The following is a 72089-nucleotide window of genomic DNA, read 5'->3' as shown; positions in this document are numbered from 1 at the left end:
CCAGGAAATTTGTTTTCCTGATGATACGCCCTCAAGGAAAGAAGAAGACAGTGGTCGCGACCTCCAGACAGGGCCCCTCCGCATGACAACTATAGATGGACAAGGTCGTGGAGGAGTACGAGGACATCTTTACCTCCCCCGTAGGGGTTCCTGTGCACTGTCAGGTCAAGCACTCCATCGATCTGACCCCAGGTGCGCCGCTACCCAATGGACCAATTTATCAGTGCTCCATTCTGGAGAATGATGAAATCAAGAGGCAGATTCAGGAGCTCCTGCAGAAAGGTCACATCCGTCCGAGTTCATCGCCTTGTGGGAGCCTGATCATGTTGGTACAGAAGAAGGATGGGACGTGGAGACTCTGTATTGACTATCGGACGTTGAACAAGATCACTGTCCGTAATAGGTACCCAATCCCGCGGATTGATGACCTCCTGGACCAACTAAAGGGGGAAAAATATTTCAGCAAGATCGATCTGAAGTCAGGATATCACCAGGTACCGATCGGACCCTCTGATGTGTGGAAGACTGCCTTCAAATCTAAGGAGGGCCTTTTCGAATGGTTGGTTATGCCTTTCGGATTGACGAATGCTCCTGCAACCTTCATGAGGCTAATGGATGACATCTTGCGGCCATTCACCAACTCATTTGTAGTAGTATACTTGGATGACATTCTGATCTTCAGCCAGAGTTGGGAAGAGCACCTCCACCACATCCGACAGGTTCTCCAAACACTACGGCAACACAAGCTATGTGCCAATTTGGAGAAATGCACTTTTGGCATGACCTAGGTTCAGTATCTGGGATACATCATTGATGAACAGGGGGTGCATGTGGATCCAGCAAAGATCCAAGTCATTTAGGATTGTCCATCTCCAACCACTCTAACAGAGCTCCGCAGCTTTCTAGGTCTTGCCAACTTCTACTGCAGGTTCGTGTTGGGGTTTTCTCATATTACTTGGCCCTTGAGTCAAGTCACCAAGGGAGGGGCGAAAGCAAAATTCTTTTGGTCTGAATCTCAACAGAAGGCATTCATAGAGTTGAAGGATTGCCTCTGCATGGCACCAGTGCTCGCATTACCAGATTTACAACAACCATTTGAGGTCGAGACAGATGCCTCTGACTATGCTATTAGGGCAGTCCTTACTCAACATGGACATCTAGTGGCATATCACAGTGAAACACTTTCAGACACAATCCGGAAGTACCCCACTTATGATAAAGAGATGTATTCCATTGTGCAGGCTTGCCGACAATGGAAGCATTACATTTTGGGGAAGGAAACAGTCATCCACATAGACCACCGACCCCTGCAGTTCATACAGACCCAAGGGAAATTGCACAATGATCGCCATTAGAAGTGGTCTACATACCTGCAACAGTTCCACTTGAATATCAAGTATAAGAAGGGCAGCACCAATAATGTTGCAGATTGCCTCAGTCGACCACTGATCATGGCGTTAACCACCGTGCTCAACTCTTGTGGGCACGAGACTTCTGATTGGCCACTTCTCTACAAAAGCGACCCAGAATTTGGCCACACATACCAGACACTCTTGGAGGGTCGGCAGGTTCCAGATTTTCACCTCCAGGATGCCCTGTTATGCCACCTGGGTCACCTTTGTGTTCCTTCAAGCGAGCGTGCCAAGATGATTTGGGAAGCACACTACAGTCGGGCTGCTAGGCATTTCGGGGTCGAGAAAACAGTGGCAGTACTACAAAATTATTTCTATTGGCCGAATCTTCGACATGATGTTGGGAAGTACATCAGATCGTGTACTGCCTGTGCCATTTCCAAACCGACCATCAAGAAGCGCGGCCTCTATACCCCGTTGCCTACCCCTAGTCGACCTTGGGAATCCATCTCCATGGATTACATGTCAGGCCTTCCTTCTGCTAAGCATGGAAATGACTGTGTTTTTGTAGTCGTCGACAGGTTCTCGAAGATGGCCATTATGGCGGCCTGCAAGAAGAATATCACAGCAGAAGCCACTGCTAAACTCTTCTTTGAACGAGTGTGGGTGCACTTTGGGATCCCACAGTCTATCATCTCAAATCGGGACAGTCGGTTCCTCAGCACATTTTGGTCCAGTCTCTGGTCAATGTTGGACACCAAACTCACGAAGTCCACAGCCTTCCATCCTCAAATTGATGGCCAGACAGAGGTTGTCAATAGGATGATTGTGCACATTATGCGCATGTATAACTCAAAGCATCCACACACATGGGACGAGAGCCTCCCCTATGTTCAGCACAACTAAAACCGAGCTCTTCACAGCTCCACTGGCCATAGTCCTTTTCAGGTGGGTTTGGGATTCCAGCCACTATGCCCCATTGATGTGGCCATGCCACTTGCCGCTACTCACATGCATTCGGCTCATGTCCAGTCCGAAACAGATAAGGCCACCAGCTTCATTGAGTGCATCCAACATATTCGCCAACAGGTCCATGACATTTTGGAGAAATCAAATGCCAAGTACAAGCAGCGACATGATCAACATCGGGTGCCACACAAGTTTCAGGTGGGCAACAAAGTCTGGTTGCATTTGCAAAAGGAACGCCATACTGGAGCCTATAGGAAACTGAGACCACTCCGATATGGTCCTTACACCATTACTAAGGCTATGGGAGACAATGCATTTGAGCTCAGCATTCCCCCATTCCTTGGTCTACACCAAGTGTTCAATGTGGATCGCCTTCGGCCACACTTTCCACCATTGCTAGACACATCCGACATTGCATAATAGCTCACACCCACAGAATTAAATCTAGATTGCATGGAACAAGCTGCAACTGATCGGATCATGGACACACCGATCAAGAACACTCACCAACAGAATATCCAACTGTATCGAGTTGTCAAAGCAGGCCAACTCCTTCAGCAGGGCAAGTGGCTCACCAGGGAACAAGTTCAGCAAAAGTTTCCTCATCTCATGGAGGAACTAAACGCAATGGGGACCACTGCTTCCTAAGGGGGGAGGAATGATCCAGGCGGATATTGGTGGACACCTGCCAAGTCCACCTGGACCCCCACCATTGTTTCTCTCAACATTTTCAGTTTCCTTAATTGTAGCACAACTTACTATTTTTAGCAGTTTTTCGGGTCCTGAACTTCTGGAGTCGTTTTGAGGCCCTAAACGACGTTTTTTGGGAAATCTAGGGCAACATGGGTCCATGGACCGATGTTGCCTTCCAAAGTGGTAGTTCTCAGATAGATCTTTCTAACGAACTATTGTACGCGTCAAACAGAGATCGTATGCCAAAGTTACGACCTCGGGAAGTTGGTGTACCAATTTACCCAAACGGGGCCCACAGTTTGGCGTTTCATATTCTAGGGTTAGGTTTTGGAATGTTAAGGGTTTTCCATTGTTTCTCAACAATAAATAGGCCTTTGAGCCTCATTGTAAGACAGTTCAGAGGCATGTAGCCACCACATCTCTTCTCAGAGATAGCTACCATTGCCCTAGCTAATTTATTTCCATTACTGTTGTAAGCATATTTCAGTATTTTATATTAATGAAATGAAGTATTATTTCCACTGCATATCTGTGTTTATGGTTATCTCTGTACTTTGTTGCGTTCCTGTTTAAGTTCGGATCATGGGCAAAGTTGTCCATCATCATGTTCCATTGTCACTCGAAGGCTTCTTCGAGCGATATTTTGATAGGATCTCCTACCTCCTCATCTTTCTTTTCATCCACCATGGGAGGTCGTTGAGATTTGCGAGGCTGGTCTTGGAAAGATTCGACCAGTTCAAGCCCTAACTCCTTATATCCTGACCTTGTTGGGGACATGCAAAGAAAAATAGAGAAAGAGCAGACCCCTCTGATACCACTGATCCAGATTTATGGAGGAACGTAATAAAGTACAGAAATAACCATAAATACATAGATGCAGCAGAAATAATACTTCATTCATTAATGTAAAATACTAAAATATTCTTACAAATAGACATGGAAATAAACTAGCTCGGGCGATGGTAGCTTATCTCTGAGGAGAGATGTGGTGGCTACATGCCTCTGAACTACATTACAATGAGGCTCAAGGGCCTTTTTATTATTGAACAATAAGAGAAAACCCTAAACAACCAAAACCCTAACCCGAGGAGATGTAACACCAAGAGTTTATGGGCCTTGTTGGGGTTAGTTGGGTAGACAACTTCTCGGGGTTGCGACTTGGTCATATTATCTCTGTTTGACGCGCATGATATCTTGTTGGAAAGATCTCTCCGAGGAATACAAAGAAAAAAAGACTCAACGTAAGCCGGTAAATTGCCAAAAAAACGTCGTTTAGGGCCTCAAAACAGCTCTAGAAGTTTAGGACCCGAAAAACTGCTAAAAATAGTAAACTATGCTACAATTAAGGAAATTGAAAAAATTGAAAGAAACAATGGTGGTGGTCTAAGTGGAATTGGCAGGTGGCCACCAATATCCACCTAGATCAATGCAGAGAAGCAGCGTTTGAACCATTTCATCATGTCCCATTTTCTCTACATCCCACATCATGTATCCCTCATATCACATATCTTGTATTATACATCCTTCAAAAAAGTACAATCTTCATTCTTGACATAGTCTATGACACATTTACCATGCACATTCCACAAGATGAAGACAATTGTTGTTAATAAATGAAACTTAACTCTCACACTTTCTTGTAAATCCTTTGCACACAAATAACAATTACTACTAATGAATTGAATGCATTACAAGGGAGGTGATGGTTAATTAAATATTATTAATGGTTTTGTAGCTTCCCATCAAACATAAAGCTTGATTTATACAACTAATCACACACATATATCGAAGCTTATAAAAAGTGAGAGATGGTGAAAATAAACCTTGAGAGAGCCATTTTTTGGAGATACAAAAAAATATCTAGCTTTCCAAAGAAAAGAATTCAAGTGGTCTATAGATTACAAATGGAATTATATTCTCTTTCTATAGAAGTTTTCCAACAATTTATGAATGTCTAACATAGCTAAAGTTAGTTGCATGCATGAAGTATTGATTTTAGAGAACCAATTTCATCGTGTGTAGTAGATTTGGTTCTAATCATAGATTGATTGAAGTAAAAGGAAGTGGAAGGACTCATGTTCCCTTAACTCTAAACACTTTCAAGAGGATGTTATGAATACCAATTATGGACAAATTTCTTAGAGTATTTGGGTCATATTCTTTCTTCGATCCTTATGGTGTTAGAATGATTTTAATAAAGGATTTTCTAGCTCAACCTTTCGATGGGCTAGTTAATCCTTTCCCAAAATTGATATGTACATGAGGACTAACCCATTTCGCGACTTTGCTTGGCTCTTTTCATGTGTTGTTTCTTAGGAAACAATTTTTTTACATTCGCAGGTATGTCATATGCATCTGACACTTCTCTATATGAATCAAGGCAATTTCAACTAAGTATAGGACATTTCTAATGAGATTTCCTACCAAGTCTCAGATATTACTTAAACTAAGAGGTTCTTCATGACTTATTATCTTGATTTTTCCTTGCTTTATTGCAATATATTTGATGGTTTGACCCCAAAGGGAAATGTTAATTTTAATGATGACCCAATTAAATTATGGTACCCTATGTCATGGAAACATAAGGCACCATTTCATTTTTATCAAATTCATCACTTCTTTGTCGAGGAATTCAATATATGCTTATGGGAATGGAGCCAAATAGGCTCACAGAAGTAGAACTCAAATTTATTAATAGGAAATGAATATGTGTATATGATAAGGAATTCACTTATATCAAATTGTTTTGTTTTGAAGGGAATGTTGGGTGTGGAGCCTGATTATCTTCTGTATTCAGAGGTATCGCGGTTTTAGACCCCAGTTCCTAACAGGGTCGAAACATCGCCCATTTAATCGTTGTCAGGGGGGTTCGAGGGGCGAGGGTGGTGATTGTTATAGACATTTTTGGGCACTGCAACCCCAATCAAACATGTCCATAAACCAAGGGCTCCTAAGTCCCTAAAAGTGTTGCTTCACACCCTAAAGGAACAAGGTCAGCTGATTACATCATCTCCCAGAAATTCTCCACAGAAAACTGCTCAGAACTGGTCAAAGCTGGACCATACAGATTTCCCAGTGCAGAGGGTGCGATGAATCTCATCTGCCAGTGTAAAGGGTGTGATGCATACTGGAAAGCCCTTCTGTAGGGTGCGATGGGCGAGAGTAGACAAATGGCAGAGACAGTTTGCAAGGTGGATCATCACGGAATCTTCCAGAAACTTCTCCTGTGACACTTGCCTCTCTGAATTCGCCCAGGGATGAGTAAGAGATCACCAATATCCAAGTGGAATCAAGTACTATCAGAGAGAGGACACTAATCAAAATCTCGGAAGCTGACTCACCCCCCTGCAATCATCTATATATGGATCCCTCATCCCAGAGATCTAGAGGCTGGAATTTTGTATCTTGTAAGGAAGTGCTGTTGGTTTCTTGGTGGAATATCATAGTGTTGGGTGATCTAAGCTTTTCATGAGGTGAAGAAGGGCTTTCATGCTGGGAGGATGACGCTGGGTTAGAACAATTGGTTGTAATCCTCTTTGCTATTCTTGATGTTAATAAAGCTATTAAAGTTTTCCTCCATATTCTTGTATGTTTGATGATATATACATTTGTGTGGTCAATATATATCTGGTCCTATATTGTTTATGATTGTAGATATCTGTTCTTCAATAGTATTATGCTGCTTTGATTCCACAAGTGCTCTTTGAAGCTGGGTAGACGAAGGCAAAGTAGTAAGGATCTGTCAGAAGGGAGAGGAACCAAGCAAGGAACTAAGCGCAAGATTGAGGTTGGTGTCCTTTGTTCCCCTCTTATCTACTTCTCATAAAGGAAAGCGAAAGTAGTTTTAGTTCGTTTGTTTCTAAGATAGCTACCAGTCTTAGTGGGACTAGCAGCTCCGAGTGGACACTAGATTTCCCGATAACAAAATGGCGACTCCACTGGGGAACGAATAGATTGTTTGCTTGTCTATATTTGTTTGTTTTATAAACTTACAGACGGAGCCTAAAGTTAAGCCAGCTAGCCTTCGAACTGCATTTGCTATGCAAGTGCAAAGTAGATCAATGTTGCTTCAATCTATCTTCGGGTTTTGTTTATAAACTGAACAATCAATTTGTAAACCTTCTAATTTCCCTGGTGGTGGCTCTAGTAACCTCATTAGATCAACCCCTGTGATTTATATTTACTGAACATCATTAGCTCAGCCTAAATCCCTGAACTAAGCTGCAAACTGTGACCCAGAACCAAGTTGAAGTCTCGTCCCTGGACCATTGCACTTTCTCCTCTTGGGAATCTGGATGCATCGCACCTCCCGTGTGCAGTAGGTGCGCTGCATCGCACTTTCCCTATGTTGCAGGTGCGCTGATCAAACAAGACCTCTTCTTCTCTCATATTTTGGCTTTTGTGTTCACTCTCTTCAGCTTTATTCAGGAGATTTGCTGTCTGTGGTCAGTATACCACTGTAGAAACTCCCTTCTTTTGCATGATTCTGCCTCCATAGTACAAAGAATTGTGAATGTTTTTATCTATTGTGCGCCATTTACAATTCTCTTTTACAAAAAAGTAGCATAATCAAACTGTCATCTTTTGATTTGAAAGTTTCACAAGTGTCATTTTCGGTCAAAGAAAAGAATTCTATTGTTCTTGGTGGTCGATTATACAGTTACTTTTGTATTTGATTTGAATTAGTAGCTTTTTCAAGTGTCAAAAACAGTTTTCAATCAAAATAGCAAAGTGTCGTCATTATCTTCCTTTCGTTTTTGAAGAGAAATTTGTTAGTACTGTCGCTATGAAAAGATAATTTAGATTTGTACTTAGCATTCTTCTTGTCATTCACACATTAAGAAAGCTGAAAAAAAATACATGCATGTGCATTTGCATTTAGATTGCTTGTTGGTTTGATTTAGGACAGTGCATCTAGTGTGTGCTCTCTGCTCTACGTTAAAAGAATATCACCTCTCTTTCTTTAGTAGCTAGGATTTTCATTGCAAAAAGAAGAGTAAACTATTGTTTATCATCTTAGATTGCATTTTAGGAATTGTATATCTACATCACGCAGTGAACCTGAAAGGAAAATTTCTTAAGAAATATCAACTGTAAAATAAATTTAATGAACCTAAAAACGCTTTGGAACCTAACACACAACATCTAGAAGTCTAGGCTAGAGCCGTATTCCGGCGTCGTAAAGCCTGGTAACTATCGCTTTCACTGTTGTTTGGGTGATTCCTCCTCTTTGAGATGAAAAGTGCCAGTATGGACTCGTGCTCTCACGTACTGTCGAGTATATATTGGGAGACCACAATAGGCTATATCCTTTATCCATAGGAAGCCGTGTCTGCCGCCCTATCGATTGCAATGCACTGAACACAACATTCGGGAAGATTGACTGCCGTACTGTAAAAAGTATTCTGCAGTTTTGCGATTGGTTTGGTAATCCCTCTGTCTAGATTTCCAGAGTAGTCTCTTTCATTCCTTTTCAGACTCCTTAAAGGAAAATGTCCATCTGAGCACTTGTCACTTCAGGCTCATTAAAAATCGAAGGCGACTAGAGTCATCTTTTGTTTTTTCTCGACTCTTAAAAATTGAAAAAACAAGTTGTGTCAAAGCGTCTAAAATTCATTTAATTCAGAAACATTTTCCCCTTTATTTATAGTTGGTCAAGTAATCCGCAATTGTGGAAGAAAGTCAATTGAAACCCCATCGTTCGCGGAGACTTACGAGTCAACCATCTTTGTCTCCAGAATCAAAACTATTCCGGACAAAGTGAACTTGTTTGACCAGCTCAAAGTCCCTTGGTCTGGTTGGAACAAGTGTTTCGACACCCTCGGAGACTCCGGTTACTCCAAATATTTCTGGTATCCCTGCCTCTGCAGAAGAAGTTCCGCAGCCACTAGAGGACAGTACAACTGATCCTAGTGTGAGGGTAAACACTTCTATACCTGAACCGGCTCCATCTACAGCTAATTCAGAAGGTGTTATTCGTCAAACATCTGTCGCTACAGAATCTATACCTTCTTCGGCACCAGAAATATTTTACGGACTTGACGGTCTACTTCTTCCACCTGGATTGATTGCTATAGAAGAGATTGTGGAGGATCCACCATCTAGTGCTCCATCGAATTTTGGAGTTGGGATCCCCCTATATCCTTCTTCGTCAAAAATTAGTCTATCGTTATCGGAAGTCCCCGTAGAATCGCTAGGAAATCTTTTGGATAGACTAGATGTTTCTGAACAACCGTCGACATCTAGGACTGTGTCATCTGACACAACGGCGGAAAAACTTCTTGCTACTACTCCGACAATGTTCGCCGGCATACCGTCTGTCACAACTATCCCTCAATCGTTGGATGGAATCCATCTAGGGGCTGTTTCAATAGTATGGTCTGTTCCCGTTTGTTTGTCCGGAATAATATCTGGAATCTCTTATGTTGAGTCTCAGCAAATTGATCCTTCCCAATGTCAATTTGGGCAGTCCAGTCCTCAAAGGAAAATCATTCCCTTAAGCATTGGATTACCGCCGTATGGGCAGCAATATGCCGTTTCATTGTCTCCTTCAGGAGGTCAAACATACGAGAGTTCGCAGCAGAATTCAGGTTATGCTGGAATTACATCCAGTGGTTGGATGCCAATATTGCCTCAACAACCAAGAGTTGTATACTCAATGCAACAAAGTCTGCCTATGTCAAATATCCCCACTACACCAGCTATTATGACGGTGTCACAAGTACAAGCGTTACCTGTTGTATGCCAACCTCAAGTCTCTCAAGTCGCAATCCAACAACCCCTTGTCTCTACGACACCACCACAATCATCGATTAGTGGCTCCTTAACTGGAGTGACCCAGACTTGAATGGGTACCATTACCCCTTATCTTGGTCAAACAGCCAGTATTGGACAACAACACATGGTCTCACAACCATGGCTGGTGCAATATCAACAACCACAATTCCAACAAGTTTACCAAGGATTTGAGCACCAAATCTTTGCAAGTAATGGGCAGCCGTATATTCAAAACGGTCAACATCACCATTTCATAATGGCTATGCCCATCAACCTCACCAAAGTTATCAACATCAAATGCACTATGCTGGTATGCAAAGACCCACTGCTCAGGCAATCCCATCTTATCCTGGGTATGCTTTGCCGAACCTGAATCAACAGTTGCCCTTCGTGGCAACTTTAGAGTTACTAGATCTAAATTGGCTAACAAACGATCCAATCGGTTACGCCCCTTGGTGGCAATTCCTCATAAAATTCCGTCAGATATTCCTAAATTTAATGGAAATCCGGGTGAAGACTCGTCGAATCATGTGATGACCTTTCACCTGTGGTGTTCATCTAACACTCTAAATGATGATTCGCTCAGGCTTCACCTTTTTCAACGAACGTTAACTGGTCCGGCAACAAAATGGTATATCGAATTGCCTAGAGCTTCGTTTGATAACTTCAGTAACCTAGCCACAACCTTTTTAACCCATTTTTAGTTACCCATAAGGTACGAAACGGGAACAGAGCTTCTTACCAATTTCAAGCAAACGACAGCCACTCACATATCCGATCATATTCATGAGTGGCGACGTCATTGTAGAATGGTAAAAACATATGTTCCTGATCAGCTGTTGGTTGAATGGTTTATTAAGTCATTGTTACCTTCTATTACAGAAGATGTGGCAAAGGGAGGAGTCGTCACTGAAGAGCAAGTCATTGCTCGTGTGCAATATTTAGATTTGATCTATACTTAGTCTGGCATGCTCTACGATAAAATCCCTGATGCTCCTAGACTGGAATTTTCCGTTCCTCCCTCTCCTAAATCAAACAAAGACTCTCATGCCGGGGACGGCGTGATAGGAATGACCAGCACAAAAACCGTAAAGGCTAAGTCGAAAAAAGCCTGTACGGTTTCAGGTCAAAATGCAAATGAAGAACTTCTCGCCTCGGAAGTAAATGCCGCATCGATTGACAAAGGCAAAGAAACCAAGCAACTAGGAGGCAAGAAGAAAAAGAAAGGGAAGAAGAAGAAACAAGAGGATTTGTCCCCTGAAAAATCTTCTGCAAACCCTTCTGGAGATAAGAAACCAAATCGTCCATGCCTTATATGTGATGAGGATCATTGGACAAGAGAGTGTCCATATAAAGCTGAGCTTAAAAAATTCTTCAAGAATTCAAAAACCTCGGCAGTATTGACTGATCCGTTTCCAAATCCAGGAACAAATCTGGTTGCTAGTGACAATGCTTCCCCGTCCCAAGTGTTAATGTTGTCGGTTTCGAAGCAGCAAAATGATGCTTTGATATCGACAAGGAATAAAGATTACGGGAATCCACAGTTGTCAGACAACAAGGCTAATGATCAACCTAGTAGTTCGACAACAACTTCGATCGAAGTTGTGCCACCCATCATTCCTGAACTAACGATAAGGCTGCCAAAGGGAGTAGTACACAAATCGACATTTAATCCTCATGCCAGAGCAGCACAACATTATAATATAGTGGAGGATCTGGCCCAATTGCCATCCACTATGTCGAAAGTTGAGGTACTGCAAAATTGCCCCTCTCAAAAGCAGGCTTTATTATCAGCGATAGGTGGGATTGACCCAACAGATTCCAATCTTGTATCTTTTAATCACAAAGGATATGACCCTAAGTTACCAGCTCAACTAGCTTTCCTGGTTCAAGTGAAAGCCCTCAACAAAAATATTCATCGAACAATTATTGATGAGGGGGCATCTACATGTATTATGTCGATGAGTTGCTAGAAAACTTTAGGATCTCCACCCTTGTCGCGATCTTCGATGACATTAAAAGCATTTGATGGACAAACATACACCCCATATGGGATTTTAAGTAACTTGCAAGTCGAACTGGGGGGCAAAATGGTAGAAATTGATGTTGAGGTGATCGACGGAAACCTCGATTACAATATCCTACTGGGAAGGCCCTGGATATATGCTATGGCAGCGGTTGTGTCGACCTACTTCAGGAAAATTGCATTTCCCTTTCAAGGAGGAATTACAATCGTCGACCAACAAACATTTCTTCCTAGTAGTTCACAAGTTACGGGAAGCATTCCGATGATCCATGGGAGCCCTCATTTGCTTCAAAATATCAGAGTAGGCCTACTAAAAGACCCTATATTAATGGGGACTTTTTCCCTGCTGCCTCCAATCAATTTGGCGGAAGTGGCAACGATGGGAACCTGCAATATGATATCTTCTATTCAAAAGATCTCTGAAAACGATATTAACATGGATCATCTGGAGGTATTGCCTCCAAGCCAAATAGAAATATTGTAGCAATCAATGTTTTCGGCATGGGAGGTGAAACCAAATCAATGCTCATCAAGCATTTGGATAGATAGTTCTAAGGAATATGGTACCCCTTCAGATCCTTGGTCACAAGTACATTATACAGACGAAGGAATTGTTCAGTCAATGATGATTGACGTGGCACCATGGGAAGATTACCATCATCGTTCCCATCTTCCGGATTACAAGGAAGATACTCCTACTGACCTTCATCATCCATCAGTTTTTGATTTTCTATCAAATACTGTAAACACGGTGGATTCCGAGCGAAACTTGTCCAATATTGAAGAGACTATCGCCATAAATATCTTGACCAAAACAAATGTTGTAGAGAATATTCATGTCGGCAAATCTTGTTCTCCTTCAGAACTAGAAATATATCACGCTCTTTTTCGCGAGTTCAAAGATGTCTTTGCTGGTTCGTATGATGAAATGCCAAGCATTGACTTGAGCATAGTTGAACACGAAATTAAGATGTATCCAGATGTCAAACCGGTACGAAAACGGCTACGACAGGTGAACCCCAAGAAATTCGCTGCCATCAAGGCAGAAGTTGAAAAACTTCTCCATGCTGGTTTTATTTACTCGGTTCCTCTAACCGATTGGGTATCGAATATTGTTCCTGTAATGAAAAAACAAGGAACGATTAGAGTGTGCGTCGATTATAGGGATGTAAATCAAGCTTGTCCGAAAGATAACTACCCTACACCCTTCATTGACCAGATAATTGATAAATGCGTTGGATGTGAGATATTTTCATTTATGGATGGATTTTCTGGGTATAATCAAATAAATATCTGCCCATAGGACCAGTCAAAGACTGCATTTATTTGTCCGTGGGGCACATTTGCATATCGCAAGCTACCCTTTGGTTTAAAGAACGTAGGGGAAAAATTTCAGAGGGCAATGAATTATGCCTTCCATGACATCAAAAACATCGTTCAACCATATCTCGACAATCTTCCGGCTCATTCGCGAAAGCCAACCGATCATCCGCAACATTTGAGAGCGATATTTCTACGCTGTCGACACTACAAGATACGACTCAATCCACACAAATGTGTGTTCTGTGTCAGTTCTAGTCGTTTACTTGGCTTTGTGGTCACAAAGGACGGGATTCATCTCGACCCATGTAATGTTCAGGCAATCATTAATTTGCCTCCACCTTCAAATTTTCTTCAGATTCCCCGGATGCAGGTGTTCGTTAGGATGGGACGGGAGTATGCCGCTGGCCACATGCCGACCATGTGCCATCACGGGGCAGACGTCGGGGCTCAGGCTTGTACAGGTGTCAGTGGAAGCTGGTATAAGGCTAATCATCAGAGCAAAGTTAATGCCCTGCACGGCTATTCGGCTCGCTTGGATGTAGCAGTTATGGCGGGCGCGTTCCAAGGTGAGGTCGCTGAGGTTATAAACCATGTCACTGCGTCGGGTCAAGGAATGTTGCTGGTTCTTCCTTTTGGCAGGTCTCTGCAACCTCAGACGCCCTGCCTCTACGTCTCCGTCGGAATCCTCACGCTGTCTGTTTGGGTTACTCCGCAGTCTGTTCGCTCTCCTCATAGGAAGGAGTTGTATTACGCTCGGGAGCTGGATCTCATTCCTTCGTTCCCTGCAAGGATGGTGAGGCCTCGACAACACATGCTTAGCCGTCGAGGCACCTCCAGGGGAGGAACTTCACGCACTCCCGTTGCTGATACTTCCGCCCACTATTGTCATTGCCATAGAATTCGCTCCACTGGAGCTAATCCCCTACATTCAAGTCAATTCATGGAAGCTGGTGCTTAGAGCTTGGCTTCCCTGCCCGCCTTCGGCTCTGCTATTTTTAACTTTAGCAGTTCCATGAACAGCCCCCAGATCAGTGCGCACGTTTTGGTTCTGTTAATTGAAACTTCCCAGGAAGACAATGACTCTCTGGATGATCGTGGGCAGGTGAATGCTGACAGCGCCGTGCAAGAAACAAAGGATCCTGATACTGGCCCGGAGAAAGAAATAAAGGAACCTGCCACAGACCTGGAGAATGTCTCGAAAAGTATGATGGATTAGAGGGCGAGGACTAGCGAAACGGAAGACATCCATATGGATACTGCCCCCACTGCTGCGGAGAGGGAGGCTTACGGTTGGTGCAGGGTAGAGGAGGTGCAACTGGAAGAATAGCGATGCCCTAGCTCAAGGTCTACATGGCTCTTCTGTCTGGTCTTTTGGTCTCTACTACTATCTGTATTAACTTAGTTTTGTCTTCTATGCTTTTTGTTTGTGTCATAGAAACTTTGTTGATGGTCTGGGTAATGTCAGTCTCCCCTGCGCGGGATAATTCAGATTTTTGGTTGGCGCCCCTGCTTGAGCTAGCTCTTTTGAATGGTCTAGTCCTTTGGACCTTGCAGTCTCAGCTACTCCAGGTTGATACACCAGGTGCCTGGTTCTCTCTGTTTTGATCTGATCTAAATTTTGACTTCTGTATATAATATATTAGCGTAGTTTTATCGAGAAAAAAAAAAAATTCTTCAGATTCAAAAACTTCAAGGGAAAGAAAACTTTCTGAGGAGGTTCATTCCAAATTACTCCGAACTTGCTAAAGGTTACACTAGTCTATTGAAAAAAGAAGTACCCTTTTTCTGGGATCAGGTTGCGCAAGCTTCCTTTGATTCTTTAAAGGAATCCCTAATAAAAGCATCATTAATGTACGCTCCTGATTATCAAAAAGACTTCAACGTGTATCTGGCTGCAGCGGATACGAACATCGCAATGGTTTTAGTTCAATAAGACAATGGAATTGAACATCCTATATATTATTTGAGTAGAAACTTAAATGATACAGAAAGCAAGTACTCCTACGTTGAAAAGCTGGCTCTCGTAGCTGTTCAAGTGATACAGAGATTTCGACACTATGTCCACTTTCGAAAAACTACCATTTTGTCAGATTGAAACCCCATGACTTATATATTTTCGCGACAGTTGCTGGGGGGAAAATATTCAAAATGGATAGCAATTCTACAAGAGTTTGATCTGGAATTTACAAAATCCAAATCGAAGAAATCCTTGGTTTTCATGGAGTTACTATGTGATCTCCCATCGTCGTCCAACGATGCCACATCAGAAGAAGCGATCGTGGACGAATCTTTGTTTCTGATATCTTCAAGCAATCCATGGTATGGAGACATAATCATCTATCTCCAAACTCAAACATATAGGTCTAATATCTCGCGCTCGGAACAACGATGCCTTCGATACCAAGCAAAAGACTACTTGATCGTCGGTGATACACTTTACTGTCGTGGTGTCGATACAGTTCTGAGGAGGTGCCCCACCCACGAGGAGGCCGAAAAAGTCCTGAATGATTGCCATTCAGGCGCATGTGGGGGGCATCAATCTAGTTACGCTACGACGCAAAATATTTTACGAGCAGGATACTTCTGGCCAATAATGTTCAAAGATTGCATAACCGCAATCAGAAGTTGCCATGCATGTCAAATCTTTGATCGAAAAACCAGAATACCACCCACACCTCTGCAACTAGTAGTTGCTATTGGGCCATTTTCAAAATGGGGCATAGATTTCATGACATGTAACCCCACCTCGGCTGGGGGGCATGGGTATATCATAGTCGCAGTAGACTATTTTACCAAATGGGCTAAGGCGATGCCTACATTAAACAACAGGGGCGAAACAGCTGCCCTCTTCTTTTTCAATCATGTAGTCTCCAGATTCGATGTTCCACAGGCCATAGTCACAGATCATGGATCGCATTTTCACAATCACATGATGGTTGAATTGGCTGCCAAATTAGGGTTGTCCCACAACAGCTCTACTCCATATTATCCACAGGCCAACGGACAAGTTGAGGTAATCAACGAGGCCCTGAAGCGGATGCTGCAAAGGATGATTGGAGTACACAAAAGGAGTTGGCACCTGATCCTGTACTCAGCCTTGTGGGCATACCGGACATCGGTGAGGAATGCAACTGGGTTTACACCCTTTCAATTGGTGTATGGCCTGGAAGCAATCTTACTAGTTCAGTGTGAAATATCGTCCCTTAAACTCACGGTCGACCTTCTCCCCAGAACTTCAGAAGAGGAGGCTCATTTCTTGGAACTAATCCAATTGGATGAAACCCGTCGTGATGCCGCTTTGACTAATGAAGCCCATAAGAAACGAGTAAAGGCGCAGTTCGACAAGAATGTCAAACCTCGTGTCTTCTCAGAAGGTGACCTGGTCTTACTTTACGACCAGGAATCCGATAAATTGGGAGTAAGAAAATTCAAGTCTTTATGGATGGACCCCTATATTGTTAAGCACGTCTTAGCAAAAGGAGACTATCAGTTAGTGGATTATGATGGGATTCCACTGGCGCAACCCCGCAAAGGGTTGTACCTTAAGTGTTACTATGCTTGACTCAAGATAGTAACCCCTATGCTTTTGTTACATTTTTGTTTTCGCTAAGGGTAATTGTTTTGGTTAAGTGATCCACTTTTACGTTTGTTGCAGATGTCGGACCTATTGGAATCATTTGTTGGATATGCCAACAGAGCGAGTAGTAGTTCATGGAACCTATCTTCTACGGCCTGGGGCATCTTTGATCCAAGTGGCGAGTTAGTGAGTTTCAGAGGGGTATGTATTGGTCAGTCAACGAACAATATTGCTGAATACAACGCGTTGATAGAGCTCCTCTCTGATGCCATTACGTGTGGCATACGCCGACTCGTCGTCAGGCTAGACTCACAACTCGTCATCCTACAACTCACTGGTATCTACTTCGTACGGAATCCAGCTATCTATCGCATGTTCCTAAGGGTCAAGATTTTGGAAAGGCAATTTGAGTCTATTCAATATCAACATATTTCCAGAAACTTAAACACATTAACAGACTCATTGGCAACTTATGTGGTAGATAGACATTTGCAACATTTATAAAGAAGCATTTCATCAAATATTTGCATCAATATCACGTAACTCAACCAAAATAAAGCTCCGAAAATAATCTATATATATATATATATATATATATATATATATATATATATATATATATATATATATATAACTGTTTATGGTTTATACATAATGTTCTGTAACCAAGACAAAATCGGTCAAATGACCCAAAACTCAAAATGCTAGGGGGCACCGTAGTCTAATGATGCTGGTGATAACAAGTCACCTCTTGTGCAATCATGCGTAAAAACTTAGTCCATCAACTCGGCACGCCAATAGTATGTCGTTGCAACCTGAGAGGTAGCTCGTCGGTCCTCATGTCTGGAATACCAAGAGTGAGGCCCTCGACCTGATCCTACAATGCTAAAAGAGTCTCAGCCACATCAAGGTCGCGAAGGATAGCCCTCCCCACAGCCTCTCTTGCTTGAGCGGCAGTTGGTACTCTCAGACGTACTGCTGGCCGAACTGGTCCAATATCTGCATGAGTACATGAGTTTTGATTAGTCCTGATAGAAGAAATCACAAGAACATTATAAAAAGAAACGATAAAAAGAGATATGGTAAGAGAATTTACCGATAGCACCCCACTACTCACCAGCCGGCAGCACCAAATCCGGGTCACCCCGGAAATCCATACCAGCATACGGATACTCGGAAAAAACCATCTCTTTTGAACCACTCAAAGAAGGTATCAGAAAAGGAAACCTGGGACTGACCAGCATGTTGGGCCATAAGGTCAACCCATCTCTGCATCCTTGGCTCAGTCGGTGGAGGTAAGCCAAGTGAAATATATTGCAGCTGCATTAGTGGGATCTTTTCCAAGGAAAAAGCGGTCAAAATAGAACCATAGCCGAAGTTCTTGGATTTTCCGCTTTTTACCTTATTCAGTTGTTCTTTCATCACAGGGAGTACTGTGTCACACCACTTGAACACCTTTGGTTCAGGGCATTCCAAGGCGTACTGCATATAGGACCTGTTAGCCACATGAAGAGCCGCACTATGAGCCAGTCTAGAAAAAGTGAACAGAATAGTCCTCAAGGACCGGTCAGTGACATCTCAGATGATGATCTTGCCATCCCTACTCAGCTAAGATCCCTCTCTACAATACCAGTGAATATAATCTCTCACAGATTCGCCCCCACGAGTGGAACCTGATAATGAAAGAGGGGCACCACGCCTCGATAAACCGGTCAAAAAATAGATGTCCACGACAGTCAAGGGGATAGATTTGCCTCTGATCTGAAACACTTGGTTGGTAGGATCCCATGCATCGAGAAGATATTGCAACAAGTTGATTTGTTGCCTCATGCTAGAGATGCGGAAAAACTTGAACAAGCCACAATTCCGCAGTGCAGTTATCGTAACTGGATCATGTAAAGCAAGCATGTCCTCTTCTTCATGCTCGCGTTCTCACCATGTAACAACCATTTTGCTCTGATGAATCTCTGCAAAACAAGCAAGAGAAGAGTCAGGGTCCTGATTTGGCAAAAAACAGGCAAAAATTCCATGAGAAAACAGTGCAAAAGTTTCCCTTCTCGTGCCCATCGCACCCCAACAGTGTACTGGGTGAGATGCATACTGACTGGCCAATGGCCAAGCCAGTATGCATCGCACCTTTCGATATAGAAAGGGTGCGATGGAGCCAGGGCGAATTTTTCAAACCCCAGGGGCTCAGAAAAATAGGGAAACATGCTCAGAATTCAAAAAGGAAGGAATGCAACTGAAGAGCTCAGGTTTAGCTCCTACCTGGTCCAGACGGCGCCAAGAATTGTCCACAAAATCTCCTGGAATCAGCTGGTGAAAATCAAGGGGGAAAAGCACCTCTAGAGCTCCAACAAACCAAAGTTCAAATGAAATGGTAAAATGAGGGGTAAAAACCACTTTTAAATTACTTTTCACGTAATTTGAGTAAAATATTAGTGTTTTAACTCATTTTTCAAACATATATTGTTCATTTCTAATCGGTTTGATGAAGCAATTGAACAAGCAGTACAACCTTTGAAGGAACAAAGTGGTTAGCGGTGAAATCAAATAATCAATGACCATTGTCATGAGAAGTTTTTATGCGAAGTTCAAGCTCGTTAAAAATTAAACCTTAGCACTAAGCAAATGTTTCCCCCGGAGTTTAAGCTCATTAAAAAATGAACCAATCTCTGGTAAATAACCGTTGTGAATGCATTATCATCAGCTTTTGAGCCCTGGTCGTGTTCTTACTATCACCTCCACTTTGTTTTAGCCGATCATTCACCTCCATTTGATTGTTTACCCTTTTTGAGGAACAACTACGACGAGTGATCCTGTTAGCCATCCTTATGACACTACCATGATTGGAAAATTCCAAACCTTACCTGGAATCAACTGCTACCTGAAATTATCACTCGTTCCTCAAAAGACGAGTCTCATTTAAGCTCTTTTCACCTGACTCGTAAAATATGAAAATATTGCCAAGCAATTGGCCTCTCCAACTCATTAAAGCTATCGGAAGTGCTATCCCTCCTTTAGATTTTAATCTTTTTGGACCTGAGGGATTATTACACAAAAAGATCGAGCGCTTGTTTTGTTCGGCTCATTAAAATTACCGAAAATTCATCCCTTTCATATTATTTTATGCTTTTTCAGCCTTAAGGGATTATATGACAAAAAAGGCTTATTGGAGTCTCCTTTACGTCCCTTTCAGACTCTCTAAAATTGAAAAGGACTGAGTTATCTTTGTCGTTAAACTCGTTAAAACCAAATAGCGACAAACTTATCCATATAGACAAGAACGAGTTTCATTGTCGCTAGGCTCGTTAAAACATAGCAACGGGTTTGCCTGAAGGGAAAATTATAGAACAAGCATATGTTATCCTCCTCAAGCTTGACAAAAATAAATAAGTACTAGTCAGCAATGAGTGGGGAAAAATTGGGAAGAAAACTTGAAGAAACTTTATTGGTAGCAAGTCGCTCTTGAACATGACACTTTCACTCCACATCCGAGTCGGGTTGGGTTATTCCGTTCACCGGTCATATCACCATTGGTCCATCGCACCATCCATATTTGGGGTTAACGCTACCAATCCATGTCAGTGTCGCCGGTATGTTCAAGAGAAGTCGCTCAGAGAATTCGCCTGTGTCTCATCCGCTGCAATAAATTCACGCTCTATTCTTTCATGACCACCACCCTGAACCTTGTATCATCAGATCATTTTCATCTCCGAAATCATTTACTCCGTTCCGTGTCATAGATGTGGGATTCATTAAAGCCCTCCTACGATGGGTCGCTTCTTGTCAAAATCAGCTCATTATCCAAGAAGTCGACTTAGGAACAACCCTTTCAGTACTTTGAAGCTTGCCTGCCTCAATGGCAAGTTTCTCACTTCCGGCGATAGGTTTACATCAATGGCCTTCGACTGAAAGATTTTGCGTGGTGTTCGACACCAAGTCCCTTTTTCACACCACGTGAATTGTACTATAGTACCTTGAGGGTCATCATCATTATCGGTGATTCCTCTCGCGCCTGTTAACAGCCTATATCATTGGCTGGTAATAAGGCGATGTCTTTCCATGTTCAACTCCAGAACATCTTTCACATGGATTGACTTGTACTTCGATTGAAGATTGGACGAGTTTGAAGACCCCAGATCTAGTTTCATCCATCCGGTCTGCGATATATTCAAGAAAATAAAGACATCAAATGTACATTGTTGCTGCACAGATGATCATCCAAATCAAAGGATGATGACTCTATCAGAATCATCAGTCTACCACTCAGATGGTTGTCTGTCTTATGTACATGAAAATGAATTTATAAAGCTGAGCATGGGAATGCCCGCCTCAGCTAGATCATGAAAAATATTATGAAGATAATGTATTGTATTGTATCTTATTACAGGTCACCTTCTAGCTCGAAAAAACTTCGGATCCTCATGATAAAGCATTTCACCCGACATCAAAAGATTAGCGACCTCATGCTTTAGGGGGCAACTGTTATAGACATTTTTGGGCACTGCAATCCCAATCAAACATGTCCATAAACGAAGGGCTCCTAAGTCCCTAAAAGTGTTGCTTCACACCCTAAAGGAACAAGGTCAGCTGATTACATCATCTCCCAAAAGTTCTCCACAGAAAACTACTCAGAACTGGTCAAAGCTGGACCATACAGACTGCCTAGTGTAGAGGGTGCGATGCATCTCACCTGCCCAGTGTAAAGGGTGCGATGCATACTGGAAAGCCTTTCTATAGGGTGCGATGGGCGAGAGTAGACAAATGGCAGAGACAGTTTGCAAGGTGGATCGTCACGAAATCTTCTAGAAACTTCTCCTATGACACTTGCCTCTCTAAATTAGCTCAGGGATGAGTAAGAGATCATCAATCTCCAAGTGGAATCAAGTACTATCAAAGAGAGGACACTAATCAAAATCCCAAAATCTGACTCACCCCCCCACAATCATCTATATATGGATCCCTCATCCCAGAGATCTAGAGGCTGGAATTTGTATCTTGTAAGGAAGTGTTGTTGGTTTCTTGGTGGAATATCATAGTGTTGGGTGATCTAATCTTTTCATGAGGTGAAGAAGGGCTTTCATGCTAGGAGGATGACGCTGGGTCAGAACAATTGGTTGTAATCCTCTTTGCTATTCTTGATGTTAATAAAGTTATTCAAGTTTTCCTCCATATTCTTGTATGTTTGATGATATATACACTTGTGTGGTCAATATATATCTGGTCCTATATTGTTTATGATTGTAGATCTCTGTTCTTTGATAGTATTATGCTGCTTTGATTCCACAGGTGCTCTTTGAAGCTGGGTAGACGAAGGCAAAGCGGTAAGGATCTGTCAGAAGGGAGAGGAACCAAGCAAGGAACTAAGCGCAAGACTGAGGTTGGTGTCCTTTGTTCCCCTCTTATCTACTTCTCATAAAGGAAAGCGAAAGTAGTTTTAGTTTGTTTGTTTCTAATATAACTACCAGTCTTAGTGGGACTCGCAGCTCCGAGTGGACACTAGATTTCCCGATAACAACGATGGTGATTTTATGACCCACCCCCCCCCCCCAAGCGGGGATTTAGGGATAGCGCCCCCAAAGCTAAAAGTAGATGAAAATTTTCCTTGTAAAATATCATAATTTCGTAGTCAATCAGAGTCGTTCATTAGACAAATGTTTTCATAATAGAATTTATTTTAATTTAGGGTTTTTTCCCCTAGAAGAAAACCCCTGATTTATATGAGGGAATTGTATTGCGGTTGGATAAATGTGTATTATGAGCAAGAAAGAGGGAGGAGACTGTGTGATAGTGAAGGGGAAATTACAGCGGACCGCTGTAGGTTGTATCTCCTCATTTTGCTAGATAATATAATAGGAAGGACTGGTTGTTTCTCCAAGGATGTAGCCTAAATTGGCTGAACCACGTATATTTGTGTCTCTCTTATTTTATGTGTTTTCTGAGTTTGTGTTTCTGCACTATTTTATGTGTTCCATTTCTCTATAATATATATTTTTTGAACAACTGGTATCAGAACCGAAGGTCTATTTGGCTGAGAAACTTGCAGGAAAGAAGGGTTCTTGGTTTGAGTGGGAGCAATGTTGGAAGATGGTAGGTTTAGGGTCAAGAAATTTAACGGTCAAAACTATCAGCTGTGGAAGATGCAGATGGAAGATTATTTGTATCAGAAAGACATGTACCTACCATTGAGCGGAAAAACAAAGAAGCCGATGAGTATGACAAACATAGAATGTGAGATTCTCAACAGGAAAGCACTTGGAATAATACGATTGTGCCTGGAAAGGTCGATATCCTTTAATATTTCAAAGGAAAAGACAATAGAGGGTTTAATGATGGCATTGGCCAAACTATATGAAAAATCCTTGACCTGTCTGAAGGTGGATCTGTTGCTGATTATTTAAATGAATTTAATATGGTTACCAATTAGTTAAGTTCTATAGGGGTAAATTTCGATGATGAAATTAGGGATCTATTAATTTTGTGCTCATTTCCAGAAAGTTGGAATGGTCTAGTTATGGCCATTAGTAAATTTGTCTTTAGATATAGTACTTTAAAGTTTGATGATGTAGTTGGTACTATTCTTAGCGAGGAAATGTGACGAAAAAGCTCTAGTGAGACATTAGGTAATGCTTTGAATGCATATACTAGGGGAAGAAGAGGGGAAAGAGGAAATAGCCCAGGATATCGTAGTAAGTTAAGGAAAGGCAAATCCAAGTCAAGATTGGGGATAGTGTGTTGGAAATGTGGGAAGATAAGACACCTGAAGAAATATTGTAAGTCTCAGAAGGAAAAAGAAGGAGACACGTAGCGAGAGAAAAATCATGAAGCGAATGTAATGGGTGATGTGTTGCAAGATGCTTTTATTATTTCATTAGAAAACATTATTGATTCCTAGGTGGTAGATTCAGGGGCCTCATTCCATGCCACACCTGATAGGAAAAATTTTCATGGTTATGTTCAAGGATATTTTGAACAGGTTCACCTGGGTGATGATAAATCCTGTAAAATCATTGGAATGGGTAAAGTTTTCATAAAATAGCAGAATGGAAACCAATGGATATTGAAGGAGGTAAGGCATGTTCTAGATCTAAAGAAAAATCCAATTTCAACAGGGCAGTCGGGAGGTGAAGGTTATGTAACTACTTTTACAGATAAAACCTAGAAGGTGACTAAAGGAGCCTGGTAACAGAAAAAGGAGAAAAGGTTGGTACATTGTATTTATGCAATGGTATTTCTAAGTATGTTAATGCTTTAACCTCCACATGAGTAGATACAACATTGTGGCATCATAGGCTTAGGCACATGAGTGAGAAGGGGTTGCAAATTCTTCACTCAAGAAATTTGTTTCCAGGTTTGAAGCATGTTGATTTGGATTTATGTGAGAATTGTGTTTATGGAAAACAGAAGAGAGTCAGATTTCTCAGAGTTGGTAAATAAAAGAAGAGGAAAAAATTAAACCTTTTGCATATAGATGTATGGGGACCTTCTCAGGTACCATCTCTCTGTGGCTCTTGCTATTATGTTACTTTTATTGATGATGCAACTAGGAAAACTTGGATTTATTGTATTCAAAATAAATATGAAGTATTTGATACTTTCAAGAAATGGAAAGCTTTGGTTGAGAATGAGACAGGAAAGAAGTTGAAGTGTCTCATATTATACAATGGAGGTGAATATTGCATTAAAGAGTTTGATAAGTATTGTTGTAGATCATGGAATTCGCAGAGAGAAGACAGTTCCAATAACACCACAGGAAAATGGTGTGTTAGAAAGGATGAACAAGAAAATCATGGAGCATGCAAGGTGCATGAGATTGCATGTAGGATTACCTTTACAATTTTGGGAAAATGATGTAGACACTGTTGTTTATCTGATAAACAAAGGGCGTTCAAGTTCCTTGGATGGTGGTATTCCAGAGGAGGCATGGACAGGTAAAAAGGTAAACTACTCATTTTTAAAGACTTTTGGTTGTGAAGCCTTTGTCCACATTAATAAAGAAAATAGAACAAAGCTTGATGCAAGATCAAAGAAATGTACCTTTATTGGATATGATGTTAATGATTTTGGTTATCACTTATATGATTATGAAAATCACAAAATCATTAGGAGTAGAGATGCCATATTCAACGAAAAGGCATTGTATAAGGATCAGATGTAGGAAAAGAAATAGGAAAAAGAAAACAGAGAATACATAGTGCTTGATGAGATCAAATAAAAAGTAAAGGTGCCCGAAAATCATAATTAGCAACATCCACAACAACAACAACAACCACAACAGAAACATGCACCTGAAACACCTAAAAGTGGTGTTAGAAGATCTACCAGGATAAGTAGAACCCTGAACGATACTCTCCTTCATTATATTATGTATTATTGACTGATTCTAGTGAAAACCATAATGTTATGAAGAAGCAATGCAGGTAGAAACTAGGGGAAAATTGGGAGCTAGCCATGAAAGAAGAGATGGACTCCTTGGTACATAACCAGACTTGGGACTTAGTTAGGTTGCCTGCAGGTAAAACAACATTGCAGAATAAATGGGTTTATATGTTGAAGGAAGAATATGGAGGTAGAAAAAGGTATAAAGCTAGACTTGCGGTGAAGGGGTTTGCAAAGAATAAAGGTATATAATTTGATGAAATATTTTATCTTGTTGTTAAAATGACTTCAATTAGAACTATTTTAAGTCTAGTAGCAACAAAAGATTTGCATCTTGAGAAGTTATATGTAAATACAACCTTTCTCCATGGGGATTTGGAGGAAGAGATCTCTATGAAGCAACCAGAAGGGTATGAGGTCGAAGGGAAAGAGAAAATAGTGTGCAGGTTGAAGAAGAGCTTGTATAGCCTAAAACAGGCTCCAAGACAGTGTTATCTAAAATTTGAGAGGTTTATGTTTGAACAAGGTTATATTAGGTGTCACTCTGATCATTGTGTTTATCTCAAAAGGAAAAATGATGGCAACTATATTATATTGTTATTGTGTATAGATGACATGATTGTTGCAGGGTCTAACATGTAGGAAATAAATGTGCTCAAAGGAAAATTGGAAAATTCATTTGCAATGAAGGATTTGGGTGATGCAAAACAAATCCTTGATATGAGAATAACTAGAGACAAAAAAATTGTCTCAGAGTGAGTACATAGAAAAGGTTTTGGAAAGATTTAAAATGCAGAATACAAAACTAGTTACTACAACTTTGGCTAGCCATTTTAAAGTAAGTAAGGAGATGTGTCCCAAGACTCAAGAAGAGATGGATTGTATGTCTAAAGTTCCATATGCATCAGCAGTTGGAAGCTTAATGTATGCAATTTTCTACACAAGGCCTGTTATTGCACATGCAATGGCAGTTGTAAGCAGGTACATGAACAATCGAGGAAAGTAAAATTGGATGGAAGTGAAGTGGACTCTCAGGTATTTGAGAGGTACCACAAATCAAGAATTATGCTTTGGTGGTTCAAACATTTTACAGGGATATGTTGATGCAGATATGGCAAGTGATAGAGATAAAAGGAGGAGCACCACATGGTATGTGTCTAATGTAGGTGGAACAATTGTTAGTTGGATTTAAAAAATGCAAAGTGTTGTTGCAATTTCAACAATGGAAGCAAATTATGTTGCTGCTATTGGAAATAATATTGAGAGGGGGGGTGAATCAGTATTATTAAGTCAATTATTTTTCCTTTCACACCCAAATCATATACGCTACTTCAGTTAGTGAAAACCCCGTATATACGCAACTACAGATAAGGAAACCAGCGTATACCATGCAGACTTATAATTTAATTTATTCTACAGATGTTGATCATTAATCTGTGCATTATAATCATAGAAACAATAACCAGGAACAGTAAAAAAAATTAGAATACAATCACACACAAGAACACAAGATATAAGGTGGAAACCTAATGTGGGTGAAAACCACTTGCTGCAATTCGTCTCTATCTTCTTTTAATTAGAAACTTCTTTTTACAATGTTTCTGTACTGGTGCAGACTTATACCAGTATGCAGGCTTGAACCTGCAGAAGGCTACAACCTTCTCTCATTATCCAGCCTTTCCTGGAAGGGAGCTACAACCCCCTTAGCTCTTATACTAGCTGAGGTACTAGTACGTAGGTGCTGACCTACAGAAGGCTACAACCTTCTGTTTCTTCCAGGGACCACGTTTCATAAATTTTCAGACTGGATCCATGAATAACATCAATCGACATCAAGAATCTCTACATCAAACAATCTCCTTTTCACCAACCTAAACTGAATCAAATAGACACTTTTCTGACAGTTGTACCCAGAACACAGTAACAGTAACCATACACCAATTTTGAACCCAGATCACTGCAGTAATCGACAGAAGTAGCTAGAACATAATTTAAGAGACGTACGCTACTTCAATATTCAGAAACCTGCGTGCATACGCTTCTGTGTTAAGACCAACCTGCGTATACGCACTTTTGACTTACAGAAACAGCGTGTATACGCGCCTTCACTTCACTGAACCTGCGTACAGATCTATAAAGATAATTCACTCCTAATATTCAGACATTAGTTAACCCAGATTATCAGATTTAAAGATCAAGGGTGTGCCACATACAACAGATCAAAATCATACAAAGATACTATTACTCAAGCCTTAAGATTTTGACCCATCAATAGAACTTATCCTTTTCTTTGCGCTTAGGTTCCTCCTTTGCTCAGATCCAGCTCTGCACCATAACCTTAATCACCAGTATTCCAGATCTAGCACTCTTCAGATATTCAATTAATTCAGATCATGCCCTTACCTAATGATCTCCTTCCTCTTTTATAGTCTTAGGCCTTTCATAATACCACGGTCCAAAACCATAACAAATCAATACCATGGACCCAATACTTGGGATCAACTCTTCGGATGAGATACCATGGTCCAAAACCATAGGTTCAAATACCAAGGACTAAATACCATGGACCAACCATAAGTTCTCCCACATGTATGCACTTTTCCTTGCGTGAAAGTGCGTGTATACGCATACGCGTCTTTGGAATGTCTAACTCGCGTGTATACACGGCTTGATCACGATGAACCTGCGTATATATATTTTTCCTTCATTATGAGAGCCTGAAATGAGATCTGTTACCAGAGTGAGTTGCCATCAAGGAAAACACCTGTGCCATAGCGCCAAACCTGTGTCATAATGCCAACAATCTCCCCCTTTGGAATTGATGGCAACCCCAAGATCCTCAAAGTCATTCTCCCCCTTTGTCATCACGGGCAAAGGGTTATTCTCCCCCTGAGTACATGCTGAAATCTCTACTCTGCTGTGCTAACCATGCTCCCCCTGACTGTAGGCAAGATCTGCAAAAAGATGTTCTTCAAGAAGAACCATGACTTATACATCATAAAAGACCTTCCTATCACCAAAAGACTCTATACAAACATCCATCACCCAACCAAGTGGGGATCATCCACCCAAACAAGTGGGGATACATCAGAAGTTTACATATGACAACCAAGTACATTACATCATTCATCCCAGGCATAGTGGGGAAACCAAAATAGGCCGTTACATGACCTTGACAATAAAAGATATACATGACATAGAGACGAAAAATTTAGAGCAAGACTATGAAAGTCACCAATAACAAATATCAGCAGCATCATTATTCAGATCAGCAACCATGTTCTCCTTCTACACCTGATCCACCTGAAACCAAAAACAGCTTGTGTACACGAACCAAGAGTTTCTAATGTAATGCCAACAATGCATTATTAGAAGTATATCTGCTCCCCCTGAACCTGTGCCAGATGGTCTCTGTCAGACCCATATTAGACTTTCTTCAACCAGAGTCTGTCCCCACTGATTTCCTTCAAACCAACATATATGCGACTGCATCTACATAAAACTGTGTATGTACACGGATCCTCCTCACGAAACTCACGTACAACCACTTTTCTTTGAAACAGACAGGTTTCAACAGCAAGATGATGCATCAACTACTCCCAGCTTCTGTCTGAGGTATTCAAAAGTTTCCCTGGGCAATGGTTTGGTGAGAATATTAGCAACTTGTTCCTTAGAGGGAACATACTTCAATTTGACCTTTTGTTCCAACACTTGTTCTTGGAGAAAATGATACTTTATCGGTATGTGCTTAGTCTTTGAATGCATGATAGGATTCTTTGAGATACTGATAGCACTTGTATTATCACAAAAAATGGAGATAGGTGGAGTACAAGTGATTTGAAGATCTTGCAATGTTTGCATCATCCAAAGGAGCTGTGTGCAGCAAGATGCAACAACTACATATTCTGCTTCAGCTGTAGATAAAGCAATAGAACTTTGTTTCTTGCTGAACCAAGATACTAATCTAGGACCCATGAAGAATGCACCACCACTAATGCTTTTTCTGTCATCCACGCTTCCTGCCCAATCTGCATATATATATGCATGAAGTGTGAGATCTGTATCTCTAGGATACCATAAGCCATAGTTTTGAGTTCCTTGAAGATACTTGAAAATTCTCTTAACTGCCTGAAGATGAGTTTCCTTTGGATTTGCCTGAAACCTTCCAACTATTCCCACTGCATGCATAATGTCTGGTCGGGTACCTGTTAGATAGAGTAGACTACCAATCATGGATCTATAGGTTGGTTGATGTACTGCTGCCGATTCATCATTTGTGCTGAGGCTGCATCCTGTCACCATAGGGGTACATACTGGTTTTGAATCCTCCATCCCATATTTCTTCAAGATCTGCTTGAGATACTTGGTTTGTGATAGAAAGATGCCATCTTTATTTTGTTGGACTTGTAAACCAAGAAAATATGTGAGCTCACCAAGCATAGACATTTCAAACTCTTCCTTCATTACTAAGGCAAAATTTTGACTCATGTCTTCTTCGTTGCTACCAAAGATGATATCATAAAAATACACAACAATTATTAGCAACTTATCATTGTCAATTTTTATATAAACATTGCTATCAGTTGATCCTTTCATAAAACCTTGTTGACAAAGGTATTTATCCAAGTGATAATACCAAGCCCTTGGAGCTTGTTTAAGACCATAGAGAGCCTTTTTGAGTCTGCATACAAGCTTTGGATCATTTCCAAGGATAAACCCATCTGGTTGCTCAATATACACTTCTTCATCCAAGTCTCCATTTAGAAAAGCAGATTTCACGTCCATTTGAAATACTTTGAACTTCTGAAAACTAGAGAGAGCAAGGAACATTATGATGGCCTCAAGTCTAGCAACGGGAGCAAAAGTTTCTTCAAATTCGATTCCTTCTTGTTGAGCATACCCTTTGCAAACAATTCTAGCTTTGTTTCTAATAACTTCCCCATTTTCATTCAACTTGTTTTTGAATATCCATTTTGTCCCTATGACATTCTTATCTTTAGGTCTAGGAACCAACTCCCAAGTGTTATTCTTTTCAATCTGCTCAAGTTCTTCATCCATTGCCTTGACCCAGCATTCATCGTTGCATGCCTCTCTTACATTTTGTGGTTCAGTGGAGGAGAGCAATGCCAAATAGTTTGAAGCTTCTGCAATTGTTCTTCTTGTTTGTATACCTGCCTCTTTTTGCCCCAAAATTTGAGATTCTGGATGATTCTTCTAAACGTACCTGGATGGAGTCTTTTCTTCTATCCTTATCTATTCTTCTGGTGCCTCATGGGTTTCTTCTTCAACATAATCTGATTTGATGTTGATGGATAGTCCTCATCATCTTCGAAGTCTTCAGATCTTACCTGCCTAGGAGTGCTTTCTTCTTCATCAACCACCACATCAATACTTTCAACAATTTTTCCAAGCCTTTTATTGTAACACTTGTATGCTTTGTGTTGAAAATGCAACAAGATGATGGAGCTTAGTGAAAAGAAGTCGCCTTCACTAAGTGGGCCCACAGGCTATTTTTGGCGCAAAGTCTATTTTTAGACATATGGATCATGGTCTATGAGTTGCAGGATGCTATTTATGGTTGATTGGTCATGTTGGTAAAAATAGATGGACCTCTATTTTTAGACATATGGGCGGAGTCTATTTTTAGACTACCAGTCTAAAAATAGAACAGTCGAATATTATTAGCTCTTAATAATATTTGGACTATAAGCATTATCTTATCCTCTTGCAGCGCTTCAGTTCAAGCTATGAATGTGGCACATGCAAATTCCAGAAGGAAATACGCTTTTCCTATGGGTTAGTTGAGCTATTTCATGATGGACTTCAGTTAGAACTCAAGTGATTGAGTTTGGTGGAGTTGATTGAGGAGTTGATGGAGTTGGGTTCAGTTTGACTTAGTTGAACTAGTTGTATTTAGTCTAACTTCCAAATACACTAGTGATGAGTGATGTGAATTAATTATTAATTAATTCACTAATTATTAACTCATAAATCAACTAAAGAATACATCAGTTAACTCAGTGCATGGACAATTCAGTGGAGACAAGTGTTAGAGGTGGGCGAAAGGGTGAGACTACTATCAGTTGTGACTATAGCTGTGCATGAGATTTGCACAATCATTGATTGAGATTGCCAACGAGGATTGCGCATTACAAGCCAAGGGAATTTAAACTTGGATCTGATCTATTCTCAACTTGGATTGCGCAGTAGAGGTAGGCAAACAATGGAGGAGATTTGAACCCGTGACTTGTTCAGATCTGAGCTAGTTTGTGTGTAGTAGGTGGAGATAGTACTGAGTACTTGTGAGGAGTATTGTACTATGTATTGTTACATGTTCTCTATCATTATAATATACAGATAGTTGGGGTTTTTCAGTTGTATGATTTCCCCGTTACATATTGTGTTGATATGTGTGATTGATGTTTCAATGTGCGCATGCGATTGTTGTAATTCCGCAAATTGATGATCAATGGTAGAGGAGGTTATGTATTATGCATGCATTCCGGAAATAGTGTATAATCAGGATAATCTCTGTGAATAAGTGTTATATTATTCAAAATTTCTACATGGTATCAGAGTGAGGTTTATCATCAGATCTATTATTCAGAAAGCGATTACGTTTTATTTCTTCAGGCAGAGTCTGTATTCGGGCCAAGCAGCCTCTGGATTCATCCTTCTTTTGGAAGGTGAGATATCTGGTAAATGCCCATACAGTCAATCTCTGTACGAGAAATAATTTGTTCTCACAAATTTTAGATCAGAAGTGGTTGAGTTTTGAGCTGGTGGAATTCGAATTTGCAGCAGTGTTTTCTTGGTGTCGAAGTTGAAATGTCTTTCAAGATATTGCAATTGGAGTATGCTCTTGAAGGCAGCTCGAATTATATTGCATGGAAAGACAGGATGGAGGCGGTGTTAGATGACAATGGTGTTATCACAAAATCAAGCACTGAAGGCTGCTAATCAGTCAGACTCTGTGTAACTATTTCAAACCAGACTTTTGACTAAGGCTTAGCCTCCTTAGCCTGAGAGGGCTCTCTCAAAGGGGTTATTGATTTTAAATATTGATGAGATGGCTAACTCTTGCAAAGTAAATTTAACATATAAATTGGCTGGACAGACCTTACAAAGATTTCCATTGGGCTCATGGAGTTAATCATCATTTCAGCAAACTATAAAACCACTCATTCATAGAAGTCAGGGCATGTAATGTTTAAACACTCAAGACACCTCTCAAATAAACCTCAACTTACAAATACACACAGGAAATCAGAGCAGCAGGGTGAATTCTGAGTGATTGTGTATCTATAAAGCTATAAAACATAAAGAATAAAACCAAACACATATATCTTGAGCATCTGAAACAATGTATGAATCCTGAGAAGAAAAAGCAGTCATTTGTATTACTGAAAACAAGTTCTTACATAAGCCAAAATAAACTCTGTTTCTCAAAAACATCCAACCCTCATTACATAGATGATTCCTCTATATATAGAAACATACTTCTAACTACTTAGAGCTTCCTCCTCCAGCATGAGGGGAGCTCGACCACTGTCACTAATGACCCCTATCTGCTTTGCAACAAACTATTTAATACAATAAGTGCTAACTGAAATTCTAAAGAGTCCTAATTTGATTATAACTCTAAGTCTATCTCCTTCGTAGAATGATTCCTCCTTGTAGCTTTGACACCTTTCCGTTTGGCTGAGATGGCTGAAATGAGAAATTAATGCTTCATGCTGGTTTTGGATACTGAAGGCTTTAATCTGCTCTGTGTTGGCTGAGAATATCCCTAAATTTTCGGTTTTGGTCCCCGATCACTTCGAATATGCAGCAGCATGAACTTTAAGTCTTTAATGAGCCAAGAATATAGGGCATCACCATGCTTCTGATATGATGGAAGCTTCTTTGATGGACAGGTGTGCCAACCAAAACTTCTCGTATGCAGCTCCCTCAAAACCCTAATCACCGAGAATAAAGTGGCTTCATAACCAAAAATCTTAAACTTAGGTTAAAAGATTTCACCTTTTGTTAAAGGTACACCTGGCATATGTTGAATGGCTGTAGCAGCTTCCTTTGATCCCTTTCATGTCACTGAGGTGTTCCCTTTGCAAATTTTTGATTCTTCTTTCAAACTGTTTGCCTGCGTTTTAAAAACAACACCTACAGCAATTTCGCAATTTCGTAGCGCGCTACAAAACTGTAAATGAGCATGGTTAATAGCCTCAACTTTTTAATGCAAGTAACAATAATGAGCCAGACATCTTCATCTTGGTGCCTTAGAATCTCTGGCTTTACCAACACACTTATGGATGGAATCACTGCATCCTGCATTATAATACATAACCTGTTGATCTTTGAGCAGACTTTTGTCTTTGTGCAGTGATATAACCTTGTGACTTGCAGTGAATGTGGCAAAGTTCTAGCAATGCAGTAGCATTCCCAAAAATAAAGTCGCAATTTCCTTCAATGTAACAGTCTCTTAGGTAGTGCTTCCCATAATGTAGATATGCAATGTTCTGCTGCGTGGAAAGCAATACGCTGCCCAAAGAGTATGAATGGTTTCCATTTGACTGTGTACAGGCGTTGCACTTACCCTTCGGAAATACCTTCCTCTTCGGGATGTTTAGGACTCACACCCAGCATTTAAATAAATATCATCTGCCTATGCCATGTTACTTCTCGTACTGTACCTGCAAGTTGTGATGAAACATTGAACAATCTTGAGACAAAAGATAACAAGGCTGCCAATAATGCTTTGGGGCATTCTTCATGTGGTAAATGCCCACATCCAGAGATTGGTACTAATCTAGAATTAGGAAGTTTGAGATTATTTAAGTGGAACAAAAATATCTTCTGCACCAGAAACTATCAGCACAGGCAAGTTCTGCAATCTGACGACCCTCTCACTAAAAAAAATCACTGTGCCCTTTCCCACAGGAATGCTTGGCAGGCATATTGCGCAGGACATCATCCTCTTCCATCCTCATCTTGAACATAAGAGTTTCCCACCAATAGTTTTATCAAGCACTAACATAGAGTTCCCTGAAGTTCAAACATCTACCAACATTCTATTTCTCATACAACTAAGACCACAATCTTGAACGACCACGATCGCTATTGTAGCTTCGCTTGGAATGATGTTTCTTGTCATTTTTATTGCTTCCCTCCACCATACCTTTGAGATAAATCACATCTTCTATCCTTCTCATAACATTCATTACAAATCTGGAAATCCCGCAAGCATATCTTGCAGACCCAGTATTTGGAATTCACCAAGGCATGGAAACAGTGAGAACAACGAGGATGCAAATTAATCGACATATGATGTCGTTTAATCCCCTCGATGAGCATCTTAAGCTGCTTCATTACAAGATTATCCTTCTGAGAAACAGTCAAACACGTTCCTCTTCTGTAATTCCAGTTCTCTTCTTCCATCTTCATTTTAAATTCCTCCAGCTTATCTGGAAGGAAATTTCCCTTACAGTATGGCAAACGAGCAGCTGTGGTGTTGCTCTTTCCCCAAAACTGGTTATAGATGTTTGTCAACTTCAGAACGATTCTCTCATTAATGGCCTTCATTCAATAAGATATACCTGTTGAGAGCTGGATCCGTCGATATCACCGTCGGGCATCCTCAATTTAAAGTGCCATGTGTTCATTACCCTGCTCTGATGCATGCCATGTGTGCACGTTGCTGTCGTTCAATCATCACTGCAGAAACTTGACTTTCCTACGCATATATCATATTCCCCAAATCAAGAATCCATGCAGCCTTACTCTGTTCAACATCAAAATCTAGTATATGAACGTTCTGCTCATCCTTGAAGGCTTCACAAATTTCACCATTGTTTGAAGTAGGCACTAAACTCAGACCCTCGCTAGCAAGTGGCACTCGTCCTTGTACAGTGGTTACAACAGACCAGACAAGTGTAGACATATTCAAAACCATGGTCTCTGAGACACCACTTTTGTTATCACCTCCACCTACAATATACCAATTTTCACCAATTGAGACACCTGCATGCCCAGCTCGAGGGGTGGGCAAAGTGCCTTGGATTTTTTGGCCGTGACCATTCCATACTCTGCAAGTCAAGGACATGAAGACAATTGAAACATGTGGAATGAGAACCGCCACCAAAAATCAAAAGACACCGATTTGCGTGTACTGTAGCAGTGTGATCAGACCGTGGTGTTGGAGGCGTACCCACAACTTCTACAACATCCCGATTCATCATTTCCAAGTCGAGAATATTCAGATCATTCAGAAGACTCCTCCTTGAATCTTCACCGCCAAACATAATTAAACTGGACCCTACGAGAGTGACAAATTGACCACCGCGTGCAATCGAAGGTTTTCCATATGACTTTAGTACACACCATGTACAGGATTCTGTGTCAAAAGATCGAACTGTTACAACGTCAGAAGGATCCTTTGTATGTCCAGCAACAGCTAGAATCTTGTTGCCCCATTGAATCAGGCAATGGCCAGCACAAGGAGATAAAAGTTCTTGAGAAGAGTCAGATGCCATCTTTGTATTCAGTTTGGACCATGTCAAAGATTTCAAATCGAACACCTGCATATCATTTAGGTAGCGCCCATTGTGATTTCCACCAAAGACATACATTTTCTCTTGCACTACTGCTGCTGCATGCTCATAGCGGGCTTTCGGTTGCCGACCAGTTACTGACAGTGAAACCCACTGGTCATAAACCGCAACTGATCCCAGGCCTTCCAATATAACATCCTTATCTTGTGTCTCTACAAAACTTCCGTTGTCAATGGCAGTATCTTTAGGAACAGAAACAGAATTGTCGTGATGGGAAGCTGATTCCTTGGATGGTTTTTCCACTTCTACCATTTGCTAGGGTACTAAGAACCTTATAAGCTGACAACTGTTGATGCAAACCAAATGGATTTTGATAAACATGACAGCTGGGTAAGGTCTGCTATGGATTAGGACAAATCCCCGATTTCGCAGCGTAGCTAGTGCAAAATATGAATTATGCGCTACGAAATCACTTAAAACATGCTGCGCTGCGAAACTGATAGACAAGATTTATATGCCTTTGACAAACAATTGAACTGATGTGAAAAATTTAAATTTTTTTCTTGAGTGATAACAGTGGCTCCACTTGGGATAGTGTGCTCCTGTAGTACACTAAGAACTGGTAGGTCCAGTGCCTTATCCTCTTATGATGAACAAAAATTTATTTGACAAACATCCTCTTCGAGCTTCTTGGGCCTTCACCTCGGGCTTAAGCTTGATGACCACTGTAGGAGAAAGAAATCTATATCTATTTAAAAAAAAAAAATGCTCAGTCAACCTTGAGCTTATTTGCATTTACCTACCTACCTACCCTAACAATTTCAACTTCTTTCTGCTCAATCAATATGAAATTTCCAATGTAGCCAATCATTTGTCTTATCTGATATTTGATTTCTTTGACTGCATCGGAGTTCAGAGCTAATATGATAGTGTGATGACCGCTGCCACTGAAATTGTCTCTGATCTTTATAGGAAAACTGAAACACTGGAGAGTAAAACTCTTCCATGTAATCAGCTATAGGATCCCAGAATACATGATCAGCTTGATGGTTCTTGTAACTTTCTGGTTATGCAAACTGATCTTCAACAACAGTGTACAGTTCCTCAATCATGAAAGAGAAAGGAACCAACATTGTCTTCTTGCGTTCTGCCATAGAAAACTTCTGAAAACAATATGCCTGAATTTGACCTTCTACACCTTCAATTTCTTTCTCAATGTCCTCAGCAACTTCATCCAAAAATCTCATCTTATCCTCTGCCTTGCAGTCAAAGGATTTTAGATATGAGGACAAGGACAAAGGAAAATTTTCATTTGTTTCTCCATTACTATGATCATTATTCCATTGTTTGAAACCTTGAACTGAAGGAGAGTTTGCCACCACCTCTGACCTATCTATCCATTCCTCCAAAAACATAAGCCATAAGTCTTGAAATGACTTAACGGATTTGATAGGAAAACTTTCAATCCATTGTTTACATTTCCCTTGAAGTGAATCATAGAATAACATAATGCAAACATCCTCATGTTTAACTCTAAGAAGCTGTGAAAATTCACAAAAATCTGATATATGCTTCAAAGTTAAACTCAAATCTTCTCTGTTGAATTTTGGACCATTCCTTAGAAAATATGCATCCTTGGGAAAATGATTTGGGAAACCATGAATTCCTGAAAAATCTATGCATGCATACCTTGAAATAAGAATGGTAACCTCTGGGTCCTTCATAACTCCAGTGGAATCACCATGAACCTATGAATTTCGAATTCTTCAACAATGGAGTCGCCAAGGTAGTTTTGCAGCCTCAAAAAACTTCTGAGCTCCTGCTACCTTCAGAAGTTCAGCTTCATGATTTCGGGAAAGAATAATCTTCAGGCTCCCGGCAGACACACCAAAATGTTATCAAAAAATCAAGCACTGAAGGCTGCTAATCAGTCAGACTCTGTGTAACTATTTCAAACCAGACTTTTGACTAAGGCTTAGCCTCCTTAGCCTGAGAGGGCTCTCTCAAAGGGGTTATTAATTTTAAATATTGATGAGATGGCTAACTCTTGCAAAGTAAATTTAACATATAAATTGGCTGGACAGACCTTACAAATATTTCCATTGGGCTCATGGAGTTAATCATCATTTCAGCAAACTATAAAACCACTCATTCATAGAAGTCAGGGCATGTAATGTTTAAACACTCAAGACACCTCTCAAATAAACCTCAACTTACAAATACACACAGGAAATCAGAGCAGCAGAGTGAATTCTGAGTGATTGTGTATCTATAAAGCTGTAAAACATAAAGGATAAAACCAAACACATATATCTTGAGCATCTGAAACAATGTATGAATCCTGAGAAGAAAAAGCAGTCATTTGTATTACTGAAAACAAGTTCTTACATAAGCCAAAATAAACTCTGTTTCTCAAAAACATCCAACCCTCATTACATAGATGATTCCTCTATATATAGAAACATACTTCTAACTACTTAGAGCTTCCTCCTCCAGCATGAGGGGAGCTCGATGACTGTCACTAATGACCCCTATCTGCTTTGCAACAAACTATTTAATACAATAAGTGCTAACTGAAATTCTAAAGAGTCCTAATTTGATTATAACTCTAAGTCTATCTCCTTCGTAGAATGATTCCTCCTTGTAGCTTTGACACCTGGCTTCCTTTCCGTTTGGCTGAGATGGCTGAAATGAGCAATTAATGCTTCATGCTGGTTTTGGATACTGAAGGCTTTAATCTGCTCCGTGTTGGCTGAGAATATCCCTAAATTTTCGGTTCTGGTCCCCCATCACTTCGAATATGCAGCAGCATGAACTTTAAGTCTTTAATGAGCCAAGAATATAGGGCATCACCATGCTTCTGATATGATGGAAGCTTCTTTGATGGACAGGTGTGCCAACCAAAACTTCTCGTATGCAGCTCCCTCAAAACCCTAATCACCGAGAATAAAGTGGCTTCATAACCAAAAATCTTAAACTTAGGTTAAAAGATTTCACCTTTTGTTAAAGGTACACCTGGCATATGTTGAATGGCTGTAGCAGCTTCCTTTGATCCCTTTCATGTCACTGAGGTGTTCCCTTTGCAAATTTTTGATTCTTCTTTCAAACTGTTTGCCTGCGTTTTAAAAACAACACCTACAACAATTTCGCAATTTCGTAGCGCGCTACGAAACTGTAAATGAGCATGGTTAATAGCCTCAACTTTTTAATGCAAGTAACAATAATGAGCCGGACATCTTCATCTTGGTGCCTTAGAATCTCTGGCTTTACCAACACACTTATGGATGGAATCACTGCATCCTGCATTATAATACATAACCTGTTGATCTTTGAGCAGACTTTCGTCTTTGTGCAGTGATATAACCTTGTGACTTGCAGTGAATGTGGCAAAGTTCTAGCAATGCAGTAGCATTCCCAAAAATAAAGTCGCAATTGCCTTCAATGTAACAGTCTCTTAGGTAGTGCTTCCCATAATGTAGATATGCAATGTTCTGCTGCGTGGAAAGCAATACGCTGCCCAAAGAGTATGAATGGTTTCCATTTGATTGTGTACAGGCGTTTCACTTACCCTTAGGAAATACCTTCCTCTTCGGGATGTTTAGGACTCACACCCAGCATTTAAATAAATATCATCTGCCTATGCCATGTTACTTCTCGTACTGTACCTGCAAGTTGTGATGAAACATTGAACAATCTTGAGACAAAAGATAACAAGGCTGCCAATAATGCTTTGGGGCATTCTTCATGTGGTAAATGCCCACATCCAGAGATTGGTACTAATATAGAATTAGGAAGTTTGAGATTATTTAAGTGGAACAAAAATATCTTCTGCACCAGAACTATCAGCACAGGCAAGTTCTGCAATCTGACGACCCTCTCACTAAAAAAAATCACTGTGCCCTTTCCCACAGGAATGCTTGGCAGGCATATTGCGCAGGACATCATCCTCTTCCATCCTCATCTTGAACATAAGAGTTTCCCACCAATAGTTTTATCAAGCACTAACATAGAGTTCCCTGAAGTTCAAACATCTACCAACATTCTATTTCTCATACAACTAAGACCACAATCTTGAACGACCACGATCGCTATTGTAGCTTCGCTTGGAATGATGTTTCTTGTCATTTTTATTGCTTCCCTCCACCATACCTTTGAGATAAATCACATCTTCTATCCTTCTCATAACATTCATTACAAATCTGGAAATCCCGCAAGCATATCTTGCAGACCCAGTATTTGGAATTCACCAAGGCATGGAAACAGTGAGAACAACGAGGATGCAAATTAATCGACATATGATGTCGTTTAATCCCCTCGATGAGCATCTTAAGCTGCTTCATTACAAGATTATCCTTCTGAGAAACAATCAAACACGTTCCTCTTCTGCAATTCCAGTTCTCTTCTTCCATCTTCATTTTAAATTCCTCCAGCTTATCTGGAAGGAAATTTCCCTTACAGTATGGCAAACGAGCAGCTGTGGTGTTTCTCTTTTCCCCAAAACTGGTTATAGATGTTTGTCAACTTCAGAACGATTCTCTCATTAATGGCCTTCATTCAATAAGATATACCTGTTGAGAGCTGGATCCGTCGATATCACCATCGGGCATCCTCAATTTAAAGTGCCATGTGTTCATTACCCTGCTCTGATGCATGCCATGTGTGCACGTTGCTGTCGTTCAATCATCACTGCAGAAACTTGACTTTCCTACGCATATATCATATTCCCCAAATCAAGAATCCATGCAGCCTTACTCTGTTCAACATCAAAATCTAGTATATGAACGTTCTGCTCATCCTTGAAGGCTTCACAAATTTCACCATTGTTTGAAGTAGGCACTAAACTCAGACCCTCGCTAGCAAGTGGCACTCGTCCTTGTACAGTGGTTACAACAGACAAGACAAGTGTAGACATATTCAAAACCATGGTCTCTGAGACACCACTTTTGTTATCACCTCCACCTACAATATACCAATTTTCACCAATTGAGACACCTGCATGCCCAGCTCGAGGGGTGGGCAAAGTGCCTTGGATTTTTTGGCCGTGACCATTCCATACTCTGCAAGTCAAGGACATGAAGACAATTGAAACATGTGGAATGAGAACCGCCACCAAAAATCAAAAGACACCGATTTGCGTGTACTGTAGCAGTGTGATCAGACCGTGGTGTTGGAGGCGTACCCACAACTTCTACAGCATCCCGAGTCATCATTTCCAAGTCGAGAATATTCAGATCATTCAGAAGACTCCTCCTTGAATCTTCACCGCCAAACATAATTAAACTGGACCCTACGAGAGTGACAGATTGACCACCGCGTGCAATCGGAGGTTTTCCATATGACTTTAGTACACACCATGTACAGGATTCTGTGTCAAAAGATCGAACTGTTACAACGTCAGAAGGATCCTTTGTATGTCCAGCAACAGCTAGAATCTTGTTGCCCCATTGAATCAGGCAATGGCCAGCACAAGGAGATAAAAGTTCTTGAGAAGAGTCAGATGCCATCTTTGTATTCAGTTTGGACCATGTCAAAGATTTCAAATCGAACACCTGCATATCATTTAGGTAGCGCCCATTGTGATTTCCACCAAAGACATACATTTTCTCTTGCACTACTGCTGCTGCATGCTCATAGCGGGCTTTCGGTTGCCGACCAGTTACTGACAGTGAAACCCACTGGTCATAAACCACAACTAATCCCAGGCCTTCCAATATAACATCCTTATCTTGTGTCTCTACAAAACTTCCGTTGTTAATGGCAGTATCTTTAGGAACAGAAACAGAATTGTCGTGATGGGAAGCTGATTCCTTGGATGGTTTTTCCACTTCTACCATTTGCTAGGGTACTAAGAACCTTATAAGCTGACAACTGTTGATGCAAACCAAATGGATTTTGATAAACATGACAGCTGGGTAAGGTCTGCTATGGATTAGGACAAATCCTCGATTGCGCAGCGTAGCTAGTGCAAAATATGAATTATGCGCTACGAAATCACTTAAAACATGCTGCGCTGCGAAACTGATAGACAGGATTTATATGCCTTTGACAAACAATTGAACTGATGTGAAAAATTTAAATTTTTTTCTTGAGTGGTAACAAATGGGTTGAAGGAGTTCATAGATGCTGAGGTCCCAAAGCCTACAGATGCTGCTCAAGTTGAGGCTTGGCAAAAGAAGACAACAAAGTGTCGAAGGATTCTGTTGGAGGGCGTGAAGGATCACATTGTATCTAGCCTGCATGGAAAGGATTCTCCATACTTGATGTGGAAAGCGTTGACAAATTTATTCCAAAGCAAGAGCGACTAGAGGAAGTTGGTGCTCAAGGATAAACTCATAAACATTAAGTGTGAGAAAGGAGACAGTATGCCCAAGTATCTCACGAAGTTCACCCAATGTCGGGATGAGCTAGGAAGTGTGGGGGTGATTGTTGATGATGAGGACTTGGTGAGCTTGGCTCTCCTCAGTCTTCCGAAGAGTTGGCATTCCTATCAGGACTCTGTCAATGGTCGGGAGAAATTTCCAAGATGGGAGAGACTTTGGTCTGATCTTGTGCAAGAGGAGATCAGGCGGAATACCAGGGACAGATCTTCATCAAAGGCATCTGATGAAGAAAATTGCACTTTGGTTGCCAAAGAAAAGAAGGGGAAGAACAAGAATGCTTCTCATTCCGGTGCGAAAGGCAAGAATCAGGACATGTCCAAGGTGAAGTGCTTTCATTGACACTAGTACGGACATTATGCCACAAATTGTCCGCAGAAGAAGAAAAATAAGCAAGCTGTTGGATCTGCAGTGGGAGAGGCCTTAGCCTCACAGTTGAGCTAGATTTTTCACTGATAACATGCTTGGTATCAAGTGTGATGGGATTGGTATGGTTCTTGGACAGTGGTGCGTCTTTTCACATGACAGGAGATCGAGATTTGTTTTATGATCTGGATGAGAAAGATCTTGGAGTGCACATCGAGATGGGCGATGATGGTAGATACAGTGCGACCGGTATTGGTACCATTTCCTTTGAGAGGGAGTCTGGTAAACCCTTCATATTGAAGGAAGTGATGCATGTTCCAGGATTGAAGAACAATCTTATCTCTGTGGCAATGTTAGAAGACAAGGGATATGATGTTGTCTTCAGCGAGGGAAAGGCTTTCCTGCACAGTAAGTGAACTGGAGAAACCTGGAAGATAGGGGTTCGATGGATGGCTGCGCAGCAATGGCATGCAAGGTAGCAGGATTGGTGAGCTGGGATGATGGCGAGCTGTGGTACCGGAGATTGGGCCACCTTCACCATGGAGCCTTGAAGATACTGCAGCAGATTTCTACTGGGATTCCTAAAGGCACTCTTGCGTAGTCAAATCAGTGCAAGGGGTGTACTTTGGGAAATTTTTGAAAGCCACCTTTCACGAGAAGGATAGTCACGCCACGATGATCCTTGAGAGAATTCACACAGACGTGTGTGGACCTTTCTCAGCAGCTTCAACAGCAAAGAACAAGTACTATGTGATCTTTGTTGATGATTTTTCTCGAAAGTGCTGGATCTTCTTCATGGAGAAGAAGAGTGAGACATACTCAAAGTTCTGTGAGTTCAAAGCACTGGTCGAGAAGGAATCAGGGAAGAAGGTGAAGGCTCTTAGGAGCGACAATGGTGGTGAATTCATCTCTGGCGAGTTCAAGGACTTTTGCAGCGCAAAAGGGATTCGAAGAGAGCTCGTAGATCCCCATAACCCATAGCAAAATGGGGTTGCTGAGGAGAAGAACAGAACGATCATGGGTGCTGCACTGGCGATGTTGCATGATCAGGCCTACCCCTTCACTTGTGGGCAGAGGCATGCAATACTGCAGTATATGTGCAGAATCGTTGTCCTCACAAGATACTTGGCATGAGTACACTCGAGGAGGCTTATTTTGGTAAGAGGCCTGATATTTCCCATTTGAGGATTTTTGGTTCTCCTGTTTACATGCATGTGATGAAGGATGCCAAGAAGAAGCTGGAGCCGACCGCAGAGGTTGGGATATTTGTGGGGTACACTGATATGCCCCACAACTATCATGTGTACTTTCTAGACAGTCGCAAGATTGTTGTGTGACAGGATATCAAATTTCAGGAGGAGAAAGCCATGAAGTGTTTGCTTGAGAGAGAGCCACACTTGAAAGCAGATGAGGAGCTATTAGTTCCAAAGAATGAGCTTTAGGATGTGGATCAGCCACAAGATGAAGTTCATGGAGTGGAAGAGACCACTCATGCAGCGCCAACCATTAGAGGGTGAAAGCGCACTACAGAAGCTAAGCGACTGGCTCAAGATGCAGAGAAGGTTGTAGGACCACCTGCAGCACAGTGTAGACAGAGACAGTCACCTGATCGGTACACTGGATACGTGGCTCTTGTGAGCAAATGTGTCGTGACTGAGCCATCCTCTTTCGAGGAAGCTGTGGAGGATCCCGCATGGGTAGATGCCATGGTGGAAGAGTATGATTCGATTGTCAGAAACAGTGCATGGGAGATTGTCCCAAGACTGGAGGGGAAATCAGTGGTGGGTTTGAGATGGATCTACAAAGTGAAGCAGGCAGCTGACGGGAGTGTGGAGAAGTACAAGGCAAGATTTGTTGCCTGAGGCTTCTCACAGATAGAGGGGATCGATTATGAGGAGACCTTTGCACCTGTCGCAAGGTATTCTTCCATACGAACGATTCTTGCTCTCTCAGCGCAGATGGGGTGGCACATCCATCAGATGGATTTGAAGATTGCGTTCCTCAACGGAGTCATTGAGGAGGAGGTGTACATAGAGCAGCCTAAAGGTTTCGAGATCTTCAGCAGCAAGTCGCATGTGTGCAGGCTGAAGAGAGCGCTGTATGGGTTGAAACAAGAACCTCGTGCTTGGTACACACGTATAAACAGTTATTTCACTGGACTTGGATTCTCCAAGAGTGAGGCGGATCCTAACCTATACCAGATTGTGGTGGAGGGTAAGTTGCTGATCATTTTACTTTACGTAGATGATTTGATTTTGATGGGAGATGAGCTGTTGATACTTTCATGCAAGGAGGATCTTGCTAGAGAGTTTGAGATGAAGGACTTGGGCCTCCTTCATTATTTCCTGGGATTGGAAATTTGGCAGCGCAGTGATGGACTATTTGTTTCTCAGGGTAAGTATGCCTGGGAGATACTGGAGAAGTTCAACATGCATGGCTGCAAGCCTGTTGATACTCCTCTTCCTGGAGGTTGGAGGAAGGAGGATGCTACTTCAGCGGAGGTAGTGGATGTCACTGTTTATCGACAGTTGGTGTGGTCGCTTATGTATCTGGTCAATACATGACCCAATATATGTTATGCTGTTAACCAGCTTTCACAAGCTATGGTTAAGCCAACCAAGCTCTTTTGGAAGGCAGGAAATCATGTATTGCGTTATCTCAGAGGCACATCGGGATATGGATTGTGGTACAGACATGAAGATGAGGTGAAGCTATGTGGCTTCATGGATGCAGATTGGGCAGGGAGCCCAACGGACAGAAAGAGCACATCTGGAGAGATCTTCAGTATCGGGTCGACAATAGTTTCTTGGTACAGCAGGAAGCAGAGATCCGTGGCACTTAGTTCAGTAGAGGTTGAATATATGGCAGCAAGTTTGGCTACATGCGAGGCTATATGGATGAGGAAGATCCTGGTCGGGTTGTTTGGGTCACACTTGGAGCCTACTGTGATTTATTGTGATAACCAGAGTTGCATTAAACTCTCGGCTAATATAGTATTTCATGATAGATCCAAGCACATCGTCATCAGGGACCATCATATCAAAGATTGTGTGCAGCGGAGAATCATGTTACTTTCATACATTCCCACGGAGGATCAGTATGTTGATATCTTGACGAAGGCGCTCACCAGGAGCAAATTCGAATACCATAGAGGCAGGATAGGGGTTGCAGATAATCCATATCTTGTTGAGAGGGAGTGTTGAAAATGCAACAAGATGATGGAGCTTAGTGAAAAGAAGTCGCCTTCACTAAGTGGGCCCACATGCTATTTTTGGTGCAAAGTCTATTTTTAGACTATGTCTATTTTTAGACATATGGATCATGGTCTATGAGTTGCAGGATGTTATTTATGGATGATTGGTCATGTTGGTAAAAATAGATGGACCTCTATTTTTAGAAATATGGGCGGAGTCTATTTTTAGATTGCCAGTCTAAAAATAGAACAGTCGAATATTATTAGCTCTTAATAATATTTGGACTATAAGCATTATCTTATCCTCTTGCAGCACTTCAGTTCGAGCTACGGATGTGGCACATGCAACTGCCAGAAGGAAATACACTTTTCCTATGGGTTAGTTGAGCTATTGCATGATGGATTTCAGTTAGAACTCAAGTGATTGAGTTTGGTGGAGTTGATTGCGGAGTTGATGGAGTTGTGTTCAATTTGACTTAGTTGAACTAGTTGTATTTAGTCTAACTGCCAAATACACTAGTGATGAGTGATGTGAATTAATTATTAATTAATTCACTAATTATTAACTCATAAATCAACTAAAGAATACATCAGTTAACTCAGTGCATGGACAATTTAGTGGAGACAAGTGTTAGAGGTGGGTGAAAGGGTGAGACTACTATCAGTTGTGACTATAGCTGTGCATGAGATTTTCACAATCATTGATTGAGATTTCCAATGAGGATTGCGTAGTACAAGCCAAGGGAATTCGAACTTGGACCTGATCTATTCTCAACTTGGATTGCGCAGTAGAGGCAGGCAAACAGTGGAGGAGATTTGAACCCGTGACTTGTTCAGATATGAGCTAGTTTGTGTGTAGCAGGTGGAGATAGTACTGAGTACTTGTGAGCAGTATTGTACTATGTATTGTTACATGTTCTCTATCATTATAATATACAGATAGTTGGGGGTTTTCAGCTGTATGCTTTCCCCGTTACATACTGTGTTGATATGTGTGATTGATGTTTCAATGTGTGCATGCGATTGTTTTAATTCCGCAAATTGATGATCAATGGTAGAGGAGGTTATGTATTATGCATGCATTCCGCAAATAGTGTATAATCAGGATAATCTCTGTGAATAAGTGTTATATTATTAAAAATTTCTACACTTTGCTGTGGGGAGAGTAACCAAGGAGAATGCCTTCATCTGCTCTAGGTTCAAACTTGCCAAGATTTTCATCAGTATTTTTGATGTAGCATTTGCTCCCAAAATTTTTGAAGTATTTTACCGTGGGAGTCTTACCATACCATAGTTCGTGAGGAGTCTGAGTGCTGTTTACCCGGACGTTTGTTTTGTTGAGAATAGTAACTGCTGCAAATGCAGCTTCACCCCAGAAGGTTGCGGGAGTTCCAGACTCGTCAAGCATAGCACAAGCCATTTGTTGAACCATTCTGTTCATCCTTTCCACTACTCCATTTTGCTGAGGAGTCCTAGCTATAGAGAATTCCCTTCTTATTCCATGTTCTTCACAAAAATCGAAAAATTCATTCGAGGTAAATTCTCCTCCTCGATCAGACCTGAGGCATTTGATTCTGCGATCTGATTCATTCTCCACCAAGGCTTTGAATGATTTGAACTTTTCAAAGGCTTTGTCTTTGTGCTTCATAAGTCCTATCCAACACATCCTTGAAAAATCGTCAATGAATAATATAAAATATTCTTCTCCTCGAGGTGACCTTTTCCTAGATGGACCACATACATCAGTATGGACAAGTTCAAGTGGCCTGCTAGCTGATCCTTCCTTCTCAGGGAAGTTAGTTCTGGTTTGCTTGCCAAACTGACATGATTTGCATATTGTATTGTCTGGAATTCTAATGTCTGGAAGATCACGAACTGCCTGATATTTGCATGCTTTCCTTATCTGAGAGAAGCTTAGATGCCCCAATCTTTTGTGCCATAGCTAGTGTTCATCATTCTTGCTCAGATAGCATTGTTGTTGTCCTCCCTTGAGAATGTATAGATTATTTGGAGTCCTTATGCCTTTGATCATTGTTTCTCCTGTATCAAGCTCACGAACAATACATGCATTTGACCGAAATATCACCTCATTTCCTTGATCACACATTTGACTGACACTCAATAGATTATTCTTTAAGCCATCAACATACATGACATTTCTCGCTTTGACCTTTTCTTTTAAAAGAACAGAACCTTTACCTTTTATGAGTGCAGGGGTGTCATTTCCAAATGAGACCTTCTTCTCCTTTTCTAAGGCACTATATGACTGAATTTTTTCTTTATCACCTGTCATATGTTTCGAACATCCACTGTCGATGTACCATTGATTTTCCTGCCCTTCCACATATAAGGCTATACCACATCTTTCTGGTTGCGGTTCTTTCATTCTCCATGTTTTGGCATTTGAGGCTTGTTCCTTCCGAGTTGTCTGCCGAAACCTGCTCCTGCATTCAAAATCTTCATGACCAAAGTTGTTACAAATAGAACATTCTATTTCATTTTCAAGAGCAGAAAAGTTATTGTAGCTCCTTTTCATGATCCCAGTCATACTTCTTTGTTTTTGAGCTTCTCTAGTCATGATTGTCTTATAGGAAACACATTGAGCTGCTTTGTGACCAAAGTTATGACAAGAGAAACATTGGCCATTGAATAAACTCCTGTGATTATCAAATCTACCATCCAAATGATTGTAGTTTCTATTGACATCCATTCTTGAGGAAAATTGAGAAGGTTTTACCTGTGGTTGGTTGTAGCTTCTGTTCATCCTTAAAGTAGATTGCCCCCGATTTACCTGGTAGTCTTTGTTCATTCTTGAGGTAAATTGTCCCTGATTTACCTGGTGATCTCCATTGGGCCTTTGCTCATTTCTCCTTGCTGCATCAAGATAACTTTTGGAGGTGGATGGTTTCTGCGCTTGAGATGCTTCTTCATTATATCCCAGACCTGTCTTGATTAGTGGAGAACGCTGCACTTTGATAATCTCATCTAAAGTTTCAGATCCTTTAACAAATCTAAGATTAAGAGCTTTTGTTTTCTCAATCTCTTTTCTAAGTCCCACAATTTCACATTCTAACTTTTCATGATGTTTTTCCCTTTCAGCCAGTTGGAATTGCAGAGTATCAATAATCATATTTTTCTCTTCTAAACAAATTTTGAGTTTAGAAATCTCTTCATAAAGACCTTCTTCATCTATAGCATCCAAAAAATTATCATCTTCAAAAGCCATTAAAAGTCTATAATTATTATCTTGTTCATCTTCATCACTATTTGAAAGTCCGTCACTATCTTCATGAGTGTAATAGCTTTTCTTATTTACATTCTGTTTTCTGTTCCATCTAACTAGTTCCTTACCTTTGTCAGGCTTATCTTTATGAGGACGCTTGGCAGCATAGTGACCGACTCTTCCACAAGCAAAACATTTGAAAGGTAACTTACCTCTGAATCTTCCAGCACCCCGTTGAAGGTTTTTGACAAAATTCGATTCTTCCTCTTCTTCTGACATATGTCCCGAGTCATAGGAATCTCCTTTTCCTGAGGCCTTGAAAGTGGGTTCTCTTCTGTCTGATGGTCCCTCTTTCCTCATTTCATAAGCGGTTAGAATTTCGTGAAGCTGCGACATGGTAATGCTCTGTAGATTCTGTTTTTCTTCTATTGCAAAAAATTTTGATTCAAACTTAGAAGACAAAGACCTTAGAACCTTTTCAACCAAAACAACCTCTTTTATTTCTTCACCCAAGTTTTTCATACAATTAACAATCTCATCTATATGTAGGAAATAGTTAGCCACACTTTCATCATTGTGCATTCTGAGATTTTCATACTGAATTCTGAGGGTTTGAAGTTTTGTTCGTTTTACCTGTTCATCTCCTTCATAGCTCAGAACGATCTTGTCCCATATTTCTTTTGCGGTTTTGAGCTGCATAACCTTGACGAATTTTGTTTGAGATAGACTCCCTAATAGAGTATTGACAACCTTTGCATTTGTTTCATACTGCTTCTTCCCAGCCGGATCTGTAGGAGTTGCTGATGGAAATGTGTACCCTGTATCTATGATATCCCAGACTTCTGTACCAAGAGATTGAAGGTAGGTTGTGATTCTTACCTTCCAATAGACGAAGTTGGTCCCATCAAAAATTGGTGGCCTGATCGATGCTTCTCTCTCGTAGTTGCTCATGATGATAGATCTTCCTTCAAGCGATCAAGCTTCTTCTGAAGGACCGGCTCTGATACCAATTGTTGGAAATAATACTAAGAGGGGGGGTGAATCAGTATTATTAAGTCAATTATTTTTCCTTTCACACCCAGATCATATACGCTACTTCAGTTAGTGAAAACCGCATATATACACAACTACAGATAAGGAAACCAGCGTATACCATGCAGACTTATAATTTAATTTATTCTACAAATGTTGATCATTAATCTGTGCATTAGAATCATATAAACAGTAACCAGGAATAGTAAAACAGATTAGAAGACAATGACACACAAGAACACAATATATAAGGTGGAAACCCAATGTGGGTGAAAACCACCTGCTGCAATTCGTCTCTATCTTCTTTTAATTAGAAACTTCTTTCTACAATGTTTCTGTATTGGTGCAGACTTATACCAGTACGCAGGCTTCAACCTGTAGAAGGCTACAACCTTCTCTCGTTCTCCAGCCTTTCCTGGAAGGGAGCTACAACCCCCTTATCTCTTGTACTAGCTGAGGTACTAGTACGTAGGTGCTAACCTACAGAAGGCTACAACCTTCTCTTTCTTCTAGGGACCACGTTTCATAAATTTTCAGACTGGATCCATGAATAACATCAATCAAACATCAAGAATCTCTGCATCAAACAATCTCCTTTTCACCAATCTAAACTGAATCAAATAGACACTTCTCTGACAGTTGTACCCAAAACACAGTAACAGTAACCATACACCAATTCTGAACCTAGATCACTGCAGTAATCAATAGAAGCAGCTAGAACATAATTTAAGAGATGAACGCTACTTCAATATCAGAAACCTGCATGCATACGCTTCTGTGTTAAGACCAACCTACATATACACACTTTTCACTTACAGAAACAACGTGTATACGCGCCTTCGCTTCACTGAACCTGCGTACAGATCTATAAAGATAATTCACTCCTAATATTCAGACATTAGTTAACCCAGATTATCAGATTTATAGATCAAGGGTGCGCCACATATAATAGATCAAAATCATATAAAGATACTATTATTCAAGCCTTAAGATTTTGACCCATCAATAGAACTTATCCTTTTCTTTGCGCTTAGGTTCCTCCTTCTCTCAGATCCAGCTCTGCACCATAACCTTAATCACCAGTATTCTAGATTTTGCACTCTTCAGATATTCAATTAATTCAGATAATGCCCTTGCCTAATGATCTCCTTCCTCTTTTATAGTCTTAGGCCTTTCACAATACCACAGTCCAAAACCATAACAAATCAATACCATGGACCCAATACTTGGGATCAAGACTTCAGACGAGATATCATGGTCCAAAACCATAGGTTCAAATACCAAGGACTAAATACCACAGACCAACCATAAGTTCTCCCACATGTACGCGCTTTTCCTTGTGTGATAGTGCGTGTATACGCATACGCGTCTTTGGAACGTCTAACTCGCGTGTATACGTGGCTTGATCACGATGAACCTGCGTATATATATTTTTCCTTCATTCTGAGAGCCTGAACTGAGATCTATTACCAAAGTGAGTTGCCATCAAGGACAACACCTGTGCCATAGCGCCAAACCTGTGTCATAATGCCAACAAATACTACAGAGGCTTGTAAAGAAATGATTTGGTTACAAAGGTTTATGGATGAATTGGGTAAGAAGCAGGAGATGGGCAGGTTATATAGTGACAACGAGAGTGCCATCCATATTTAAAATAACTCAAAATTTCATTCCAAGACTAAACATATACATCTCAAGTACCATTTCATATGGTTAGTGTTGGAAGATGGACAATTGAAGCTGGAAAAGATACACACTAGCCAGAATCCTGATGATATGTTAACAAAAGTTGCAACCAGGGGGACACTGAGATTTTTCTTGGTTTCAATTGGTCTTCTAGTATGATGATGAAGATGAGAAACAAGCAGGTCCAAAGTAGAAGCATTTTCCATCAAATGAAGTAGTAGTGGAGTTGCTATAATAAATCTCCAAGTGGGAGATTGATTATCTTCTTTATTCAGAGGTATCATCGTGTTGGACCCTAGTTCCTAACGGGGCAAAAAATTCATCTATTTAATCACCATCGGGGGGTGACAATGATTTTATGAGCCCCCCTTGGCGGGGGTTCAGGGGCAGCCCCCCTGAAGCTAAAAATAGATGAAAATTTTCCTTGTAAAATATTGTAATTTCGTACTCAATCTGAGCCATTCATTAGGCAGATGATCTAATGGTAGAAGTTATGTTGATTTAGGGTTTTTTTCCCTAGAAGGTAACCCTCAATTTAAATGAGGGAATTTTATTGCGGCTAGATAGATGTGTATTCTAAGCGAAAAAGAAAGAGGAGACTATGTGAGAGTGAAGGGGAAATTACAACGGATCTGTTGTAGGTTGTATCTCTTCATTTTGCTGGATAATATGATAGGAAGGACTGGCTGTTTCTCCATGGACGTAGCCCAAATTGGGTGAACCGCGTATATATGTATCTCTCTTGTTTTATGTGTTTTTTGAGTTTGTGTTTCTATAATATTTTATGTGTTCCATTTCTCTATAATATATAATTTTTTAAAAGGGAAACCCATCCTCCTTCCATATGTTGTTTGCAGCAGAATTTTGGTTGTTGAATTGTTTAGATAGTATAGACAATATATGATACGGTCTTATTTATTTTATAAGAAAATAAAGTGGAAATTTATTTCCTTACCTTTAAATATCACTCTAATTTCAATTAAAATTTTATCTTATTTATCCAATATGGTTGAATACTTGAATCCATTCCACTGAAAGATGTTGAGGCATGTAAAGGCTTTGACCTAGAATGGATTTTCATGACACAATTACTTTCAATTTGTTATAATACTTCTTTTGGAAAAACAAAAGAGATTATGGAAGGAGAAAATCACAATGAGAGCACACACGAAGGTACAATGTTGGGCCCCACCACTAGTAAAGTTATTTCTAAGAAAAATAAGAAGGTCTACCACGACGATAAGGACACACAAGCTAACTCAAACAGTCATCCAAAGTAAGTTCCCCTTCAAATAGAAGATGACCAATATAAGCATATGCAAAGAGGTAAATCTACAACTAGCATTGATGCTAGTTCTTCCCATCAAACCCACAAGATTTCCTCATCTAACCATATAAGTCATGAAGTTATTGTTGAAAGAAGAGATAATGACAAAGTTGTGTGGATATGGAGATGATTTGGATACCCCTCATTTTAGTTGAAAAAATCACATGTGGTCATACCTCCAAACAAGAAAAGAAGCATGAGTGAAAACATAACTAAAGGCTATTAAAATTTGTAATACAATGCGACAAGCATGGAAGTGGACAATTTTAATGAAGTTCCTACTTGGGAAATAATTTGAATGGATGAGATACAATTAAATACCGAGTATTTGGTCCATGATGGGAAATTTTTTTTTGAAGAAAAATATTAACACTACATCATGCTAGGTATAATAAAAGAGCCAAGGAAATGATAGTTCGAGAGAGTCAATATAAAGGAAACAAAAGTTATTAGAAAATCGAGTTTAGAAATTGAAATTAAAGGATTGAAATATTTTGGATATCTCAAAGTTCATTAATCTTCTAGGAATGCATTAACTCATTCAATAACTAAGCAAGAACCAGAGAATTCCAAAAGAAAAGAATAAGTGAGAAAGAGGATGTTCTAAGTCATAAGCCACTATTTGCAAAGCCTTTTTTTTAAACACTCTAGATGAACTCCATAAAGAGACACTTGGTTCATGTTCCAAGAATAAAAATGATTCCAAATTACTAATTAGAATCAAAATGTATGTGGATGAGAATATAAACAAATAACTTGCCAATTCTTGAAGCTTAGGAAGTTGTTATGAGTTCAAGTGGCATGAGAAATAGGATTTGGTTTCTTATGGAATATATTAGTAAAGACTCAGAAAATGATATCTATGGATGGTCTAGGCTTGGAGATCCATTTAGCTAAAGAATGGGAAAGCTACACTTCCCTTTCGTTGTCTTGTTTTATTTCTCTTTGTGAGAATACTTCTCATCCCCTTATCTAGTCAATCAACCCAAAAAATGGAGATTACACAACCAAATTGGGATATAAGAACTGGCATGAGGAAATTTTAAATCACCTAGCCCAATGGCGATGGATTTGGAAGCTACATGCATCAATAAAGGTATAGTTTGTTTTTGGCTTGCTATAAAAACAAGCTTCTCTCCTAGGATAATTTCTTAAAATGAGGGTGGAATGGGCTTGGTAGGTTTGCATTATGCAAGGGGAACATGGAATCTCTTCTCCACCTATTCATTAAATGTAGTTACACAAAATAAATTTGATTTTAGTACAATATATTTTTAATTTACATGTTCAATGGGATAAGGATAGATTTTTGGATGCCTTCAAGTCTATAGTGATGTTTGAAGGATTCCCATGTATCTTGGTTTATCGTATATGGTGGGACAGGAATTTATGCATCTTCAAGGATTCCCAAATCACTCCAAAAATTTGTGCATCGACTTTATGCAGAATGACAAAATATTATGAGGTGAAATTGAAGCCAAAAAATCCCAAGCTGCTCACTAATCCACATATATAGTTTTTTGTTTCATGAGGATCCTTCAATGGCGCATGTCAAGGGGATCACCCTATATATGGAATGGGCATGATCCTTCACTTAAGAAAAAATCATTATATTCAGATTAGACACCTCCATGGGCATGAAACAAATAGCAAGGATGAATTTATGGATCCATGGTCCTTACTGGAAGTTGGAAAGAAAAAAAGTATTATGAAGCTATATATTTTTGGTGATTTACTATTGGTCATCAAATGGGAAAACAAAGAGCTTATTTTTGAAATCCTATGCTTTAATTCTCTTCTACAGATGATACATGAATCACTTTTGTCTTTTGAGTGGCTATCTTTTAAGCACATCTTTAGAGAACTCAACTCTTAAGCAAATAAGTTGTCAAAGGAAGCTCTGGAACTCTCTGTTGGCACTTTCATTCAATGGGAGACCTTTCAAGATTTCATAATTGAAGCTCATGACATCAAAGTTTAATTTTCATATGGTTGATGGTATTTACTTTTTTGCAATACCTTTCACAGAGCAGGTTTGGATGAGACAAGTGAGAAGTCGCTTTATGTTTTTTTGATACGAAGCAGAGAATAGTAAAGTAAGACTTTTTTTATTAGTCTCATGTTTGCTAACAAATTCTCAACATACTTGTAGGAAATAACATGTATATTGCCAATGAAATATAAATATAATTTTCTTTGTGGAAGAAAAAAGGCTTAGAAAATGATGAATATTTTTATAAAAATGCAATAATCATTTTTGTATCAATGGTATCAAGTATGGATAAGTTCACAAGGAAGAAACAAGATCTCCCTATTAAAAGTTGATTGAATCAAATATGGGCTAGTTGACATAGAGGGATAGATTCCCTTCGATAATTGGTAGCTAAAAATGACACTTTGGAAGGAAGGAGAAATAAATTGTTTCTAAAATATGATAACGCAGTAAAAGAACTCAATGGCCCACCCTTGATAAGGGATACGATGTTGCTAACTAAGGATCAAATGGAATTAGAGTTTAATCAACTTAGAATTGGATGGGGTAGTGAGTTTGATAACCTCATCAATTTCTTAGAAGAAGAGATTAGATGTTGGTTGGTTAACTTTGTAAATGAAAATGAATTCAAAATGGACATCATACAACAACTACACTCCAAATTGATAGAAATTGAGGATGAGTTATTTGTGTTATGATTTAAACAGGATATATTAGTATCATTGTTATGACACTACATTAAATAATGGCTCAAAGGCGCGTTACAAGCAATAACTAATCCTCCATAATTGTTTAGATTCAAGAAGCATATTTCTTTGTTAGGGTTATTTTCCAAGTTGCCTACTTAAATATGTATAGTTAGAAGTAGAAAGGACATTCCCTCCACCGTTTGCCACTTTCATTTTTTGTGAGTATATGTCATTTTGAACCATTTCCCTTTTGTCTTCATTTTAAGTCTGTGACCATCTAGATTTATTGTCCAAACTTTTCTATGTAAGGTTGAACCCCAATTGTATTCTTTTTGTCTTATTGGTTACCTTTGCTTACTATATATATGTTCCATGGCAGTCCAATCTTAGTTTAGTAGAACAAATGCATTTCATTATTTTACAATATTAAGTATCATGAATATTATGTAGTGTTGTTTTGTGTTATCATATTTAATCTTAGACAACCAATTTATATTACTCTTTTAAAATTTCATAGAGTTATGTTGGAGCTAATAACTTTTGTGATTTATGATATTTATTAAACTATGAATACTCAACTATTTATCTTCTTTACATCACTATCATATGAAAAGCATGAAATCATTTAATGTTTTCTAAAAGGAACCATTTGTGCCACTCCATATTTTGAGTGTCTTGCTTCAAATACTTATTACTTACTTTATCTGGGTGAATCATTATATTATGGGTATATATTTTATTATGTTTCTTTAGTTAAACAATTAATCTTGTATTTTATTATATTGGTTGATCCACTCTACTCTTAGGTATTATTGTGATGAATGAAAAAATATGTTATATGGAATTAAAAGTTGTCAATTAAGTGGGAGAAAGAGAAGTACCACCTTTATAAAAACATAAGGGTATTTATATATCCTACAAGGTTTAATCTCTTTTACTTTAAATAGTTTTAGAGAGCAACAACCCTATACTTATATATAAATAAATTCCTTTATGTCTTTCAATAAGTTAATTGAAATGTAGTACATGTTCTACAACCTAGGTTAAAAGAATTTGGTTTGCACATGATAAGCATACCATATGCCCAAAAAAATTCCCAAAATTGCATTCAAAGCTTTGGAAAATCACCTCAGAGAGGAGATGATAGTTACATGGTTTATTAAAAATGATTTTGTCTCTACAACATACTTTAGGGGCCTCAAGCAAGAATATTGACATAATATGCTTGTTGCTTGAAGGAAAATAGAAAAAACCTTTGTTGGGTTATGGGTGGATGAGAAATGGTAGCCATATGTCTCCCAAACATCCTTAACCCGCAAAAGAATAATATTAAGGATGGGAAATTAAGTGTAGGAACCTCGTTGAATCTCACTAGTATTTAATATGCAAAGTGTAAAATATTTGGTGATATCTTTGTAATTTTTTTCAAATTTATAAAGATTTTATATAGTTTTATAAAAGCTTGGTGATTTTTAAGGTAAAATATTTCTATTCTATAGAATTTGGGCGAATTAGTTTTACAAAAATGGAAATCGATGAATCTTTTTTGGGGAAAAGCATGGAAAGTTGTCCCATTGGTAAAAATTAACCTTTAAAATTTTCCTTCAACCTAAGCCTTGATCACATAGTTTAATGGGATTTGGCCCACTTAGTATCCCAACAAATAAAATGTTTATCGAATGCAATACTGTACTCATGAATTTGAATATCCATTGGAAAATCATCAAGAAGAATGTCATTACCTCACAATAGGCCTTTAATATGAGCTTCTAAGGCATTTTTGCTAGAGCCATTATCATCACTAACTTTTCTTTTTGATGACCACGGCTCCATAGTTTCCCAAAGTAAAAAATTATGTTGAGTTTCAACCATAAAGTGGTCCCTCTAGCCTTCTAAATAATAAGAATGACCACAAAGTGTCATTGCATGACAACTATGTTGATAGGTTAGAGTCAATGGTTGAAAGAATGCACTATAAATGGAAAGAATTCACCAAATTCATAACCTTCTTTATTAACATTCAAAACCTTGAGGTAGCTCAAAACCTAATGAAGAGATACATCACTTCTTTCTTTTAATTTCACATTATGGAATTGAGATGCAAACCCCTTGAGCCATAATGATAAAATGAATGTCTAACAAACACATAATTGCATTCCTAATTTTAAGAAAAGAATATATATCTATATCTATATATATATATATATATATATATATATATATATATATATGTTATTGATTACGCTATATAAACAACAATAAAATAAAACAGCATGTAAAAAACTTTGTTATGAAATAGAGTAACATACTATTAGGTGGAAAAGTAAGTGTTATATATTTATTTTGTTGTGGATTAAGAAAATTTATAACTTTTATAAAGATATATATTGTTTGAAATTTAAGGACGTTTCTCTACCATAATGAGTGTTTTCTGTAAATAAGATATTTGATAAGTAGTAGCATTGACCACAACAAGTTACATCGATCATTTAAACTAAAAAAATCATAGTTTATGCTCATAAATCTCATTATTATGTTTAATACTTTTGTTCAATATTTTATATTTTTAAAATTATTATAAAAAATATAACACCTAACAAAAATTATAACTAAAAAATATCCAATAAGAATAATAATGTTTTATTATCAATTAATTTTCAAAAAAAGAAAGTGTCAAAGTATTAAAAAAAAGATTAACATGCTTGAAGTTTTTTTTTTTCAACTTACCTGGGATATATCCCATGGAAGTCAATGAAACACAAAGTCCACTTCACTCTCTTGGATCAATTTTCTTATTTGTTGGTTTTGATATTCTCTACCTCTGGGTTACTCTATGCAGTATCTCCTCTCGTTGGGGACATGTATCTTTTGTGTTGATGTTTTCATGACCACTATGTTCGGAAAAAAACTTCCCTCATTCCTCTGAACTTAATGTTCCTCTCACCTTGACTCCTATATCTTTGTCTTTGGATAATTGGAGGGTCCTTGTTGTTCCTAGATCATTCAAGGTACCCAATTCAAATTTTAACACAAAGTCCTAGTGAAATTAAAGTCAGGAAAGCATGAAAATTTATTTGTAATGTTTGGTTCGATACAATTTCTCATTGGAAAACTCCACCAATAACAAGGCATAAAGGGGTCTTGCTACTCTATTTTCAAATGGATTTTTTTGAGATTTTCCATACAAGAAATACTATGAGAAGTCATGAAGAGAGGATTAGAATCCTAGAGAATCACTTACAGGGATTTCAAGCAAAATCTGAGAAAAAGGAAACTCAATCTCATTGCTAGTATCTCAAACTCATGAGAAACAAAGTTGTCATGAGTTCTCTAGTGCAATAAATTCATCACATCTCAAATATGGAGAAATAAATTTGTGACGGTCAATACCATCTTATTTGTATGCCATTTATCCCTTAGCTTCTTTAACACTAGGGACACCCTCTCTTGGCCTCATCAAGACATAATTGGAGAAGCATCTCAAGGAAGCAAGTGGCTAACAACAATAAAACTAAGCTTTGCAATGCCATCTTTCTGTGGATGTCCCGACAACAAAATCAAGGGAAAATATATCCATTGACGAGTGATATTTTTCTCCTTTTTTAAATTTTGATGTATTGTAAAGTTTGCCTCTTCCTAGGAATGTTTTACAAAATCTATACTTTCAAAATTTCTGAAATTTTAATGTTTTGAAATTTCCTTGCCTATTCTCTAGTAGGAAATTCCCCTAAATTAGACATTTATTCTTCATCTAGGTCGGAAGCCCCTTTTGGTGTACTTTTGTTGTGTCTCCACATTGCTTCTTTTACATTAATATAAAATTATCCAATTCTTGTTAAAAAATAAAATAAAGTAAGTTTGAATGAAAAGTAATGTGTCATTTATTGAACTGTCTCCTATTTCTTATTTTGTGGAGCATATACATCAACAAGTTAGAAAAAATTGATTAGAAAAAGTAGGATGTATTAGCACTTTTCTAGCTCAAAATAGTCATCATCATTCTTCCTTATGTTGATGATATTATTCTTATGGCAAGGAAATAATCTCAAGGATTTTTGTACTGGTACATGTATGACTATTAACACTTACAAAAATAAAGGCTATGATAATCAAATCCAAAAAGATCTCTTATTTGATTTCATGTATGATAAATACAACTTGGAGGAAGTGATTTCCATAGAAATATATCAATTGGAACTTCATCAAAATCTCAATTGAAACTATAACATTGACAAAAAGATAAATGAATGGTGGAAAGCTTACTATGGGTTTTGATAAAAAATCATAAATCAACATTTTTTTGGCTTTGGAAAAATTAGACTTCTCTTTGAGACTCTAATCACCTTCATTATTTTATATGGTTGTAAAGTTAAAGTTTGCCTCTCTAGAGAATCATGGAAAAAATAGATGAAATCAAAAAGTATTTTATAACCTATAATCTTAAATTTAAATGCAATACACCATATTCTTTCATCCTCATAAAAATGAGTATTTCCCCATTAAGAACATTGCTATGAATAAGTACCTAATGTACAAGAGCAAAATAAACAACATGGAAGATAGAAGGTTTCCCAAGGTTTCTTTAAAATCTAGTCAAAACCACCTACAACTCACTTAGCAGGTTTGGCATAAAGATGCCAAATCTTCACTACATTATTAGGGTATCAAGAAAGAGACCACTTTGCAAAATAATGATAATATAAAAATATTATTACATACAAATTTAAGGGGAAAGTTTTGTGCCATAAAGAATATAGTTTTATTCGTTTATACACAGAAAACTTTGTGTATTCCCTTGGTAATTGCTCCATAATTAGTTTTAAAACCATTTTTCAAAAGATTTGGTAACTATTTTTTATCCTCTATGTGATGCAATCCTAGTAGAGGTTTGTTGATCAATATTTTTAATGAATTGCAAATCCTTTTAAAGTTTTATGTTTTCATATCCTTTACATTCGTTTTTGGGATTCATGATAAATGTATTCAAGCAACCGAGCCAAACATTATCTTACTGCATACCATGCTTTCATTTGGTCTATAATATTGAATACTTGTGAAGAACCTCATACTTATCCTATTTCTCTTAGTTAGGACGGTGGAACAACTCACCAATTCATTCCCTATCCTCTTCTTGACATCTCACTTTCATACTTAGTCCTTTTCTTAGTTGGGATAGCAGGATGACCTAAAACCTGCTCAAACCTTTGCAATCCACCCCCCATCTCAACATCCCACTTTCCCATTAGAGGAAATTTTAGCCTAAAAGTTCCCATGAAATTTTCACATAATTTCCATGTCATAATATGTAAACCAATCAATATCCTTTAAATTTAAAAAGAGGTACATGTCCTAAATAATTTTAAATTGTTTAATTTGGGTATCCGTAGAATATTTTAATATTAATTTAGGTATTGGTGAAATATTTTATTATTAATTTGGGTATTCTTGAAATATTTTATTAATGTTACTTACCTACCTTAGCCATATGAATTAGAATATTGAAAAAGATATTAATGCAACATAAATCTTGATATTAATGAAAATATATAAATTAAAAATGCTATTTGACATTAATAACCACACCCCAAAAAGATAGCAAAAGAAATAGTTAAATATAAAATATATATAGACAAGTATAGTTAAATAGTTAAAAAGTAGTTAAATATAAAATATAAAATACAAAATAGTTAAAATTTTGAAAATAAAATACAGTCATAGTTAAATATAAAATAGTTAAATGGTTAAAAAAACGCATTCCAAAAAGATAAATTAATGGATTCTTGCCAAAAATATAAAATATATAGTTAAATATAAAAGATTTAAATAGTTAAAAAATAGTTAAAAATATATATATTCCAAAAAAACAAATAACTGTAATTTGCTAAAATATAGAATATATAGTTAAATAGTTAAATAATTAAAAAACGTATTCCTGAAATGACAAATTACCAGATTCTGGCCAAAAAATATATTCCGGGTGAAATTGTTGCTTCAGTAGACAATACCATTAAAAAACACCAAAAAAAATAGTTAAATATATTTTTTTTTATAGAAAGTTAAATATAAAATATAAATATAGACAGTTAAATTTAAATATAAAATATATATAGAGTGTTATTTTAATAAAAGTGTCATATATTGAGAGATTTCGATAAAAGTAAAAAAATTAGAAATAATATATTAATTTTTTTTATTAAATCTCGTGCCAATAAATATTGTGGAACATAGATAAAAGTAAAGTAATATTAAAAAATTGTCTACGTGGCATTTTTTTATTAATTTCTTGATTTTTCCTTGGGAGGCCACTTTTAGGATGAAATTTCCTCTAATGACTTCTACTTGATACTTAATATTTTCCAATGGACTTTGCACAAATAAGTGATATCAAAGGTGAATTTCCAAAGACTCATCATCATGACATCCTTCACAGATTTCATTTGATTTAGGATTCAATAAGGCATGGTGCTTGATAAAATGATCATACACTCTTGGGAAAAAAATTATTATTAGTATACCATTATGGAACGCTACAATAAGTGGGTGATGGATTTAGTAACATTTAATGTTACTTTCCTCATTAAACAAACATTAATAGTATTTTATGAACAAGTACCTCGAGGATACTAAAAAACACACGACAAATAGAAAGAAGGAGCCTTCTTGTGGAGATATTGCTAATACAATTGGGAAAGAAGATAATGAATTCTACTAGTATATGGTGTATAAGTGGTACTCTCAATTACCAAAATAGAAATTAATTCCAAACCAAGCTTGGGTGTCTAAAATAGAAAAAGTAGGTTGCATGCCTAAAGTATTTGAATTCACAGATATTGTTTATGGGTGTGCAACATAATTTAATAAGAAAAAAATGATGTTTCAACTTGAAGAAGTAGATAGAAATATTATAATCCTAACACCAAACCTTTTCATAAGAATGTCACAACTACACACCCCACACAAAGTTTTCAAAATTTCCAAAACAAACAAATTCCTCAAGGGTTGATGAGGATGTAGTGAACTTGTAAGAATTTTTTTAAAGAAGCCTTCTGCCACTTCAATAGATGTTACTCAAATTCAATTAAATACATTGGTTAACCCCTACAAAGAATTTACATGGAATTTGGAAAGAATTATTAGTCAGGGTCCCACTAAACATGTACATAGACACGTTCTTTACATTCTGTATTATTCAGTTAATGAGGGAATTATATTTGACTAGGTTGTTATTATCTCCAACAAAATTTCCTACCAATGGAGGAGTTTGGAAAATTCAAAGAGGTTTTTCATGGCCTCTTATTTGATTTATGACTTGGTATATGTAAACATACTCAAAGACCTACTTGATGCTCAAAATGTGAACATAGAAGAGGAGCCTACTCAATTATAGTATCCGAGATTGTGGAAGCATAAGGCCTTGTTCCATTTCTATTAAGTTCAAAACTCGTTTGTTAAAGAATTCAAGAAGATGGTTTTTTGTCTCGATATAAGTAGAATTTCTGATGAAGTTCAAGCCTTTTTTTTAGAAAGGGTGCCTTCAAATTCTAAGAGAAGTTGTCCTATATTAAAATCTTTAGTTTTTAAGGAAAACCTATTCTTCTAACATATTATGTTTTTGATAGGTTTTCCACTATTGAAATATGTCAATAATACAAATATTGGACACATTTCCTCAATCAAAGGAGGAAAAGATAGTTTATTCCTACTCCTTTCAAAATTGGACTCATTTCCTCAATCAAAGGAGGAAAATATAGTTTATTCCTACTCCTTTCAAAATTGGAGATTTCATAGTAATATCTATTGTCCATCTAGACGATATTGCTTCATATTTTGACACATTCAAAATGAGGCAAGTTCACCCTTGCAAAGATTTTGACAAACATGGAATATTCTATGTTCACATGATTTCTATTGGTTGTTCCTTAAGTTTTAGTAGGTAGTTAGAGGAAGGAGTTGGGGATAATCAAAGTTTAGAAGAGGAACATGAAAATAATGTTATGCAACCAGCTCACAAGATATAAGAAAAGATAGATGAACACCTTCAAAATCAGCCTCTTCGAGGGGGCAGCCTCCTTTGCATTACACAAATGAAAAATTCTTGGATGATACCAATTAAAAGACCTCATTTCTATATATAGGAGTCTAAGGGGTCATAATGTAAACAGAGCCGACATAACAATAATAATGTAAGGACACAACAATAACAATAGTAGGCTTCTGTGGGGCACAATAATAACAATATGGGGACTACATGGGCACAACAATATAATAATGGGGTTTCACTAATAAGAATAAGGGGTTACACTAGTAGTATAGGGACCTAACATGCTCCTCTCCTTCAAAAAGTGTTGTCCTCAACGCTTGAGTAGTTCTGGATGCTTCTGCATAAAATTCTCGTCCTCCCATGGGGAATCTTCAGCAGGTAAGTTCTTCCACTTGATGAGATACTCTGAAATTAATTGATTTCATAGCTGTCAGGTTCTTGTTTCCTTGACTACTTCAAGTTCCAATATGACTTTTTCTTCGTCAAGTTCTGGCAATATTGTTTGAACTGGGATCTTCTGCAACTTTTGAATGAGTGCCCACACTTCTTCGTCATTGTTCCATTCATCCTTTGCTTCGTTGGAATATAATTTACCCTTATATTCAATTTTTGAAAGTCCTCAATGTGCTCTGCCATTGAACCCTTTTGTTTGAGATTTATCAATTGGCTAAAGAAGGTGTTGCTCTTTGTATCCTCATAATGTGCTATCATTTCCTCCGTGAAAATTGACCACGTGACAAGTGGTTTAGGAGAGAAAAGCCCTTTATACCATAAAAATTGATTGGGTTCTAAATATAAATATGAAATAAATACCTTTTGTAACAGTTGCACCTCATGTAGATCAAAATATTACTCCATCTGTAGTATCCAATTTACCGGATCTTTGCCATCAAACTTCCTCATATCGCTTTTTCTTGATTTTAGGAGCTTGATATTGAAACGACTGTAACTATGCAATTTCGGATCTTTAAGTTCTAAAATATCGGCCCGTGATAGCCCTTTTAGTCCTCTTTATATCCCCGCAAGTCTGATCGCAATTGGATTCCTGAAGAAATAGTTATGACCAATCTCCCGCGATGACCTAATTATAGACTGGTTCAGTAGAACAAAATTGGACGATGTGCCACATGTCACTATTTCGACCTTAGGTTCTAAAACTAATACCCAAAAAACTAAATTCTGTCTTCTTTCTGTCACGTTTTACAAAATTTGAATCAGATGCTCCAAGAGAGAGTTATGATGATTTTCCCAAGGTCACATGTTTGGGATGTAATTCGGGGGCCTGCATAAACCCTAAATGTCTTGGACTGTATATTCGAAAATATAACGAAACAAGATCTGAAATTTGGACTTGAGCATCAACACAACTTCGGCTCAAATGGGTTATAATTTCAGAGTATGAACCTTCATAGAAAGCAAACTATAGCTAAAATTCCACGATGACCTATTTGATATGGAATTCTGGAGCTTGCAAAAACCCTAACTTCCTCAGATCGTATATCCGGAAATATAGTGAGACAAGATATGAAATTCGGTCTCGAGGTTCAGAAAGATTCATCTCAAATGGGTTTTTCTACTATCTTCTGAAACGTTGTAGAAAAAATGTTATAACGAAAATTCCACGAAAACCCTAGAATCCAAATCTCTGATACCACATGTTGTGCAACCAACTCACAAAATAGAAGAAAAGATAGATGAACGCCTTCATAATCAACCTCTTCAAGGGGGAAACCTCCTTTACATTACACAAATGAACAATTCTTGGATGATACAAATGACAAGACCTCCTTTCTATATATAGGAGTCTAAGGGTTCATAATGTAATGAGAGCCGACATAACAATAATAATGTAAGGGCACAACAATAACAATAGTGGGCTTCTATGGGGCACAATAATAACAATACGGGGACTACATGGACACAAAAATATAATAAGGGGGTTTCACTAATAACAATAAGGGGTTACACTAGTAGTATAGGGGCCTAACAAATAACCATATTGATGATGACAATATACCTTGGTTAGTACAAATAAAAAAACAACAACAAAGGAGATAGCATACAACCAACACTAATCATAGTTCTCCCGATAATTCTCATAAAGTATCTTCAATTTATAAGAGCCAAGGACAAGTAAATGCATCTGATGAGAATTGGATTGCTATAGAGAATGTTGGTGGTGGAGGAGGGGAAGATCCTCCAAGAAAATTGACTAAGAGACCTTACACTATTTCTGTTGGTTCACAGAGAAAAATGAAAGTAACATGAAAATCTACATAGGAATCTCAAGAAGAAGAAATTGATTCTCGAAATATGGAGATTGATATTTTCATTGAAGTCCCTAGTTTGGTTGAAAAGAAATAACAGAAAATAGGGTGTTTACTAAAGAGCTCACTTGTCATGATGCTATTATTTTTGAAGAAGAATTAATGGAATTATAAAATGTTGAATTTGACAGGTATTGCAAGAAATTACAATTGGAAAGGTCAATGTAAAGAACCGACATAGATCCATCTTAAATTTGGATCTATCAAGTGCTGAGAGGGATCAAATCTCTCGAGGCGCAAACCTTTCCTCAAGTTTTGCACTCAAAAAAGAGATTTAAAGATTGAACTCGAGGAAAGATTTGCACCTCAAGATATTTGATCCCTCTTGGCACTTGATATATCCAGAGTTAAGATGGATCTACAATGGTTTACATTATAGATAATTATACAAAAATAAAGCATAATTTTTCAGACATAAGGACTATAAATAAATTAATAAAAATCATTAAAATGAGATTCAAAAAAAAAATTAACATTGTCAATAAAACAATGTACAAAATAAATCCTAACTTTTCAGACATAAGTACTCTTAGGTTCCTATACTAATAGGAGTCATAATTTTGAATGATTAAGGTTAAGCCTTGTAATATTGTACATACCTTTGCTTTTTGCAAATGTCTTCCATATTAAAAAATTAAAAAATGTAAAGAGGGTATGTCCTAAAAGAATAATCAAAGGACAAAAAGAATAAGAAAAGGTCAAAAAATGAAAATATATGAACCCCAAAAAACAAAAGAGACCATGAAAGTGTGCTAGTCAAAATGCCACTACTATTTACTTTTATGCATAATAATGATTGTGTGCAGCTTGTTATTCATGACACAATCCATAGTAATCAAACTATTTAATCTTGATTATACCATGCTTTGAATTTTATGTTTATAGTTAGAGAATAAAATATGACCAGACAGTTTAACCTTCGCAGATCATTAGATAGGTAGAGTAAATGAAAGGAGCTTATCAGTTTAATTTGAGCCCTTGGAGGATATAAGGTTAGAATTAGATAGTTTTCTTTGTAAACGAAAAAGAATTGATAAGGGTTTGCTAGCCTAAATGCACCCAAATAAAATGAAGAAGAAATGGTAGGGTGAGTAAATGGGTAAGTAGAAGAAAGATTGCAGAAATATCATGTGATTACACAAAAGCACTTATGTCATGTTTTAAATGCATCCTTCAAATGTGCATAAGCAGTAAACAAAGCAAGGACAATGGTTTACAACTTGGTTTATTTAACATCCCCTCAATCATTTCACCCCTCTACTTACTAATTTCCCAAAAATAAGTTCTAAGTACTCAAATCCTTTAAGTCAAAGAGGCTCAGAGCATTTCTCTAACTTTTGGAGTGACCGGACCCTCGACTTAATGACTTATGGGCACAAGTGCTAGAATCCCTTTCATCAAAAATTCATCTCCCTTCATTTCCCCTCATCTCCCTAATAAAACCCCACTTTCCTATGTTTTACACCATTTACCTAAGAAAAGTGGAAAACCCCATGTAAATCCCTTTTCACTCAAAAACCCACAAAAAACACTTTATGCTAAGTATTGAAGGTATGAAAAGCACGCAAACGTGACATTCCACCTTTTTACTTAGAAAAAACCCACTCTGCCTTTTATATTTCATATTAATTTCTAATTTTTATTGAATTAATTCCCCGAAATCCCATTATCCTGTAATGAATTAATTCCCTTATGTAAATACCCCCGACCCTTAGTTTTACTAAAAACTATACATTTACCCCTTATCCCTGCAAAACATATAAATCCCCCCATTAACCCTAAATAAATCACAAATCACTTGTGATTAAAGAGTCAGCCCCCCCTAAACCCTTCATACACTTCATCCAAGCTATTCCCTCACCTGACCATCATCAGATCAGTCGCACCCAAATCCTACTGTTTACTGTCATATCGGGTTCACCCAACCGCTGACATTTACCCACAGAATTAAACTCTGCCATTAAGCTTTCAACCCAATGATTATAATCCTAATTAAACCCATACCACCAGTGTTTAAGCACTAGGCCCCTCCCCTGAACCTGTGCTTTATCACCCCCGCGTTTCCCTTTCCCGGCCACCGTTCGATCAACATCCTTTTCATCCGACGGCCTACATCCATACCAGCCGAACCCGATCACCTACCTTTACCCGCCCGATAAGGTGGTTTTCCCTGACCCCCCGAATGCTACGTGTCGCGCTCTAAAGCACATCGGGTGACCCATCCCGAATACTGCCCGTGCCACAAAAGCTTTGCGACGGCCCTCCAATACCACCTTCCCGATTAACCGAAGAAACTGCCAACTATTCATTTGTAAATGAACTCGCCAAAAATAATTTTTTTTCTATAAAAGGCCGAAAAGCCCTCTTTTCGCTCTTTTAACTCACTTGTGCTGCAAAACTGAGAAAAAACTTTGTACTCCTGCAAACGCCAAATTGACCAGCACACTTCAAAATTTGCTTCAGAAGACATTGCAGACAACCCAACAGAACTCCCAGTCCATACTAGAACCGTACAAACCTCTGCAGCCGCCGAAAACGATCAATTTGAAGCCAATTCTCCCAATTTCCAGGTATTTCACCATAGAATACCATTACCTGTGCAAATTGAAAAACATTCAGCCTGTTCAATATTCTCTCTAAGTCAAATTAATTGAAACACCTCTAGCCATAACCCTTTGAAGTTTCCAATTTCTGTTCAAAACCTCAGAGTGAACCCCCAGCACCTAATTCAAATCCACAAGAACTGAATAATGGCTGCCCCTGTTGCCATGGATGTCCGACCTATGACGATACCCACATTTGGACCTAGACCACCTTCCCCTAGCTGACAGGGACTTCCAAATAAACCGTACCACTACACCAGAGCTCCTGCTCAAAGTTCATTGTTAAGCGAAGACAACTACCTGAACCATTCAAATGACATTGGCCTCTAGGAGTCCAATTTGCCCAGATATCAATTCCCCCAAGTGCATATCTTCCTAGAAATTGTCCACATGTGCCATGCATGCTACGTCCCTAGCCATAGAACTATCATATCTCATGACCAGAAGGTTTGTTCACCATCACAACCGAATCCATAAAGGAAATGTTACATTTTCAACCAAGACCCAATCTAACCCCACTCTCAATAGGGGATCTGATAGACCAGTACACCAAGATAAAACTATCTAGATTGGCCCAGTTACTCCAAACTTTCATTGTGGAAGAAAAACATATGCCCAAAGACCCCCCTCCATATGTGTCAACCATCTTCTCTACAAGGGGTAAGCAGATTGTGAGCATGATATCCTACATTTTGGGCTACAGTACCAATGAGTTCATTGATGAGCTTATACTTGCCTTCATGTCCATTTATACCCCAGGACAGCCTCCTGTTGTTTTGTATAATTTTGCTGAGTTTATCGTTGATAGGATGCATGAGCAGTTTACTAGAATGAGCAATGAAAGAGTGTTTAAATACTCCTTTGTCCTCTATCATATGTTTTTTATTACCAACCAAATAAATTTTGTTTCACTCTCCAGAAGCTTAATACCAAAGGCCAACCAAGGTCTATCATTTTTTGGACCCCATTGTTCCACAAATATGGATCACCATACATTTATTCAGATTTTATAGACTCTTTTGTACATCCAGTCATGAATATGCTTATGGGAAATCCTCCACCTAGGATAAGTCCAGAGATAAAAAGGGCCCTCCAGCTATCCAAACAAACCAAAGTGGGAGATTGGTACCTGTACCAAAACCATGTAGAATCAAAGATCAATTGGGCCCCTTCATCTGCAATTCTAGAGAGGAAGGGAAGGAAGCAAACCAAATTTTGCAGCAAATGAAATTCCAACAAAGTTTCATGTGGAGATATGACCCTCACAAATTCACAACCAAACGTAGGAAAAAGGCCAAAATGGGGCCTTACATTCATCACCCCTTACTTGAAATAGAAGCCTATTCCAATCAATCTGAGTGGGTGGAGAACACTCTTATAGATAGAGATAATACAAAGGTAGACATTGAGAATACCTTGATTGATCTAGAAAGGCAACTTGATGAGAGTTCATTTCTGCAGGTGCCAAGATAGCAAGAAGCCACCATGAGTACCCCTCTTATCATGCAGACTCCTCAGAATGAGGAGAAAAATCCAAAAAGAAACAGAGAGGGAGCTTCCACTTCAGGAATGGAAACCTCTACTCTGCAGTAGGAAACAAGTCACAGCAAGAGGCAAAGGCTCAATCCTGCCTCTTAACAGGAATATACGGAAGGATCAACACAGGTAACCAACACAGAGGCAGACAGAAGCATGCCCACAACTCCAGCTGGAGGCATACAAGAGCCATCCACATCACAGACTCAGATGTTGGAAAGGTAGATTAGTGTGTAAGTGTCTACATACAGTAGGCCTGCTGATAAGGACCAAGACATAAAGGACATGTATAAAGAAATCAAAATGAGGAATGAGAAACTTAAAGCTCAGACTTATGCACAATATCTGAAACTCACTCCCACAGATCAAACAAGACTGATGTCATCTTTTGACATCAAGGAGGGAAAACTTCAAATGTCCTTTATCAAACCTACAACACGGCAGCCCAAGGCATCTTCAGATTTCAAGAGGGTTGACTTCGAAGTATTGGCAATGGATATTCATCCCATAGACCAAATAGAACTACATAAACAGGCTGGAGAGATGATATACTCCACCCTTACAGGTAAAGCCATAGCTACCCATTAGCTACAAAACTCATTGAACAACATCTCGACACAGTTTCAGTTGGAGAAGGCCTCCTCACAGGCCAAGGATATGAGGATTAAGTCTTTGGAAGACTTGGTTATTGAGTTGGGACATGATCGCAAAGATATAAAAGCTATTGAGAAACTGATAAAGAAGAAGAATGATGATATTGTTGCACTGAAGAAGCAATTGAAGATACCTTGGCTGCAACATCATCAAACACTTGAAGTCTTATAGAGCCAAACCAGACATGAAGAGTTGATGGACTTGGTCCTAAAACTTAATGATCAACTAAGAGAGATAGAGAAAGAATTGGATAGCTTGATCCAATTAAAACAAATTGGCATTGCCACAACTTCTACAAATGTCATTCCTATAGTATCTACTGCAGTCCCTTCCACACTGGCAGCTTCACTAGCACCTACAGCTCCACCTGCCACAACATTGCCAGCTACAAAAAAGTCTACAACAGCAGGTGCATTAGGAGAAAAAGAAGCAAAGTTAGTTATAGGCATTAAAGAGATGTCAATTCAGGCTACAGAAATGAATAGACTGAAGGAAAAGGTGGCAAGTTTAGAGATTGACTACAAACTTGCCCAAATTATGCAAAAAGAAGAGGAACAAAAGCCCAACAGAATGAGTGAAAGAGTCAAAGCTATGGAAAAAGACTTGACATTGGAGAAACCCCTTGGAAAAGCCAAGGAATTGTTATGGGCCAATATCATTGACTTCGTCAAGGATATTTGGCCATATATTCAAGTTATTTTTGAGAAAACAGGACTGATAAAGATAGCTACAGTAGCTATTCAAAAATTCAAGGAGGAATTGGTGACATGCCTGCGGATGCCAATAGAATCATCCACTTCCTTAACATCAAAAATAGATATGAGCTTCAAGAGCTAAATATAGAAGACAAGGCTGAAACCATTTTGGAAATAAGGAAGGTCCTTTCCAAAAGAAACCTAATGTTGAACTTAGAAGAAAAGTGCCACAACATGCAGGTAGCCATTGATAGATTCATGGCCAAATTCCAAATTTTGAGGGAGAAAGGATTACCCAGTCCATTGGTCATTAATGAAAAACTTATGACACAACTAGACTATGATAATAGACTCAGGCAGTTGGCTAAAGAACAAGCTAGCACTTCATCTATAAAAGCACTACCAACAGGCAAAGTTTTGTATAACACGTTTGAGAACTTGTTTTTTTCTCTAGCATGAGATAAAACACTTATTCATCACTAAACCCAATTTTTCTAAGTATACTGAGGCTGATGAGATATATAGACGGATGATGAATGTCAAGTTACCTGATGCAAAATGATGGGAAAAGATGACTGATTTACTGTGAGAAATTTACAGTAAAAAGTTACTGCACAGTAAAAGTAGAATAGCCATGTAAACAGATGAAAACAGGTCAGCATGGTTAAAGAGTATCAGGGTCAAAGAGTATCAGGAGGAAG

The 72089-nt window shown here is 38.8% G+C and overlaps 2 pseudogenes; both read right to left on the bottom strand.

Moving 5' to 3' along the window:
* Nucleotides 1-34829: 34829 nt before the first annotated feature.
* Nucleotides 34830-35962, bottom strand: LOC149258333 (acyl-CoA-binding domain-containing protein 6 pseudogene; annotated as a pseudogene).
* A 4389-nt stretch (nucleotides 35963-40351) lies between these two features.
* Nucleotides 40352-41480, bottom strand: LOC149258332 (acyl-CoA-binding domain-containing protein 6 pseudogene; annotated as a pseudogene).
* Between the last annotated feature and the right edge of the window lie 30609 nt (nucleotides 41481-72089).

Source organism: Pinus tabuliformis, chromosome 6 (genome assembly GCF_031772625.1).
Source record: "Pinus tabuliformis cultivar Carrire ecotype Pingquan chromosome 6, CPIR1, whole genome shotgun sequence".
NCBI lineage: Eukaryota > Viridiplantae > Streptophyta > Pinopsida > Pinales > Pinaceae > Pinus > Pinus tabuliformis.
The sequence above is the reverse complement of the archived record's forward strand: the minus strand, read 5'-3'. Positions and strand labels throughout refer to the sequence as shown.